Source organism: Hevea brasiliensis, chromosome 2 (assembly GCF_030052815.1).
Source record: "Hevea brasiliensis isolate MT/VB/25A 57/8 chromosome 2, ASM3005281v1, whole genome shotgun sequence".
NCBI classification, from domain to species: domain Eukaryota; kingdom Viridiplantae; phylum Streptophyta; class Magnoliopsida; order Malpighiales; family Euphorbiaceae; genus Hevea; species Hevea brasiliensis.
The window spans coordinates 111718094-111790182 of NC_079494.1; the positions used below are offsets into that span (position 1 = coordinate 111718094).

At 33.2% G+C, this 72089-nt stretch overlaps 7 protein-coding genes and 1 long non-coding RNA gene across 8 annotated transcripts in view; 5 read left to right on the forward strand and 3 right to left on the reverse strand.

The window, feature by feature from the left end:
* Positions 1–11531: 11531 nt before the first annotated feature.
* On the forward strand, positions 11532–14873 carry LOC110660931 (bifunctional protein FolD 2). Its single transcript, XM_021819396.2, has 5 exons — positions 11532–11860; positions 12464–12647; positions 13066–13223; positions 13431–13643; positions 14453–14873. Exons 1-5 carry the CDS (start codon positions 11747–11749, stop codon positions 14681–14683), a joined length of 900 nt encoding a protein of 299 aa, XP_021675088.2. The 5' UTR covers positions 11532–11746; the 3' UTR covers positions 14684–14873.
* A 2466-nt stretch (positions 14874–17339) lies between these two features.
* On the forward strand, positions 17340–18782 carry LOC110660932 (uncharacterized). The gene is made up of 2 exons (XR_002496028.2): positions 17340–17959; positions 18065–18782. It is a non-coding gene; the product is annotated as an uncharacterized LOC110660932 (long non-coding RNA).
* A 1399-nt stretch (positions 18783–20181) lies between these two features.
* On the forward strand, positions 20182–21539 carry LOC110660887 (ferritin-like catalase Nec2). The gene is made up of 3 exons (XM_021819328.2): positions 20182–20645; positions 20733–20958; positions 21072–21539. Exons 1-3 carry the CDS (start codon positions 20338–20340, stop codon positions 21447–21449), a joined length of 912 nt encoding a protein of 303 aa, XP_021675020.2. The 5' UTR covers positions 20182–20337; the 3' UTR covers positions 21450–21539.
* A 13220-nt stretch (positions 21540–34759) lies between these two features.
* On the forward strand, positions 34760–35888 carry LOC110660888 (ferritin-like catalase Nec2). The gene is made up of 3 exons (XM_021819329.2): positions 34760–35067; positions 35182–35407; positions 35511–35888. Exons 1-3 carry the CDS (start codon positions 34760–34762, stop codon positions 35886–35888), a joined length of 912 nt encoding a protein of 303 aa, XP_021675021.2.
* A 7412-nt stretch (positions 35889–43300) lies between these two features.
* LOC110660874 (putative indole-3-acetic acid-amido synthetase GH3.9) lies at positions 43301–46459 on the reverse strand. Its single transcript, XM_021819320.2, has 4 exons — positions 46028–46459; positions 45801–45902; positions 44355–45175; positions 43301–44186 (listed from the first exon to the last, which is right to left on the reverse strand). The coding sequence occupies exons 1-4, from the start codon at positions 46315–46317 to the stop codon at positions 43609–43611; spliced, it is 1791 nt and encodes a 596-aa protein (XP_021675012.2). The 5' UTR covers positions 46318–46459; the 3' UTR covers positions 43301–43608.
* Positions 46460–66529: 20070 nt separating this feature from the next.
* LOC110660875 (protein RALF-like 33) lies at positions 66530–67050 on the forward strand. The gene has a single exon (XM_021819322.2). It carries the CDS (start codon positions 66552–66554, stop codon positions 66915–66917), a length of 366 nt encoding a protein of 121 aa, XP_021675014.1. The 5' UTR covers positions 66530–66551; the 3' UTR covers positions 66918–67050.
* A 1163-nt stretch (positions 67051–68213) lies between these two features.
* On the reverse strand, positions 68214–70121 carry LOC110660933 (heat shock factor-binding protein). The gene is made up of 5 exons (XM_021819397.2): positions 69946–70121; positions 69510–69563; positions 69168–69191; positions 69055–69097; positions 68214–68583 (listed from the first exon to the last, which is right to left on the reverse strand). Exons 1-5 carry the CDS (start codon positions 69946–69948, stop codon positions 68438–68440), a joined length of 270 nt encoding a protein of 89 aa, XP_021675089.2. The 5' UTR covers positions 69949–70121; the 3' UTR covers positions 68214–68437.
* An 859-nt stretch (positions 70122–70980) lies between these two features.
* LOC110660934 (dol-P-Man:Man(5)GlcNAc(2)-PP-Dol alpha-1,3-mannosyltransferase) overlaps positions 70981–72089 on the reverse strand; it is a 5317-nt gene continuing 4208 nt past the window's right edge. The window contains exons 11-13 of the mRNA XM_021819398.2: positions 71965–72043; positions 71406–71462; positions 70981–71308 (exon numbers count right to left, since the gene is read on the reverse strand). Of these exons, the coding sequence (XP_021675090.1) occupies positions 71137–71308; positions 71406–71462; positions 71965–72043 (308 nt within the window). The 3' untranslated portion in view covers positions 70981–71136. The remainder of the gene's footprint in view (positions 71309–71405; positions 71463–71964; positions 72044–72089) is intronic.

The following is a 72089-nucleotide window of genomic DNA, read 5'->3' on the forward strand; positions in this document are numbered from 1 at the left end:
ATTTTGGAAAATTATTTGAAATTGTTCAGATTTTAGAAATCAGGTTCGATTTTTCAAAAATATAAAATTTTGATGATTTTTAAAAATTAATTTAAAGACCACGTGGCAAAACTAAAAATATATTTAGATTCTACGAATTTTTCTGAGTTTTCTAGAATTTTTTCAAAATTTTTGGACCTCGTTTTCGGTCCCAAGGCAGAGTAAAAATTTAAATTTTTATATCCTAAATCGGACCGTTCGAATCGAAACAGACCGGATCGGATCGATCGAATCGGACCTGCCCTCTTCCTCTTTTTCTTTCCTTTTCGCGTGTCCCCGACATCTTCTCTCTCTCTCTCTCTCTCTCTCTCTCTCTCTCTCTCTTGTTTTCTCTCTCCTCCCTTTCCCCCTCGCCAGCCAGTCGCCACCCAACCCTCTCCCACACTCCGGTGCACCTCCCCCGCCCCTCCCCTGCCGCCGGCAAGCCTCTAGGCAGCCATAAATGTCGCTCGAAACCCACCCAGCGCGCGCGCGCCGTTTCGGCTTCCCAGCCAAAATCCCGGTCCAGCCTCTGTCCAATCGGTGGGTAGTTCTTTTCATGTGGCCTTAGCTGTCTAGAAGCATAGGCAACTACTTTTCCTTCTTGCATCAGAACACACCCAAGCCCATTGTGAGAGGCATCACTGTAGATCACATAGTCTTTTTCTGACTCTAGCTGTATCAACACTGGAGCTTCTGTAAGCATAGCCTTCAGCTTCTCAAAGCTGGTTTGACATTTATCATTCCCGTCAAACTTTGCATTCTTATGCAGTAACTTAGTCAATGGGGCTGCTATAAGGGAAAATTCCTTCACAAATCTCCTGTAGTATCCAGCTAACTCCAAAAAGCTTTTGACTTCTGTTACATTTCTGGGAGGCTTCCATTCAACTATTGCTTCAATCTTCTTTGGATCTACCTTGATTCCATCTGTTGACACAATATGTCCAAGAAAGGATATCTCATCCAACCAGAAGTCACACTTAAATAACTTGGCATACAACTACTTTTCCCGCAGTGTCTGTAGTGCTACTCTCAGGTGTTCATCATGCTTTTCCCGGTTCTTAGAATACACCAAGATATCATCTATAAAGACCACAACAAATCGATCCAAGTAGGGTTGAAAGATGCGGTTCATTTGGTCCATAAAAGCTGCTGGTGCATTTGTTAGCCCAAATGGCATCACTAGAAACTCATAGTGTCCATACTGGGTCCTGAAAGCAGTCTTAGGAACATCTGTCTCCTTCACTCTCAATCGATGATAGTCGGATCTGAGATCTATCTTGGAGAATACTCCAGCTCCCCTCAACTGATCAAACAGGTCATTTACCCTAGGTAAAGGGTATTTGTTTTTCACAGTCACCTTATTCAGCTGCCGATAGTCTATACATAGCCGAAGAGTACCGTCCTTCTTCTTTACAAATAGCACTGGTGCTCCCCAGGGTGACACACTAGGGCATATGAAACCCTTGTCTAATAGCTCCTATAACTGAACTTTCAACTCTTTCAATTCAGTAAGTGCCATCTTATATGGAGCAATGGAGACTGGTGTAGTACCCGGCATAACCTCTATAGCAAACTCCACCTCTCGATCAGGTGGCAAACTCGGTAACTCTTTCGGAAACACATTTGGGAATTCACATACTGTGGGGATCTCCTGTATGCTTGGGTTAGGCTTCTTGTTGTCAACCACATGTGCTAAGAAAGCCTCACAGCCCTTTCTTATCAATCTCCTGGCTGCTGTGGCTGATATGATGGTAGAAAGATAACCCATTCCTTCACCCACAACTATAATCTCATCCCCATTAGCTGTCTGTAGTGACATCCTCTTTAGTCGATAATCTACCATTGCCTGATTTCATGATAACCAGTCCATACCCAATATCACATCGAACTCATGGAATGGTAGCTCAATCAAGTCAGCTTGGAACTCATAACCCTGTACCCTCAGAGGACAACCCTTGTAGACCTTTTTCACCATGACACTATGACCTAAAGGGTTTATGACTTGTATGTCCTCCTCTAGCTCCTCTATCTATACCCCTCTATCAACTGGCGATGTAATACACACATACGAATGTGTGGAACCCGAATCAATCAATGTACATACTAGCAGGTCATAAAAAGAAAATGTATCTCTAACAACATTAGATGGCTCTGGCTCATCCCGAGCTCTCATAGCATAAGCACATGGTGCTACCTTAGTCTCCTGCCTCTGCACTGTCTTTGTAGTAGGCCTCTGTGATGTACTAGCTGTATCAGGCCTCGCAGGTCTCCTACCCCTCGATGCTGCTGGGGCAGACCTCTCATCTGAGGTGGAGTAGTGGGAGCACTAGTGTTCCTCTGTGGATAATCCTTTAGGAAGTGATCCGTAGACCCACATCTGAAACATTCACCCATCAACAATCTGCACTCTTCTCTATGGGGTCTACCATAATGTACACAAGCAGGTGGTGGGGCTGATCCCCGTGAAGCTGCACCGGGTGAACTACCCACTGATGCATCAGATTGTCCTCCTCCTCTCCTTGGAGCAAATAGAGACTTCTATTTCTTACCCCGACTCTAAGTTTGACCCTGAGACTCCTTGGGCCTCTTACTACCTGTGTCTACTGAACTGGACTGACCAGATCTAGAACCCCTCTTACTCTACCTGTCCCTCTTGGTCTGCTCCTCAGCTCTAACTTTCTCCACATCTAGGGTTGACGCTATCAACTGGGAGAAGTCGATGAAGTGGTGAGAAGTGACTATCACTCTGATGTTGTCATTCAATCCCTCCTCAAATCTTCTGCATTTATCAACCTCTGTCGGAATCAACTCCAATGCATATCCGCTAAGTCTCATGAATTCTCGCTCATATTCGGAGACTGTAAGCTGCCTCTGTCTCAGTGCCAGGAATTCTCTCCTTCTGGCCTCAAGTACAGATGACTGATATATTTCTTCCTAAACTCGGCCAAAAAGAAATCCCAAGTAATCTGCGCAGGCTGTACCACTTTTGATACTGTCACCCAACATCTATAAGCATCCTCCTGTAGCAGTGATAGAGCACACTCCAATTGCTGCTCTGAGGTGCAGTGCAACTGCTGCAATACTCTCTCTGTCCTCTCCAGCCAATACTCTGCTGTGGCTGGATCATCATCCCTCTTACCCCTGAAGTTAACTGCCCCATACTTTCACAATCTCTCTAGTGGGGATCTGTACACAGGTTGCGGCTGTGGAGGTGGAGGTGGCTATACAGGTGGTGGCGGTGGTGGTGGCTGTGGTTGTGGAGGTGGAGGTGGCTATGGCTGAGGAATGGCTCCGGTGACCTGACGAAGTAGCTGTGTCATCTGTTCATAGAAGGCCTGCTGTGCCCTGCTCACAGTACCTCAAGATGACTCCGCTCTACTACCACTTCGCCCCCGACTAGGAGCAGGTGCGGGTGCGTGACTCTCTACTTCCTCCTCTATCGATCCTGGAGGTCCGTGCTCTGAAGGATCAGATGCCATCGATCCTATAAAACAGACAAAGAACATTCTGCATTAGTGCCACCTCGACTCTATTTAAAGGCCCATACATGTGATGCACTCTATTTATTTCTAACTATCTAGGTCTAGGACCACCTAAACCTCTGCTCTGATACCACTAAATGTGACGTCCCTTACCCGTCTACTGTATAACCGAGCAAGGAGTGTCACATTCGGTGCCGGAGCACCCTATTTTGTATTATCGTGTCCATTGTAAACTTTTAATATCATTTAAAAGTTGTATTCTAAAAGTGGAATTTTTTTTTTAAATTTTTTATAACTTGTTTCTGTGGAGACCCGGGCAGAGCCTCTTTTGTTTTGTTAGTATCTGGCAGGGTCTACTAATTACCTGTTTACATGTTCATATCCATTTTACACATTTTCATATCGTATTCTATTGTATCATTACCTTCACAATTATTTATGAGATCTCAAAAAATATCATCTATTGCATTCATATAGAAATTCATAGATAATAAATTACAAGTTTACATTTCAATCTCAAAGTTTAATTACAAGTCCAAAATGAAATACATCATGACTAGATATAATAAACCAAAATACTAGTCTATACATAGGCCCTACCAAAATACAAAAGACTGGTGAGGTGACTCTGGTCGGTGGCAGATCTGGTAAAGCTCTGTTAGTGCACTACTGGTGCTGCTGCTGCGGCTGCTAGGACTGATCTCTACTACTTACGCGATGGAAAACTAACGCGCTAAGCATAACACTTAGTGGTGCATAATTTATAATAACAATAATTTAACAATTGAAATAATAATTGCAATTCATAATTTCTGGGTCTTTTACATTTTTATTACACTTTAGAAATAATTAAAATTATTAGGATCTTTTCTGTTTACTTATTATATATTCAGTATTAATTAATCATTATCAATGCCCAAGAAATCTATAACAAATTATAAAAGCTGGATGCATAGGTGTATACTGGTTAGACATTCATATGTCTATCCAGTATACGTCTGTCAGGCACGAGGCCAGCTGTAAGGCATGAGACCCACTATCAGGCTTGTAAAGCTAAAAATAAAGTAGGTACAATGGCCAGTAAGTAGGCATATAGCCTGTAGAATAATCATACTAGACATATATTGTCTGTTCATAATTTTCTTGGTAGGCAGTACTGCTAACTTTAGTCCCTAATTGTCTACTAATTTATCCAAACTAAATAAATAAGCCTAGGCATACTATAGGCAATTAAACATTTTTAATTATTTTAGTACTATTCACTGTTACTATTTTCTGGTACTGTTCAGTGGTACCATAAATTTTATATTAATAGGACATTAGTCTCAATTTACATATTCATATCATTTTTAATATTTAATTAGCCTTATGAGTACTTTAATTATCATGTATAGCATTTTTCCCATGAACCTTTCTTTAGGTTCATTTTGATATATTATCTTTATCTAGGAATTTGGCTAGGTTAGGATGTCTATTTGGTCACACTTCCTTCATAAAAATTTCTCCTCTATGTTTAAACTTGAATTTCAGTTTTTGAATTACTCAATTTGGGGTTATAGAACTCAAGTTATGGTCAAAATACCATAACTGGTCCCTTTGCCTCTAAGCTGTCCAGAATTGACAATTCCTAGTCAATAAATTTTGACTAGTCATTTGATTATTTTATGGTCATTTTTAGACTTAGGTTCCTTCACAAGATATGTTCCTCTATGTCTTAGGGACTCCCAGGTATAATTTCATAATTTTTCAAGCTTGGTATAGTAAGTTATGGTCAATGTATTGACCTGGACTCTTAATCCTATAAAAGCAATAGTCAAATTTCAGGGCAGTATGTTTGACCCTCTTTTTAGGGTCTGTACACTTAAAATTTGGTAAAGGTGTCTAAATTAATGTTGTAGCCCTAAGTATATTGTTTCCAGATCATATTGGCACATCTCAAATGGAATTTCCTAGTGGGAGTTATGGCCAAATGAACACATGAGTATCAAATGACATTCTGGGTTCAACTTAACATTTTCCAGATTTCAATTTCTAAATTTGGCTAATATTTTCCCTAGGATGCAATGGGTTTTGAAGCTTGGTCAAAACATAAAAATTATTGAGCTATGTCTTGTAAAACTTTTGGCACTAGTTTCACTCAATTTGCAACTTTGGAGACCAAGTTATGGCATTTTTGCCAAAATTGGTCAAGCATACCAAAGGAACAGTATTTTAGACAATTTTTGGGTTGGCAGTTTTAGTGACCCAACTTGTGCTAATAATTTGACTTAGTTAAAGGCAAAACTGGGTCAAGTGGTCTTCATGAAAAGTGTAGCCCTATGTCTAAGCTTTCCATTAATGTAAATTTTAGGTCATTTGGACCATTATAGAGAGAGTTATAACCAAATGAATATATACTGTTCATTTGTTCATTTTCTGGGTTTTTGTGTTTGGTCATCCGGGTTTAGGCAGAGAATTGGTCATGATTTTGACAAAATTTGGGCAGGGTTACTTCTTGAAAAATGAAGTTTTGGATGTCCCAAAATACCTCCAATTAGCCTCATACCAATTGGGGCAACCCAAAGGGAGATATGGCAATAAAAAGCTACTGGATTCAACAACAATACAACTTCCAGAAAATTCACACTCCCAATTTCAATCTCCTCCTTCTTCCAAACTCCAAATAAGCATGTATGGTACTTCTATAAGTATCAATCTCAACACAATTAGGTCAAATTTCAAAAATATCACAAAATCCCCAATTTCAAGTGCATAACCCTAATTTCAAACACCAAATTCACATATATATAACCATGAAATCAATTCCCACATATAATACCTTGTTAATTAACTTCCCTAACTAAATTAAAACCAACAAAGTCCATCAATTTCATGATTCCTCTAGGGCTGCCGAATTCAAGGGTTTCTTTCCCAATTTTTTTTTTTTTAATTTCATGTAAATCTTCACTTGGTTATCATGATTTTCATGCTTAAAGAAGAGATTAAGAGTTTTGTGCACTAACCTTTTTTTGTAACTTGTTAAACTTCATTTTCCTTGCTTCTTTTTGGTATCTATAGCTTCCTTAGGGTGTTGGTAGTATTTTTAATGAAGAGTATTATGGGTTTTGGTGAGGAAATGAGGGAGAAATCAAGCTTGGAGCTTGAATGACAAAGGTGGAAATGAGGGACAAGGGTGGGCGGCACAATGGAGAAAAAGAAGAAGATGGAGAGAAAAGGTTAGTGGGTTTTTGTCATATTGTGGTATATATATATATATATATATATATATATATATATATATATATATATATATATATATATATATATATATTCTATTTATGTACTTTAAATTTTTAAATTTTTAAATTTTTCATAAGCCCTTTTTCTTTTCTTTTTCTTTTCTTCTTCTTTCTCTCCTCATTTCCCTAATTTAAATTCATAAAAATATTTTATGTTAATTATTTTATTCGTCAAATTTTTAATTTGACATTTAGGTCAAAATTCACCTCTACGGTGAAATAACCAAAATGCCCTTCATGGTGTATATCGGTTTATTTTTATTATTTTATACTAATTAATAAATTCTCTAAATTTTTTCTATTTTTTCTTTATATTTATTTCTTCAATTTATGCCTCCTCACTATAGTTTAAGTGTAGTTCTAAATATTCTGACTGTCCGAATAGACATTAGTCGTTAGAAACAGTAAAATGTATTGATTATCTATGGTGAGGGCGTTACAGGTACCTTCAATTAGCGAAAATTCAACGATTGCTCGGATCTGTAAATTTCGGGCCGGACAGATAGGCTACTAAAAAAGTCTCAGAATTGGGTCAAAATTTTGGCTACCCCATTGTTGTTAGATGTCCCGAATGCGTTCCCGAGGTCGAAATTGGCATAGGTAAACCTGAACTTTACTTTTTCTTAATTATCTAGTGCTTAAATTCGATTAAAAATCTATAAAATATTCGTGGTAGCTTAGAAAATTATAATTCCTTTTGCATTAGCTTAGTAATATTGCTAAGGGCTGCGGAATAAAGTTTTAGAATATTTAGAGCTCATATGGGTAGTTTTTGCAAAAAAGGTTAATTATAAAGACTAAACTGTAATTTTTTACATTGTGATTGTTGATTGTTTGGATGGGCCCGGGAGGAGCCATGTGATGTGTGGCTTATGAATATAGAAGTGCATTTTGAACCCTTTTGCATGTTGGGTAGGTCCTAGGTATAGGGGAGACTCTGTCGGATTTTCGGTACGACCTAGGGTGTCTTCGGTCTTTTTCAAGCTTGTATCGAGTCAATATATTAAATAATTACAATGAAATTTGTTAGGTGAGCCGGGATAGCCTTTCTCCTCCGCCCAGCCGCCACAGTGACCTCAATTTAAGTCTGTGAGTAAAATATTAATTTTAATTGTAATTTTGATATTATTATATGTTCAAGCATGCCCATGCATCACTTATAAATATGTATCTATGTAGTTAAACACTAGGCAGATTTTATATTGCATTCATAATTATTGAAGTGCCATGGATATTGTTTGTGGTGATTTAGAGCAGAGTGTGTGCGTAGCATGCGTGTGGTATAGTATTGGATATGGACAGGACGGGCAGACACGGCTTGAGAGACACTCGCTGGGATCCCGCATTTGGTTTATTAAGTGAAAGTCCAGCTTGAGAGACACTCGCTGGCAGAGGTTGGATTAAGAGGGCTATATAGGGAATCAACTCCCATATATGTATTGCTTGACAGTGTTGGGTGTGTGAGTGCTCCAAATTGCCTTTTTGCTGTTATGATATGAAAATTATGACGATGTTGCATTTCACTCCACATTGTGCATTAGCTTTAGATAGTTATAGAGATTATTATTTAAATTGATATTTTACTCTCTGAGTTGAATTCTCACTCCTGTTCATTTATTTTTCCAGGCTACAGAGGGAGTATTTATTGTGCCTAACCTGTTATTCTTCTTCGCATGTCCATTGATAGTATATAATGTATTTTATACAATTGAGTTAAATTTTAGACTCCGCATGTGTTAGAAGCACTTATTTTAATTTTGGGCTTGTATTATAAAAGTTATATTGGACCTGTATTATAAAAGTTATGTTAGACCTATAAAATTATTAACTGTATACATGATGGGATTGGATGAGGGAGTTGAGCTCCCAATTGAGTTATGACGTTTTGATTATGTGGAGGGTGATCTGAGCTCCCTAATTTATTATATATTGTGTTTACAAGTCGGACGCGTCAAAAACTCCCCGTTAAATGGTTCATTTTATGGTCGGACTCTGTCCGGTTGAATTCTTGAAATTGGGCCCAAATGGGCCTTAGAGTTGGATTAAATAATAGTTAGGCTTACTACGAGTCTTGGGGGCTTTAGGCTGGCCCATGTCTTAGTGCTGGTTCGGTCCATAGGTTCAATCGTGACAATATATACATATATTAAAAACTGATAATTCTTTTGATTTTTTTTCCTTTTATTAAAAATGTCTATTTATTCTGTTTTGTTGTCTAAATGAATTTTAATTAAGTGTTATTGAAATTAATTTAAATTTTAATTAAGATCAATTATATTAAAAATATAAAATCAAGAATGCATAGCTAGTGAGAGAAACAAACAAAAGGCAATTAAAAGCATGATAAAAGAGAAAAAAAAGAAAGAAAAATGCAAGAATAGTTGGGTAACATCATCAATCAACATTAAACGATCAACTATTAAGCTGATCTGTCCTCCACAAGAAGAGAGGAATCTTAGGCCTAATGGAAACATAACATGATAAGGCACCATGTATTTGCTTAAAAAAAAATCATTATTTAACTCAAAAAATTATTGCTTGGACCTAAGCAAAAGAAAGATATTTTAGTGAGTATTATAATAGAATGAATTTAAATAATATATAATTAAGTTTAAATTTAAATTTAAATTTTATATGTTAATTATTTATTACCTGATTTTATTTATATAAATATTTAATTAAATATATATTTTATAATAATATTTATAAATTTTATATTTTTATTTTTAATTAGAATATAATTTAAATATCTTATGAAATTATTAAAATTTTAAAATTTAAATTATTAATTAAAAATAAATTTTTATGTAAATTATTAATTAAAAAATATAAAATTAAACGAATTCGAATATTTTTAGGTAATAATAATTAGATTTGTATCGGATTCAAATAGTTGATGATAAATTTGAATTGGCTTTGGGACAGATTTTAGTTTTGAAAATATAAATCGAGTTCGTGTATGATAATTTTTATGGATACCTTATTTATTGCTTAAGATACAAATATATATTGTGAGACTCGCATATTTAATAAGTATATTTTATTATATATTTTATATTTTAAAATTGGTATTAGATCGAGTCCAAAAAAAAAAATCTTATTTAACCCTTTGGATGCCTTCTTTCTTGTATATAAATATACCCTCCATGCACAGCCCTTTCTTCATCTAAACATTATCCAGTTTTTGTTTTCCCCTAAAAAAGATGAAGCCTCACAGCATCTCCAGCGACCATGCTTCTCTAATCCATGAGTCCAAGAGAACCTTTGGAGTTGGAGAGAAGCTGAAGCTTCAGGCTTGTGATGCTGCAAGAAATGGAATAGTCTCCAAGGCAAATACTGCTATAACAAGTAGCGGCAGTCGTCGGTTTTCCAAGGAAAACGAAAGACGAAAATGGAGCTATTTCGCAGAAGACCCCATTAGAACTATGATGTTCTTGGCCTCTTGGGGCCATACTTGAGTTCTAACTTTTAAACCAAATTCTTGAACATATTTGTCTGCTGATGCTTTGTGTTCCAAGTAAATCTTTAATTATATTGTTGCTATAAATTAATATAACTAGAAAGTGTAAACAAAAAAATTGATAATATCTGCTGTTGTATAATAAGAAAATAATTTATAACTAATGAATATAATATGTAATTTTAGCTTAATTGCTCTTTTATATTCTCCTTTTAATGAAGGATATATGATGTGCTATTTGCCTGGACTATTGGTTCTGTTTTTGAGAAGAAATTAGTTGTTGGACTGTTGTTGAAATAATTATATAATATATTGTTATACTATATGATTATATTATTATATTAAAGTCCATATAATTTCAACTATATATGTTTAAAGTAAAAAATTTTAAATAATATTAAAAAAATTTAAGAAATAAAGGAATGTTTATTAATTAGTTTAATGAAAAAATAATGTATTTTTTTAAGAAAATAATATATATTTTTTTAAAATATATATTATTTTATAAATTTAGATTTTTTTTTGAAAGAAGGCCCTTCCAATTTTATTTTATTTTATAAAATATAAATAAAAAATATAGAAAGGTTATCCATCTGGTGGGCGCGGGTGATGCACAGCCACCTACCACAAGACCCACGTGTCCAACTGGATTGAAACTCAATAGAAGATTTTTTTTTTCTTTACATAAACATAGGAAGTGTTTGGCTTGTAATCTAAATTGAGCATATAAAATTTAAAGTTTCAAGTTTTTTTTTATTTAATTAAAGTATTTTATAAATAATTAATATATATATATTTATAAATATATTTATAATTAAAATATTTAAAAAATATTAAATAAAATATATGATAAAATTTTAAAAATTAAATAATAATAATATAATAAAATATTTAATTAAATTAAATATAAAATTTATAAATATTAAAATAAAAAATTAATCGCTTAACTTTTTTTATCTTATAAATTTAATTTATAAATTATAAAATTTATATAAATAAATAAATAAATTTATTTTTAAAATTTATAAAGCAATTTGATCCATTTACAAACATCCTCTTAATACAACAAACAGTATTTAGTTTTTACAAAAATTTAGATTTTATAAATATAATTTAAAAGGAAAAAAAAAACTTCAAAAAGGGTAGAGGAAAGGAAATTTTCGTTTTAAATGATTTGATAAAATAATTTGTTATATTATTTTTATTTAATTTTAAAATTTCATTATATGTTTTTAATATTCTTTTTAACCGAGAGTACATCAAGTCAATTGTTAAATAAACTCAATTAGATTTGCACAAGTTAGGCCAAATTGCCTATTAGTCACCGATTGTATCCCTGTAAGCCTGTTGGTTTTGTTGAGAAAAGTGATTTTTTTTGTTTTTTTAAATTACGAGAGAGGAACGGTGACTTCGATTTGTGTGCGAATTTCGCGACTGTACTGTAGTTGCTACTTGCTAAGCTCCTACCGTACCTCAAGCGACGCCATCCCCACCCATATCTACAAATGGCGTCACCATCAGATCACAAGGCCACCATAATCGACGGCAAGGCCATCGCTCAGACCATTCGATCCGAAATCGCCGAGGAAGTTCGTCAACTCTCTGAGAAATACGGCAAGGTCTGTACAATCTGGCAATCTATGTTTCCTTCATCCTATTCTAGTCACTTGAATTTCTGCTAATCCATAGACATATCTATTAGTATGGGAACTCCTAGTAGCTTCCTTCAGTTCGCTGGTGAGTTCATGTGTATACAAGTGTTTCTTTTCCTGGTTTTTTCCTCATCCAATTCTTTTTTCTTTTTCCAATGAATCGAGACGGTGCTGTTTAGATATCGAGAGGTAGAAATGTTGCTTCCGTATTCAATGCTGGGATAGAAGTGCTAATTTTCAATTATGGAGAATTTGTTCATTTGTTCCTTGGATATTTATATATTTTTTGCTATCTAATTAGATTCCTGGCTATCCTGTGCTTAGATTTATCAATTGCATTATCCCTCCATTAGATACTGTGGAATGATTTAAATATAGATAAAATACATGTTCTTGATCCTGTGCTGTTGCTTTATATCTGCTTAATACAATTACCGAGCTTAGTGTTCTTGCTTCTGAAATATGATGCTAAATTGATTAAACTAGTTGAACCAACTGGTAGTGTGTAATTTTCCATATCATTTCCTAGGTAACGCGGATTTTAAAGCTTTTCGTCTTCAATCTGCTTAGGTTCCAGGATTGGCTGTTGTCATTGTAGGCAACCGAAAGGATTCTCAAAGCTATGTAAGTATGAAAAGAAAGGCTTGTGCTGAAGTTGGGATAAAGTCATTTGATATAGACCTCCCAGAACAAATATCTGAAGCTGAGCTGATCAGCAAGGTCCACGAGTTAAATGCAAATTCTGATATACATGGTTGGTCAGCTGTTAACTGTATTGATATTTTGGCAACGGATAGCTTTTGTCTCCCTTACTTCTAAATTCTATTTTGATGTTTTGATGATAACATGAAGCCACATGCATGTGCATAAACTGTAGGAAAGGCCATCCACTTCAACATTGTTGTATCTAGCTTCATACATGTGAGAAACAAAGTTTGAAACTTTAAGTGGTGTACATTGTTAAGTTTCTCTGCAACCCATGAAGAACCACGGAATTAATTTCATATCTATGTTTTGATATCTGATGAAACTTAGCTATTTGTTTGTTTCAACAATAAGTTTAAAAACAATCACTGATAGGCCAGTTGCAAGCAAACTGGCTTTGGTTTTGTCTATCAAAATGCTCGTTGTTTTTAAATTTTTAATTCTTAATTGTTTGGTTATATTAACAGGAATATTGGTTCAGCTGCCTTTGCCAAAGCATATTAATGAAGAGAAAGTCTTGAGTGAAATCCATCTCGAAAAGGATGTGGATGGCTTTCATCCTCTTAACATTGGCAAACTTGCAATGAAAGGCAGAGAACCTCTTTTTGTTCCCTGTACCCCCAAGGTAATGTATTTGTTCCTAGAATGCTTTCAATTTAATTTATTTGGAAGTTTATTTTATCTGTGTGTGTGTGTGTGTGTGTGTGTGTGAGAGAGAGAGAGAGAGAGAGAGAGAGAGAGATCAATCCTTTCTTTCTTGCATAAACATGTTTTCTAATGATATCAAGTTAGAAATTCATATATTTTCTAATAGGCTTCTTTTTGTCTACAGGGTTGTTTGGAACTTCTATCACGAAGTGGTATAAGCATAAAGGGAAAAAATGCTGTTGTTGTTGGCCGTAGCAACATAGTTGGATTACCAGTGTCACTGCTGCTTCTGAAAGCAGATGCCACTGTTACCATTGTTCATTCCCGTTCCGATGATCAAGAAAGGATCATTCGTGGAGCTGACATCATTATTGCAGCAGCTGGGCAAGCAATGATGGTAAGCACAAACTATTCATTCTTGCTTAGTTATGGTGACATTATTGAGTCAACTTCTCTTCTTGATGCATTCCTTTCCATGTATGTTTCAGATTGTCGTTACTTGTTCCAAATAATGGATTGATATCACTGTTACAGGAGAACATTGAAGTAGGGCTGAGTACATTTTGATTTTAATCAAACCAAACCGATTTAATTTGGTTTTTGGGTTCGGTTATTCTGTAAATCAGTTCAGTTCCTGGAGTATTTTAAGAAATTTTTTAGCTTTGATTATGAAGCTCAAAAAACCAAACTGAACTGAAATGCATGCTTAGTCATTTTGGTCCTTTTGATTGGTAGCTATATGTTGAACAAGCCTTAGCTAGTAGCTACCCCAGTCCCACTGCCTCAGTCCTCACCTCTATCCCCTCTCACTTTGTCTTTCATTTCATGCCTGCCTCAACTCTATGATCCTACTGTCCCAGATGCATAGATGTTTGTTTTTCCATTTTTTTGGGTTTTGTTGTAAGTAATGAAATTGATTGCTATTTGAGGTTTGAGTTTGCAATTTGGGTGCTTGAGAGGAAAGCTTGCATTCTGTGATTTAGGGATAATGGCCTTGGAACCATCGCACCGAATTGAACTTTTTGGCTCAATTCGGTTTTCTAATTACTTTGATTTGTTTTGTAAAATATTCTTTTGCGGTTATTTGATTATTGGGGTTCCGTTCAGAACCGAATCAATCATTTTCTGCTAGTTTACAGCTCCTTATATGTTGCAATTAATTTGTTGGCTTTGATGTTATATGTAGTTCATTTTCTTTATTTTCAGATCAAAGGCAGCTGGATTAAACCTGGAGCTGCAGTTGTTGATGTTGGGACAAATGCTATTGATGACCCAAGCAGGAAATCAGGTTATAGGTTAGTGGGAGATGTGGATTACGAGGAAGCATGTAATGTAGCTGGATGGATTACCCCTGTTCCAGGTGGTGTGGGTCCAATGACTGTTGCAATGCTACTCAAGAACACCTTGGATGGTGCAAAGCGCGTATTCATGCAGTAATTGTCCATGTTTATTCTCTTTCAAATACATTTTTGCCAATTTTGTTAATAAGGAAGCTCTATCCGCTGTTTTCAATTCATAATTAAGCTCTTGATTTTACAGGAAACGCTTCATATACAAGCATGTTAAAAATCCTTGCTCTTAGTGTTTTCGCTTTTATTTTTATTTTAATAATTTCGCATTTTGCTTAGATTTTTTTTACACATACTGTTCAAATTTGCATACTGGCAGTACTTGAAAGCATTCAACAAAAATAAGTTGAAAACTATCAATCTAATTTTTGTGCCATTATAGAAGGACATGTGAACCTAGGCTGATACATAAACGATACTACTTTGATTATAAACTTGATTTCGTCATGTTACTAAATATTTATTCACATGTCAATGGAAAAGGCTATTATGTTGAAAATTAAGAAAGATATGAGTTAATTTGAGCATGAACTTTATAGCATTAACCTTCAACCTTTTCGGGGGATGGTATTCTGAAGTTAATTGAACTTTCAAATACTGTTTGTTGATTTTAAGTTGGAACTGTTTAAATTAGCCGAACATAAATACTATTTCTTATGTGTAGATAGTATATTATTTTCGTTTATTTTTATCTGTTGTATTTAGTTTTTTTTTTTATTTAAAATTATTTATCATATTAACTTTTTTTTTATTTTATCTTTTATATATATAATATTTAGTAAAGATAAAATATAATTTAATCAATTATTAATATATTTTTATAAAAATAAAATTATTTAATTATTTTTTTAATCATCATAAAATTCAAATGCAACAAATAAGATTGGCGAAGGGAGTATACCAGAGGATTCCAATCTGGACAAAACGTAATTAAGGGCAAGATTGGACGAAGGGAGTATATGAGAGGATTCCAATCTGGACAAAACATTATCGGTTGGTTTTTTGTGGCATTACTAGCTCCAACAAACTTAACCGAGGGTCAAATAAACTAGTGAAGCCTATTTTTTAGCTTGGCCTTTCTGGCGGTGAATGGTTACAAATCTTTAATCATGTTTCAATGCACATTTGCAGAAAATTGTTATTTAAACCTGATTTATAGATGAATCACATAAAGCACTCCAAATTATGAAATCCATCAATCCCTCTTAGTCTTAGACAATGCCATTCTATTCCAAGCAATCTAGCAAAGCTTTGGCTCTCTATTTTGTTGCCTACCCTAAAAATCGAGCTATCTTAAACTTTAACTATAAGAAAAAGGAAATATTATCAATAAATTTTAGTTATGGTTAGTGACATTAAAATATTTTCAGAAATGTGAAATTTCTAATTCAAATCACAATTAAAGTTAAATAAAAGTTACAAAAAGTGGAGTCAGCTATTGAATTCAGTTTGCTTTCAACCTGGACCGTTTGAGATTAACGACAAGGATTGAATTCAGTTTGCTTTCAACCTGGAATTCTTTGAAGCAGAATTCTTCTTGTTTGATGCACTTGGTAAAGGGATTTATGCTATTGAACTAGATTTCGCCAGTGGTGGTCCTCCTCCAACTGGAGTCTAAAAAGCCAAACTTGATTCTGTTTCTCGTCAAATCATCGAGCAATTTGGTTATCAAGAACTCGGTCACCTTAGGTTATGAAGGATAAAAGAGAGCACTCGATTTTTTTAATTAATTTTTGTACTATCAATATTTTTAGTTAACCTTTATTTTTCTTTTCAGGGCTAATATAAATGCGGTTGGTGGAGTTCCAAGGCAATCGGCTATGATCTCAGTCCTAAAAATTTTGCAAGAGTTTTTGACGAAGCAATCGGCTACAAATTGGACTCTTCATTTAACCCTTACCTTAGCTAAGGGGTGTGTAAATGGTCGGTTCAGTTTCGAATCGAACCGAACTGATCCGATAAAATTAAAAATTAAAAATAAAAGATTTTAAAAACCGAATAAAATCGATTAATAAGAGATAATCGAACTGAATCAAACTGATAAATATCGGTTCGATTTGGTTTTAAACTGATTAAACCAAAATTTATAAATTAAGCAATTGATTTCCAATTGGGTTCGGTTTGATTTTAAACTGATCAAACTTAAATCTTATGCTTTGGTTCGGTTTGATTTTCTTTGATTTCCTTGATATATATATTAATAATTTCGGTTCGGTTCGATTTTTTTATTTTTTATAAAAATAACTGAACCGAATCGATTAATCGAAATTATCAAATTATAAATTAAATCGAACCAATTAAATTTTAAAATCAAACTGATTGAACCGAATTGATTTGATTCAATTCGATTTTTCCGTTAAAACTGAAAACTGCTCTCCCCTAACCTTAGCACAGTCAATTATCTCCTAGCATTATGTGGGACTGGTTGGATACGTTGGGACCATTCTAAATTTAGCCAATTTCACTAGAAAAAACGCAAGATAACATTTAACAAACCCACAAAATTGAAGTTATCGTTACTTATACATGTTAATATGACTTCACCTATTTTTACATTGTTTTATTATTTTTATTTCTATATAGCTTATTGCGTCACTGTTGGGCATAGAAAGCTTACGATAAAGTGCGGCCTTATAATATTACAGCGGCAAAGTTCACAGCCGGGATATCATTTCTAAGGTACAAGCTTGCTTGCTTCATTTGGCTTCCCTACAAGTTTAGAGACCCATAATAATAATAATAAATATGCCCATTACGCCTCTATTGATTATGTGAATTTACTTCAATTTTTTGATTGGGTAGGCATTGTTTAAATTAGTGGTGTGCATTCAATTGATTTAATTTCAAAACAAACTACAAAAATTGAATTATTGAAATTTTTAAAAATATAAATGAAATCGAACTAAAATAATAAAGGAATTGAATCCATTCAATTTGGTTCTATCAGTTCACAAAGTCGAAGACTGTGTTTTAACAGAAACATTGTTGTTTCTCATTTCTCCTACCTAAAATTTCCAACACAACCACAATGAACAAACGAGCAAAATAGAGGAGGAGGGCGATAGGTGAGGCTCATGAGGGGCATCATAGCGAGGGGCAAGATATAGTTGATGAAAAATCATAAATGAATCAAACGGATCAATGTTCCCTTTTCTTTTTTCTCAAAGTCATTCTTCGTCTCTGAGTTATCAGCCTTCGTCTGTTGCCGGCCTAGCGGCTCCCTCTGCCCCTCGGGGCTGGGGGAGTCTTCGTCCTCCTTGTCCCAAATTTGGGTCGCCTTCCTTACCTTCGGGGCGGGATGGTTGTGAATAAATAACTAAGTTTTTGAGTAATTTTGAAGCAGATTTGTGGGTATTTGACGAAGGTTTTCTTGATCTGCATCTGAAACTTTGTATCTGGTAGTTCTGTTTAGATTCTTGCATATGTTTGGTTATTGAAGTTGCCTTTTCGTCTGGACGGCTGCATGCAGGGAAGGCTTCTTGAAGATGGCTTACCTTTCTGCTGTTTGAAGCTTTCGTTCAGATGGGTCCTCTTTTAGCTGCGTGTGCATCTCTTGGGGATGCTCCCGGTACGATCCTCTTGATACCCAGTCTCTCAATGACTACTAGAGCTAAAGAGCTCTGCCTCGCGCCTGTCTGCTTCCTCTCTCCTGTTCATTCCAAGGTGCTGTATGTTTAGTCTCCTTATCGTGATCTAAGTGTGCTGGTAGGTTGGCTTGTTCTAGGGCTGCTTTCTTTGGGGTTTCGTGTGTAGGCTTTTCGCCGTTTGGTAAACAACCATATCTGCTTCATCAGGTTCATCTGCTTCCCAGAAAACGCGGTCAGGCTTGTTTGTTAGGGATGGCAGCAATACCTTCTCTTGCAACCGGGTTCTTGATTTCTTCGGGTTAAGTCCAGATGCTTTGCTAGTATTTATGTATGGGCCTCTGGCTTTGGATAGATTATGACTTGGGCCAGCCTGTTAATGCCCTGTTTTATCTCCAGTCCTTGGTTAAGCTAAGCTTGAGCTTTGAGTGTGTTTATGGGTTGGGCTTAGCTAGTTTAGTTTGGGTAAGGGCTCTTAAATGTGTCTCTTATATCCTTACTGGATCCTATTATTTGAATTGGCTCAAACTTGTTATGATAATGACTTTTTACCTTCGAAAAAAAAAAACCAAAAAACCGAAATAATGTCTTATTTTTTACTTATTGATTTTTTCGATCTTATACTCAGATACCCTTATGCCAGCTTTTGATGCATCTTCTTATATTTGGATGGCAAGTGAAGAGAAAAGCCTCGGCTCTTATTTTTATTCTTATTTCAATTTTTCTTTTTTAAATTTCAATGTTTAGAAAATAAAAATTCGATAGTTTCATCTGATGGAGAACATGCTGGATGGTTTTTCAAGAAGAAGGATTAGGTCCATAATCTGTTACACAACGTAAAGAGCGTTTTGTGTTCAACAACCATGTTCAACTACAAGTTAGAAATATTTTATTAGTAAGTTCAAAATAAAAAATATTATTAATAAACTAAGGTTATGTTTGTTAATCAATTATATAATACAATAAAAAATATAATATAATCATAATTGTTATTATATTTCTCTATTTAATTATAAAATAAAATATAAGTAGTGAAATGTAATAATTATTTTTATTTTAATATTAATTTATTTATTTATAATATTAATAATAAGTAATAATGGTTGCAGTGATTAGTAGTTGAGTGGCGGTGGTAGTTAAGTGGTGGCGGTGGTAGCGACAATATTAGTTGGATGGTGATAGTGGTGATGGTGGTTATGGCGAAGTGAGATAGTGATGGTGATAGTAGAAGTGACAATAGTTAAATGGTGATAATACTAGTCCAGTGATGGCGATAGTTATGGTAGTAATAAGCTGATAACGATGATGGTTGTGTTGCTGATACTATTGACAATAAATAAAAAAATCAAAATAAATAATTATGATTATATCCATTTTTGTATGTAACGACCATTACATTATTTTAGGTATAATTAATTATGTTACGTAATTATAATGTGATTATGTTAAATTTTATGTTATCAAACAATATAATAAAATATGTAATATAATTACGATTATATTTCAATTTTAATTACGTTATATTAAATATGGCCTAAAAGTAAAATAGTCAAATGACAAAAAAATTTTGAACCCTTATAAGATTTATCAGTTTTACTCAAATTTTTTAATTTTATCAATTTAATCATTAAATTTTTATACTAACTTCAATTTTAGTAATTTAGATGATTTAATTAATAAAAATAATTCAAAATTTTTCTTACACGCCTTTTATTCATCATTATTATCATCATCATGGATTACAGTGACAACTTTTGAATTTATCTCTAATTCATGTAAGTTCTGATAACCATGTAGTAATTTGAGAGCTAAATATGGCAAATGCTCTCCAAATTTTGATATGATTCATGTTGGCACAAATTAATTAAAAAGGATTTACTATATATAATTACAAATCAAACAAAAATTTATATTTTTTTCCTAATATATTTTCTTCCAAAGCAGCAATATTCAGAATCGGGATAATGATCCTGGACTAGATTCATTTGCATGCATAATTATTCTATCCCATTAGATGTATTAGAATATTCACGTCCGATATTTTTCCATCTCTGTCTCATCTCCCTCATAATTTCCAGCTTTCCATAAGTTGATATGCTGTGTCTATAAAATAACCAGCTAACTCTACGTCTCCTCCAGGCACCACCCAGCTAGCGAAATGGCTAATTTCTTCTACGCACTCGCTTGTCTTGTTGTTTTGTCTCCTACCCTTCTTTCAATGCCTTCAGCTACTTCCTATGCACCGTTTGAGCCCAACGACAAGGATCGAATTCAGTTTGCTTTCAATTTGGAATTCTTTGAAGCAGAATTCTTCTTGTTTGGTGCACTTGGTAAAGGGATTGATGCTATTGACCCAGATTTCGCAAATGGTGGTCCTCCTCCGATTGGAGCCCAAAAGGCCGAACTTGATCCTGTTTCTCGTCAAATTATCGAGGAATTTGGTTATCAAGAACTCGGTCACCTCAGGTGATAATAGATGAAAGAAAATACACTGAATGTTGTAATTAATTTTTGCACTATCAATATTCTTAGTTAACGGTGATTTTTTGTCAGGGCAATAATACAATCGGTTGGTGGAATTCCAAGGCCTCTATATGATCTCAGAGCTCAAAATTTTGCCGGAGTTTTTGACGAAGCAATCGGCTACAAATTGGATCCTCCATTTAATCCTTATCTCAATACTGTCAACTATCTCCTAGCAAGTTATGTTATCCCTTATGTTGGATTGGTTGGATACGTTGGGACCATTCCAAATCTAGCCAATTTCACTAGTAGAAGCGTAAGATAACATCTACCAGTCTCATAAAATCGAAATTTATCGTCACGTACATATACATATTAATATGACTTAACATATTTTCTCATTGTTTTATTGTTATTATTTATATATAGCTTGTTGCGTCACTATTGGGAGTAGAGGCAGGACAAGATGCAGTGATACGAACGCTGCTGTATGAGAGAGCTCATGAGAAAGTGCAGCCTTATAATATTACTGTGGCAGAGTTCACTACTGGAATATCAAATCTAAGGAACAAGCTTGGCAATACTGGGATTAAAGATGAAGGTCTAATTGTACCTTTGAAGTTGGGAGCAGAGCAGAAGACTAGCAGCAACATTTTATCAGCAGATGCAGATTCCCGTTCTTATGCCCGCACACCACCGGAGCTTTTAAGGATAATTTATGGAACTGGCAGCGAATATAAACCTGGTGGTTTTCTGCCTAACGGTGGAAATGGTAATATTGCTAGGAGTTTTCTGCACAAAGTTTAGGGAGCTAGATGAATTGCAAGAATTTCCATTAAGTAATCCTGATGTCCGAAATATTTTGTATCAAATAAGAGAATCAACTTGCTTTCTTCATTTGGTTTCCCTACCAAGTTTAAAGACCCAAGATAGATAAAAATAATTAAAACTAATAGCAAATCTTAAAAATGCCCATTAGTCCTTTACTGATACTGTGAATTCATTTATATTTTTGGAGTGGGTAAGTATTGTTTGAATAGAAATGAATAGAGTTATCAAATTAAAAAAATAAATAAATAATGAATCAAAAAATATAAAAAAAAATAATTTGATTTACTACTCATTCATATATATATATATATATATATATATATATATATATATATATATATATATATATATATATATATATATATATATATATATATATATATATAGATGTATATCCATTATACAATCATCCACCAATTTATTTAATTATTAATAATTTAATTGGGCAGCAAATGGAATTATGATTTTAATATATATATATATATATACTTAGAAGTTGCAAAAATTAATTTTAAATTAAATTTGATAAGTTTTAATCATAGAACTTCAAAATATATATTTTTTTAAATATAACTTTTTAAAAAATTTTAATAAAATTTAAAATAATACTTTTTTTTTCAAAAATAATTAGAATCATAATATCAAATTAACAATATATCTCTATAGGTATTCTAATTAAATTAAGAGATGCGTGCGCCTATCACTAAATCAAGTGATGTATACTCATAAATGCATAAGTTGTCATTATATTCGATTAACTACGATGGTTAAACTGCGCATATTTCTTCAATGTCAATAAATATGTATACAAGAGATCGAGAATTTTTTTTTAAAGTAAGATATTTATTAATAAAAAGTGAGAAAAAAATTAATATAAATACATTTAATTAAAAATTTAAAATAGGTCAATTTCATTATTTTTATTAAGTAAAATCCTTTTTATTAAATAAAAAAATAAAAAGAGAGGAAAAATCAACTGCAGGGATCTCGGACCGGTAGGTCGACCCAATTATGTTTATACCCACCTAACGCTTACACTTCCATTCGAGTCTCTTGCTATGACAGTTTCATGTTAGAGTTGAATTCCCTTAATGCTATATTCTTGGGTTACATCTACAAATCATGGTAGGCCTTGGAGGTTGCAAAATGTGTTCAATGATATTAACAATCTAAAAGGTACCATTTCTTAATGTTTCTTTCCAGCATGTTTGAAGAGAAGGTAATTCGGTCGCTGACTCCCTTGCTAAAATGGGAGTTTTAAGAAATGAGGAGTTTGTTGTGTGGTTTTAAAGTTGCATTCAAATTTGTGTTGGTATGAGTTGATTCTTGTTGCCTTCTGCTTTCTCGACTACCTATTTGGTGTTGTCAGTTTATTCCCTGTCATGATCCTATCGCTTTGCTTTGCTTTTGTTTTCACTGGTTTTGGGCTGTCTTACTTTGCTATGTACTCATTTGTTTGTAATAGCTATGGTTGGTTCTATTTTGTATGCTTGTGTGCTCCTTAGGTTTTTTCACTTAGCATCATAAGGTTGTTTGGGTTGGTTTACTAACCATGGTGTTAGGTTGGCTTATTTTATTAAGTTTTTGCTGAATTTAATTAATAATAAAATTTTGAATTTATTAAAAAAAAAAAAAACTGACGCCTAAAACTAATGAAAAAAACCTCCAAAAGAAGAAAGCAACAAGAATAATAGCAACATTAAATTAATTCAAACATTACATGATAGCAACAAACATTTCATGTCTCAAGAACTTGTTTTTACTAGATAATTATAGCAATGTGATTAACCTCACGCCTAGTGTGGATAAAAGAGACATTTGGTATAGCCACCAAATTTAGAACTTCCTTGATACTTTCACAAAAACTTCAAGGCTCCTCTGAGTTGCCATTTAGCCATGATATCGCATTATGGGAATTAGACTCAACAACCAATGCCCGAATGTTACTCGAAAATGGCTGCATTTACTTAGTAATAAGAAATGCTTTGAGAATGGCCTGAACTTCAATCTCATTAGCATCTCTAATATTAGAAGGACAAGAAAAAGCAAACCTGAAGCAGCCGATTATAATCCCTCAGTATTCCCCCACGGCTCTGATGTTGTTAAAAAGAGCCAAAGCCATAATTTTAATACATTCAATCTAAGATGTGTACACTACGTGAAAAACTACCTCATATAAATCAAGAAATTGAAATCACAATAGGAAAACACGTCTCAAAGACTACATGGAACATTCCGGAACCCGCAGATGGCAGCTAGAGAGCACTCAGTTCAGAAGACAAAGAAAGACAACAAAAAGTGCCAAGCACAAAAATCCAAATAAGTTCAAAATAAAAGCAAGATGAAGCAGAAGCACAAGGGGAGATAAAAGCTATACTGCTGAGATCAGCCACTTGATTAATTGCATATATAGAGCTAGGAGGCAGCTGCCACTCTATTGACTTTAAACCTCTTTAAAACTCGGCAGCTCTATATATATATATATATATATATATATATATATATATATAACTTATTACATGTAACGTCATCGGTTCATTAGTACTAACAGTTTGGCAGTAAATGTATTTGTAGAGATACAAGAGATGGAAGTGTAGTGGGAGTCTATTTACTCGGTACATGATCAACAGTAAGATAAATGTGCTTATCAATTACCGAGCTTTTTACTACCCTAACAGAAAAAATAATATATTAAAAAATAACGAGTTTGAATTTAATTATTAAATGGGCTGAAATTTTATTGAGATAAAAAGTTCTAAGGGTATAATGCTAATTATAACAGCGTTCAAAAGGCCAAACACTACATGCAACTGCTTTTACTAAAAATTATTAAATAAAGCAATAAAGGAAAGCTTAGCGTCCGGTTTTATTTTTTTTACTAATTGTTTTATTTTGTATTTTTTAAATAAAAGTAAATATTATTTTAATAAATACTTTTATAATAATTAATATTTTAGACAATAATATTTTATTATAAAAAATTATTTTTAAATTTAAATTAAATTAAATTTTAAATTAAAATATAAAATGTTATTAATTTTGTTTTAATAATTACTTTCAAAAAATAATAAATTACTAAATATTAAATTAAATTTTAAATTAAATAAAAAGTTACAATATAAAATATTTTTAATTTTATTTTAATAATTATGTCAAAAAATAATTAGTTATTAAATTTAAATGTTACTAATTTTATTTTTATAATTATTTAAAAAATAATAAATTACTAATTGTAATTATGCATTATTATTAATTTTTCCTTAATTATTAATTTTATAAAGTAATTAATCCTTATTTCATAATAGATTGGTTAAATCAAGATTTGACTCGAGTTAAATCTTAACTCTTAAATCCTCTAGCTTCATCGGTTCAATAACTGAATCAATTTTAAAAGCTTTGTTTGTCTTAATTAATATGTGTATTTGGTCAATATTAATATTATTTACTATATGTTTAATTACTTTTAAGCTAAATGACAAAAAAAAAAAATCTTTATGTCAATTATCAAGTTTAATTAGAAGGCAATAAATCAGGTATTTGTAGGTACTCGATTTGACTGAATCCTAAGGGGGCAAGTTTGGGTAATATATAATTAGATTTGGAATGTGTTTGGATTTGAAAAATAATATTGTGATGGATTCGAGTTTGGGTTGTGCAATTTTCACGAGTATCTTTGTCACGACCCAACCTATGGGCCGGACCGGCACTAGGACCTAGGCCAGCCTAAAGCCCCCGAGGCCCGTAGTAAGCCTAACTATTCCTCAACCCAACTCTAAGGCCCAATTTTAAGAATTCAACCGGACAGAGTCCGGCCATAAAATAGATCATTTAACGGAGAGTTTTTGATTCGCTCGACCTGTAAACACAATATATAATAAATTGGGGAGCTCAACTCACCCTCCACATAATCAAAAGGTCATAACTCAAATGGAAGCTCAGTTCCCTCATCCAATCCCATCATGCATACAGTTAATAATTTTACAGGTCCAATATAACTTTTATAATACAGGCCAAAAATAAAATAAGTGCTTCTAATACAATTTTAATTCAATTATACAAAATACATTAAATACTATCAATGGACCTGTGAAGAAGAAGAGCAGGTTAGCCACAATAAATAATCCTCCTGTAGCCTGGAAAAATAGATGAACAGGAGTGAGCGTTCGACTCAGAGAGTAAAATATCAATTTTAACCATAATCTCTATACTATCTAAAGCTAATGCACCCTTTGGAGTGAAATGCAACATCGTCAAAATTTTCATATCATAACAGCAAAAGGGCAATTTAGAGCACTCACACACCCAACGCTGTCAAACAATACATATATGGGAGCTGATCCTCTACACAACCCTCTTAATCCAACATCTGCCAGCGAGTATCTCTTAAGCCGGACTTTCACTTAATAAACCAAATGCGGGGTCTCAGCGAGTGTCTCTCAAGCCGTGTCTACCCATCCTGTCTATATCTAATACCATACCACAAGCACGCTACGCACACACACTACTCCAAATTACCACAAACAACATCCATGGCACTTTAATAATTATGAATGCAATATAAAACGTGCCTAGTATTTAACTACATAGATACATATTTATAAGTGATGCATGGGCATGCTTGAACATATAATAATATCGAAATTACAATTAAAATTAATATTTTACTCACAGACTTAACCGAAGTCACTGTGACAGCTGGGTGGAGGAGGAAGGCTGTCCCAACTCACTTGACAATTTTATTACAATTATTTAATACATTTGACTCAATACAAACTAAGAAAAGACCAAAGATGTCCTAAGTCGTGCCGAAAATTCGGCAGAGTCTCCCTTATACCTAGGACTTACCCAACCTATAAAACGGTTTAAATAACACTTCTAAACTCAACCTATATCTCATCATCTTATATGACCCCTCTTGGGCCCTCCAAACCAGGCAATAATTACAACATCAGACAACTCAATTATAAGACTTCAAAACTAATATTTTTCAAAAACTATCCAAACTAACTTTAAAAATTATATAAACCTGCCCCACGATCTTTAACAATATTATAAGACTATTGCAATAGGAATTGTAATTTTCTTATCATCCACGAATATTTTATAAATTTTATTTTAACCCAGTACAAGGCAAAAATTGAGTAATGTAGAGTTCGAGTTTACCTATGCCAAATCTGACAACTGAAACGCGTCCAGAATGTCTGAAAATGGTGGGGTAGCCTATAATCTTGACCCGATTCTGAAATGGTTCCAGCAGCTTATCTGCTCGGCCCGAAATTGCAGATCCGGGCGATGATCGAATTTCTACAAAATGAAAGTACATACACGAAGTCCACAATACCAGGGTTAGAATAAATATATATATGTATATGTGAAAATAATTATTTGAAAATTAGAGATGTTACATTCTTCCCCCCTTATAGAAAATTCGTCCTCGAATTTTACACAAGGCAGAACAATGACACATAGTTGCATATCAAACTTATGAGTACTTGCTGCGCATATCCTACTCTAACTTCCAAGTGCATTCCTCCATAGATTAACTCCTCCATAGGACTAACTATAGGGATTTTCCTTGACCAAAGTTGTCTCATCTGATAGTCTACTATGGCTACTAGTTGCTCCTCAAAGATCAAATTCTCATTTAACTTCACTGTGTCTGGTCGCAACACATGAGAAGGATCGGGAACATACTTTCTAAGCATGAAAATGTGAAATACTGGGTGGACATGAGAAAGGTTTGGTGGCAACTCTAACTGATAAACAACTGCTCCGACTCTATCCATGATCTTAAAAGGTCCTATATAACGGAGTGCCAATTTGCCTTTTCTTTCCAAATCTCATAACCCTTTTCATAGGAAAAACCTTCAAGAACACGGTCACCCATTGCAAATTTTACATCTTTCCACCTTGGATCTGCATGGATGGTTAAAAATTTTTATGTCTATCTGCCCCTGTCATAGTATGCCAGTTACCATTCTCCTTCTGAGTCTAAACCATCACATCTGACTACTCGTTTACTGCTCTTTTTTTTTTGTCATCTCTAGTACTCATTATAACTCCACTACTCTCAACTTGATATCTGATAACTTTAATCAACTTTGGCGCTTACCTCACTTTTATTATGCCCTAATGTGTCTCTTGGTGACTTCAGTCCTCATTCCTTTGTTTCAATAATCTCTGTTTCCCAAAAACATGACTCATGTTCCTTACCCTATAGTATCCTATGAAATGCTTTCCTGTAGCACCTATCATATACATCTCGTTCGAAACCTTTACTTGTCCTATGACCTCAATGGTCAATACCTATAAATCTTCTCACTCCCATGATACTTCAAATTTTCAATATCTTTTGTGTCATTACTAAGGTCCTTAGGCTAGCTCCTGTCCATCTTATGTAACTAGTTATGTAGAGCTCCATCCAAGTGTCAAGCTTACCCTACACCACTTATCAATATTGGAAAGTGAATTGGGTCTCTTCTTTTATAGCACAAATGTATTTGTATTCCCTGACAACCCAGTTAATGCAACTTTATTGTTTCCAACTCCTTCTCTAGAATGAAAATATCTAGACTTCTTCCTAAAGCTTCTTAGTATGTGGCCTACTTCTGACACATTGGCACTTAGATCGAGGCTCTACTCTCCTTTAATCTATCATCTCATAATAACTTATTTCAAACATCTCTTAGTGTGTTCCTAGCATACCTGTTCCTTCTTATCCTCATCATTATAACTAGCTCTATCGAGCTTTCTTCCTGTCCTTTGGATCTTATCCACTTTCTTTTCCTATTTCTGCTATCGTTGATATCTTTTCAACATGTTGTACTTATTTCTTAATCTTAGTCCTATCTCACCCTTACACCTTTTCCTTCAAGGATGTCCATCCCATCATCAACTTTAACATTCTTTTTTTATTTTTTTTATTTTTATTTCTTAGTCTTATCTTGATTACTAGTTCCATCACTTTGAGAATTCTAACTTTATGATTGACTCCTACCAGCACATTCTTCATATTACGTAACACTTGTAATTAACCATAGAAAATTCTTTTTGTATCCCCTTTCCCAACTTACCTATCAGAACATTATCATTCCCTACCAGCCTTAGTAGGAAATTGCTCATCCTGGATGGATAGGAGCCCCGAAAATTATAAGTTCTATCTAAACTAACACGGCTGTGGGAAATATGTGTCATGCCTTAATTCTGAATAAGATACTTCACGTGTTCATTCTCCTTAATATAATCATATATACTACCCATAGCTTTCCAAACTTCAGCCTCAACTTTTCCCATTAGCAACAATTTCATTCGCCGTTACTCATTAGCAAATAGCACTTACTCCAGCTTATAGTTCAAAAGGGTTATAAGCCCTAGTAACTAGCTCGATTTAACTCCTGTTACCTCTCTGATCATTCTTTCATACTTAACATTAGGTACACCATTATCGTCATTTTCACCTCAAAAGATTGGATATGTACTAACGCCTATCAAATTTTCAATTAATTGGGTCACTTTGATGCGGCCTCTCTTCTTAACATAATCTCCTAGAATCGAAACACGAGCCAATTTAAAAAAAGGAGAAATGTTCTCCCACCATTTATGGCATACCATTGTTTGATAAACAAGATTTAGCTGATACCTCTTAGTCTCCCTTTTTAGTTTCATTATTTCTTTACAATTATTGTGTGTTATTACAAGATATCAGTTGTATCTATCATTTGTTATACTGTTGTCCTGCCTGACATATCATCTTAGAATTTACTATTTCCTTTTTTCCTCTCCATTTATCTTCCATACTTATAATTATTTGTCTAATGCTCCTTATACTTAGTTATATTCTAGAAGATAAAAGAACTCACAGATTCTTTCAGATTTACTCCAATCTTACCAACAATCACTCCTCTAATCCATGTACTTCTCAATATCTTATAATTACACCTATACCTATCTTGTCCTATTCTGACTGTTATTAGCGTTCTGCTACATATTATCATACTATTATTTATTTATTTATTTATTATTACTTTTTTTTATATAATTATTCTATCGATCACACTGAAAATATATGTCTAACTCCAATTTTTGACTCTAGGTCTCATCACTCTAAATTTTAATTTCAAGCCTTTGTGACATTATCCCTCATCTTGCATATTTATATCCCTTATGTTGACTTTTATCCAACTTACTCCTACTGATCTTGCTTCTTTATCTAACAATACAATTCAAGTTACCACAGCACGCTCAATAGTTACTACCTACTTTGGTCGCACACCTCACCTAATTTCCATTATACTGTCAACAACCAAAAGGGTTCGTATGTCATTACCCCATTATCCTACCTTGGGGGTAGAAAACATATAAGGTCTAATCGAGATCCTGTAACTCTAAGCTCTAGGCTCAGGCTCCTAACACTAAATCAATTATGACTTGCTCTAAGTCCTATACTTCTGGGTTCCATAACTTAACAATGTTCTTCCTAATGCAATCCTTTTCTGCGCTCTCTATCCTTTTTTTTTTTGTTTATTTCGTTTACCCTTCCTAGAACCACATTCACCTCCTCGGTATTTTGGCTCTATTCTTCCTAATCTTATCATAATTTGTTTTTTCAGTTTATTCTTTAGCCAACTCTTTTTATCTTACCCAAATCCGAAGTTTCACTCTTCCATCCTTTAGCTCTATTTTCTTTTTGAACCTGATTGTCATATCAAAAACTTATACCTTTCCACTATCCTTACCACGTTATCTATACCTCAATGTTACTCAGAATTGATCCTCTAACTACCCTAGAATTGAACCGCACTCTATATATATATATATATATATATATATATATATATATATATATATATATATATATATATATATATTATATGATTTATCGATGCTAACTTTTGTCCTTTTTCTTTTACTTTATTTAGAGTATACTTTAGTCTTAAGCATTAAGAAGCTAAGGATGAACTTAGGGAATAGTAGTCATACTTCTCCTGTGTGATCTCTAATCTTACCCTTTTGGACTATATACTACCCCTACTACCTTAGGGAGGGGATCTGTAACAACTCTAATTTTTCATATCCATTTAATTAGCAGAAACTTAAAATACTAGGTATCCAAACCCGTCATTCAATTTAAAGGCTTACATACATCTTGATCTTACATCTTATAATTTCTACATGGAACTTGTACCCTCTCCAGAACACTTGAGCTAACAACTCTCTATCTCACACTACAATCCCATCTGGGACACTACTCCATAAGTCATCATTATCAGTAACAACCTTTGATCCCTTCTGAAAAGATAGGACTATACCTTAACTTACTGCAACAAAGGTCTTACATTTACCACCTTGCCAAAATCATGTCAAATTAATGACTCTCTTATCATATCATAGCTCTGTAAATCATCAATTCATAGTTCTGACCTTCCCTAGGTAGTAGGGTTGTACTTTACACCTTGATGATACACACAAGGCATACTACTCTCACTAAACTCTAAGCAAAATGTCTATCGTACTGCAAAAACCATCCAAAATTCCATACCGAAGACCAGATTGTCTCACTCTATAGATGTCACCTTTACTTTGTAACTAATCCGCAACCTCTGGTCTGATGGAAACTCTTGATGTAACTCAAGCTCATGCTAGGGTAACCGAGTTACTGACTCTCGTTACCACCCAACTGTAACCTTTCGATATTCTAGCTCTAAATCCCTAACCAGGGGTTCCCAACTCCTCTACAGATATAGAACTCTGTTTTGGCATAATTGTACCAAAACAGAGGCCATCCGCAAACACCCTCATTATGGAGCACCACGGGGATGCACGCAGCTCTACACAATAATTTCATGTCAGTACCGTAATCTGCAGCTTATAGAGCAGACATCGAGAACATTGTATAGTTACTACGGTACGTCCCACATACTAGATTTCCCAAATATCTTATCTCTCTTGAACTCACTAATACTATACGCTTACTTTGATAAGGTTATCCACTAATGACTACTAGCCGTGGTATCCTCCCTCCCATCTGAAGCAACTATATTGCCAAAAATCACCTTTATGTGCTCGTGTCTTACACCATATAGGCACGGCACTTAAACCCATACTGACAGAAACATAGCATTTCTTAGAGTACGTATCCTCATGACAAGCCTCAACATGTCTGCTAACTCTATTTCACATTTTTATATACTCCACGAAAATCAAGACACAAACTGAGGCACTTTTATATTTTCCGAGGTATAACGCACAATCTAGAAACAAAGAATTACAGAAAAAGACAAAACAGAATCCTATACTCCGCATGTAACATCCTAACAAGACTCCTTTTACACTCTCAGGTATATTCTTTCCCATGAATCTGGAGCCTAAGCTCTGATACAACATTTGTCATGACCCAACCTATGGGCCAGACCAGCATTAGGACTTAGGCCAGCCTAAAGCCCCCGAGGCCCGTAGTAAGTCTAACTATTCCTCAACTCAACTCTAAGGCCCATTTGGGCCCAATTTCAAGAATTCAATTAGACAGAGTCCGACCATAAAATGGATCATTTAATGGGGAGTTTTTGACTTGCCCGACCTGTAAACATAATATATAATAAATTAGGGAGCTCAGCTCACCCTTCACATAATTAAAAGGTCATAACTCAAATGGGAGCTCAGCTCCCTCATCCAATCCCATCATGCATACAATTAGTAATTTTACAGGTCCAACATAACTTTTATAATACAGGCCCAAAATAAAATAAGTGCTTTTAACACATGCGGAGTCTAAAATTTAACTCAATTGTACAAAATATATTAAATACTATCAATGGACCTGCGAAGAAGAATAGCAGGTTAGCCACAACAAATAATCCTCCTGTAGCCTGGAAAAATAGATGAACAGTAGTTAGCATTCGACTCAGAGAGTAAAATATCAATTTTAACCATAATCTCTATAGCTATCTAAAGCTAATGCACCCTGTGGAGTGAAATGCAACATCGTCAAAATTTTTATATCATAACAGCAAAAAGGCAATTTGGAGCACTCACACACCCAACGCTGTCAAACAATACATATATGGGAGCTGATCCCCTATACAGCCCTCTTAATCCAACCTCTGCCAGTGAGTGTTTCTCAAGCCGGACTTTTGCTTAATAAACCAAATACGGGGTCCCAGCGAGTGTCTCTCAAGCCGTGTCTACCCGTCCTGTCCATATCCAATACTATACCACACGCACGCCACGCACACACATTGCTCTAAATTACCACAAACAACATCCATGGCACTTCAACAATTATGAATGCAATATAAAACGTGCTTAGTGTTTAACTACATAGATACATATTTATAAGTAATGCATGGGCATGCTTGAACATATAATAATATCGAAATTACAATTAAAATTAATATTTTACTCACAGACTTAATCGAAGTCACTGTGGTGGCTGGGCGGAGGAGGAAGGCTATCCCGGCTCACCTGACAATTTTATTATAATTTTTTAATATATTTGACTCAATACAAACTAAGAAAAGACCAAAGATATCCTAAGTCGTGCCGAAAATCCGGCAGAATCTCCCCTATACCTAGGACTTACCCAACCTGTAAAACGGTTCAAATAACATTTCTAAACTCAACCTATATCTCATCATCATTATATGGCCCCTCTTGGGCCCTCCAAACCAGGCAATAATCACAACATTAGACAACTCAATTTTAAGACTTCAAAATTAATATTTTTCAAAAACTATCCAAACTAACTTTAAAAATTCTATAAACCTGCCCCGCGATCCTTAACAATATTATAAGGCTATTGCAATAGGAATCGTAATTTTCTTATAATCTACGAGTATTTTATAAATTTTATTCTAACCCAGTACAAGATAAAAATTGAGTAATGTAGAGTTCGAGTTTACCTATACCAAATCTGACAACTGGAATGCGTCTAGAACGTCTGAAAATGGTGGGGTAGCCGATAATCTTGACCCGGTTCTGAAATGGTTCCAACAGTTTATCTGTTCGGACCGAAATTGCAAATCGGGGCGACGATCGAATTTCCATGAAATGAAAATACATACGCAAAATCCACAATACCAGGGTTAGAATAAAAAAAAAATATATAAAATAATTATTTGAAAATTAGGGATATTACAATCTTACCTGTTGTCATCCCTAATTTTAACCAAACCTTTCATTTTTATCAATTTAATCATAAACTTTTTATATTATTTTCAATTTTAGCAATTATATATAATTAAAAACAATTAAACTCATCAATTTACAAATTATTCAAATTTTTTTTGCATTTATATGTTAGTTTTAGCTCATCTATTTAATTTTATTAATTTATTGAAAAAAATTAACATTTTTATTAATTTTAACAAACTTTTTATTCATAAAAATATAATAATTGAATAACATATTTAATATTGTAATGTTAATTTAGCCTAAAATTAATTAAACATATAATAAATAAAAGTAATATTGACAAATAAACATATTAATTGAGACAAACAAAGTTTTTAAAATTGATTTAGTCATAAATCGAATATTGATTTAATCAGTATATTATGAAATAAATATTAATTATTTTATAAAATTAATAATGGACGAAAATTAATAATAATGCTTAATTATAATTAGTAATTTATTATTTTTTTGAAATAATTATTAAAATAAAATTAATAATATTTAAATTTAATAATTAATTATTTTTTCAAAACAATTATTAAAATAAAATTAACAATATTTTATATTGTAATTTTTATTTAATTTAACATTTAGTAATTTATTATTTTTGAAAGTAATTATGAAAACAAAATTAATAGCATTTTATATTTCAGTTTTTTATATAATTTAAAATTTAATTTAATTTTAAATTAGAAAATAATTTTTTATAATAAAAATATAATAATCATAAATATTAATTATGAATATTATCTAACCCGCTATTATAATTAGTATCCCATTCTCAAAACTTTCCAACTCAGCATAATTTTATTCCATTGATAATTAAGTTTAAATTCATCCTTTTTTAATTTATTAATTTTTCTGTTATACTCTCCGATAAAAAGCTCTCTATTACCATGGTAAGTTACCCTAAAGGCTAGAACTGTATTAGAGTCTTATACGTAGATGCATGTAATTAATTAGCATCTATAGGATGGCCTAATTTCACTGTTCTCATATTAATTTTAGCTATTTCAAGTTTCAAGTTTCAACCAAAATAATAACCATAAAAAGCATTCTAAGCTTGCATGCAAACGCATCATGAATTATCTCTCTTGATTTAGAGTCCTAGCTAGATGGATAAAAGTTGCTATTTCTTCTTCGCACTCATTTGTCTTGTTGTTTTGGCTCCTGCCTTTGTACTGGCTTCTTATTGTGGACCGATCATCGCCGATGACAACGATCGGCTTCGGTTCGCTTTGAACTTGGAATTCTTAGAAGCAGAATTCTTCTTGTTTGGTGCACATGGTGAAGGGATTGATTCTATGGAACCAACTTTCGCCGGTGGTGGTCCTCCTCCAATTGGAGCCCAAAAGGCTAACCTTGATCCTGTTTCTCACCAAATCATCGAGGAATTTGGTTATCAAGAAATTGGTCACCTCAGGTTGTGAGAGATAAAAGAAAATACAAGTCTTATTTAATTTTTTATTTCAGCAAGAAAGGAAAGTAGGTACGATATTTTTTGTTCATCTAACAGTTATTTAAATTTTTTTTCCAGGGCTATTATAAAAACGGTTGGTGAATTTCCAAGGCCTCTATATGATCTGAGTCCTCAAAATTTTGCAAGAGTTATTGACAAAGCATTCGGCTATAAATTGGTACCTCCATTTAACCCTTACCAGAACACAATCAACTATATCTTAGCATCCTACATTATCCCTTATATGGGACTGGTAGGATATGTTGGGACCATTCAAGAACTAGTTAGCCCCACAACGAAAGAAGTAAGACACCATCTACCAAAAAGTCCCAAAAATTTTTGAAGTTATAGCATCATATATACAATAAAATAGCTTATACTTATTTCCCTTGTTTTTAATCTTTTAGCTTGCTGCGTCACTTTTGGGCGTGGAGGCAGGACAAGATGCAGTGATTCGAGCACTACTCTATAAGAGAGCTTCCGAGCAAGTGCGGCCTTATAATATTACTGTGGCCGAGTTCACTAACAAGATATCATATCTAAGAAATGAACTTGCCATGTGTGGGATTAAAGATGAAGGTATAATTGTACCTTCGCAGCTTGGAGCTGAGCAGAGGACTAAAAGTAACGTCTTATCAGCAGATGCTAATTCACTGTCCTATGCCCGCACGCCACCTGAGATTTTACGGATACTCTATGGAACTGGCAGCGAATATAAGCCAGGCGGTTTTCTGCCCAATGGTGGAAATGGCAATGTTGCACAAAGTTTTCTACCCAGAGTTTAGGGACCCCAGTGAATGCAGGGAACCAGCTTGCTTGGTCCATTTGGTTCCCTACCAAGTTTAGAGACCTAAGATAAATAAGCATAAGTAGTCATATAATTAATAATGATATCAAATATTAATTATGCCCACCAGGCCTCTATTGATAAATGTGAGTTCATTTAAATTTTTTAATAGATTAGCATTGTTTAAATTAGGAGTGTTGCATTCGGTTAGTTTAATTTCAAATTAAATCACAAAAATCGAATTATTAAAATTTTTAAAAATATAAATTAAATCAAATCGAAATGATAAAGGAATCTAATTGATTCAATTCATCGATTCATGTATAATAGGTTAAAGACTGTGTTTTAATAAAAACAATGTAGTTTCTCACTTCCCCTACCCAGTTCTCACTGCCTCATCCCCAATCTCAGACCCAGCCACCAATCATCAAAATAATTCCAACAACACAATAAACAATCAAGTAGAAGAGAAGAAAAGGGCGACTAGCGAGGGTGAAGAGCATTGTAGCGAGAGGCGAGATAGAGTTGGTGAAAATAATCGAACCAAATAAAAAAATTAAAGATTTCAAAAATAATAACCAAATCATATAAAAAAATCCAAATAAAATAAATTGGTTCGATTTTTCAATTAAAACCAATGTATGCTTAACTAAGTTCGAATAAAAATAAATAGCAATCAATATAAAAAAAATAGATTTATTTAAAGGCAGATGAACTAAAATTAGGCATCAAGTGGGATTATGAGTTTTAATTTTTGACTTGGGTCACATGAGTTGCAATTACCTATTTAAGACTCAGCAATTTGGCATAAATTATATTTGCCAAAAAAAAAATTCTGTATAACTGATTACTATAATAAGTTACCTTGAGGGCTGGAACTTTATTAGAGTTTTGCACGTAGATGCATGAAATTAATTTGAAATAGTATGGCTTAATTTCACTGTTCTCAATTTTTTTTTTATAATTAAATAATTTTATTAAGATATAAAATCAGGAAAGTTTAGCATGTGAACATTCAACTAGAATTAGGTCATCCCAAATAAGAGAAATTTTAGAATACAAAGACAAATCCAAAACTCGATCCAAGAGAGAACAGTCTTTGAATCCGTTTCCATAATTAACTCAGAATTCTGTAAGAATGGAAGATGCTGTACTGAAATGAGTAAAGCTCGGCTAATTATTAGGTACATCAGGAGCATTAAAAAATAGTGCTCCCTCTCTCACAGAAAGTGAGTCCTTCCTATTATATAGGAAATGAGTCTCACATGATTGTGAGAGAAGGTGTATATGCAACAGATGCACCTAATAATTTCTCGTAAAGCTCTATGAATTGCTAGTAATTTTGCCTTAGCTGATTAGTTTTAGCTAATCAAGTTTCAACCGACAAAGTAACTATAAAAAGCATTCTAAGCATACGTGCAGACACGTCAACTTTGGTTAGTTCATTACATGTACTAATGGCTAATCCATCTTTGCTCATGACCATCGCTTTTATTCTTATGGTGAAGGCGAGCTTGGTGATCGCAACGGATCAGTACTTTCAGACACTTAACCTGATCGAATTTTATTGGGATGAATTTGGGTAGCATATAGATATAGGTTTGACACAGGTTTAGGTTTAGAAAATAATATCCATATTGGGGTAAGGTTTTATTTGCCACGGCTCCCTACTGCGGACTAATCACAACCAACAATACGAATGGACACCGTTTCTGTCTCTTGGGCACGAATTGAAATTTAAGACCATAACTTTATAAGTCTTATTTTAGGACGTTCCTATGTATACAACTCAATATACTTGCTAGCTAGGGCCACAATCAAAATAGAGAAGGGATTAAAACACATTAAATATAAGTCATGTATAAACGGAGTAAAAAAAATATTTAAACCTCATTTAAATTTTTTGCTATATTTATATCATGTTTTTTCTTCCATATTTATAAATCTTTAAAAAAAATTAAAATTTTAAAGTGATTTTAATTAATTAAATAAAAAACTTTATATTCCATAAAAAAAGAATTTTACGTCTTTATTTTTGATAAATTAATAATTTTTAAATAAATTATATTTGTTTTATTTAAATTATCACAATCAATTATTGTTAAATAACTTACTAAAATACAAAATGATTATTCTCATTAAAAAAAAGTGTTAGTAATACACTTTTATGGAGGTATTATTCGCTTATTATTTTATACATAATTGTATTTTAATATTAATAAATATCTAATTATTCGTGTGTAATATAGGCTACTAATATGGAGTTATTTTAAATTAGATTTAAATAATTTTTATTTATAAAAAATTTACTTAAAAATGTTTTAACGTTTTTACAAATTATTTATTAAATTTATTGCGGTCCTAATAAATCGTGGAAATAGTTAGCGATAATTTTGCTGGTATATTGTTTACGCGGTTGACAATTAGCCGGTGGCTTCCCTTTGGGATGGAGGTGGCAAGGCAAGATGCAGTCATAACTCATAAGATCATTATTGTACCAGAGAAAATATGAGAAATGTTGTCATATAGCTTGACGGTGGCAGAGTTCACAGAGCGGCTCTCAAATTTCAGGAACAGGCTTGCGAAGTGTGGAAACGAAGACGAAGGCTTGGTTGTACCTCTGCCGCTAGCTGTGTGCTCTGAGAATTTAACAAGCGGTAAAATAAATACGAATGGACACTGTTTCTGTCTCTTGGGCCCGAATTGAAATTTAAGACCATAACTTTATTAGTCTTATCTTAGGATGTTACTATGTATACAACTCAATATACTTGCTAGCCAGGGCCACAATCAAAATAAAGAAGGGGTTAAAACACATTAAATATAAGTCATGTATAAACGGAGTAAAAAAAAATATTAAACCTCATTTAAATTTTTTGCTATATTTATATCATGTTTTTTCTTCCATATTTATAAATCTTTAAAAAAAATTAAAATTTTAAAGTGATTTTAATTAATTAAATAAAAAACTTTATATTCCATAAAAAAAGAATTTTACGTCTTTATTTTTGATAAATTAATAATTTTTAAATAAATTATATTTGTTTTATTTAAATTATCACAATCAATTATTGTTAAATAACTTACTAAAATACAAAATGATTATTCTCATTAAAAAAAAGTGTTAGTAATACACTTTTATGGAGGTATTATTCGCTTATTATTTTATACATAATTGTATTTTAATATTAATAAATATCTAATTATTCGTGTGTAATATAGGCTACTAATATGGAGTTATTTTAAATTAGATTTAAATAATTTTTATTTATAAAAAATTTACTTAAAAATGTTTTAACGTTTTTACAAATTATTTATTAAATTTATTGCGGTCCTAATAAATCGTGGAAATAGTTAGCGATAATTTTTGCTGGTATATTGTTTACGCGGTTGACAATTAGCCGGTGGCTTCCCTTTGGGATGGAGGTGGCAAGGCAAGATGCAGTCATAACTCATAAGATCATTATTGTACCAGAGAAAATATGAGAAATGTTGTCATATAGCTTGACGGTGGCAGAGTTCACAGAGCGGCTCTCAAATTTCAGGAACAGGCTTGCGAAGTGTGGAAACGAAGACGAAGGCTTGGTTGTACCTCTGCCGCTAGCTGTGTGCTCTGAGAATTTAACAAGCGGTAAAATACTTTCAGCAGATGCTAATAACCCCACCGGAGATTTTAAGGACATTATATGGGACTGGTAATGAGTGCAGACCTGGTGGATTTCTGCCCCTGGGCGGATATGCAAATATTGCAAGATCCTTTCTTGCCCTATAATCAATAAAACAACAAGGCATAAAGATCAAAAGAAAAGAATAAATACGTAAACGTTACGTACTAAATTGCCACAATGATAATAATAATAATAATAATAATAATAATAATAATAATAATAATAATAATAATAATAATAATATCATCAGAAAATTAGATCAAATCCTTTCAAAAAGCCTGATGAAACCTTATCTATCCTTAATGTATTTTGTATGTGTAGTGGAGAACGAGTGAAAAGAAACAGGCACTTCACATCCCTTCCTGCTCTCTACATTGTCTTGTGTTATCTCCCATTTTTTTTCACTTTCACTTTCACTTTTATGATGCGCAGGAGGACTTTAATTAATTTGTAAGCTTTTCTGCTCGACAATCTAGCTTCCAGCCTCGACAAAGTGAATCCATGGGGCCTAGCAAACATCCTGTCAGCTTGTCATGGATGTTAGTAGTATGTCCTAGAGCATATCATTTAGTATGTATTTTATACATATTTTATTAATAAAAAGACAATTTCACTTTTCCGTTTATATAATATATTTATGTGTAATAGAAAATATTCATTGATATTTTGTTAGAAATTCTATTCTTATGTTGTTAAGAATATGAGTGACAGTATTTCTAGCACAAAGTATCATAAATTGGTTTACAATTGAAGATACTTCACAATAAGGACATGACTTATCCAAAAAGATTGTAATCATATTTGTTCTCAAGTTATTTATATGAGATATAAATAAGATGGAATGGTGAGTCTCATGCCATATAACAAATATGATAGACACTTATGTATAATAAGTAGGCCGAACCAGTGACACTTATGATAAGCACGTGGAGTTTACTCTTGTCAATATATTTTCATAAATCATATCAGTGTATATAATCTTTAGACCTGAGATAGTACAATTATATTGTATATAGGTGCTTTGAGTTTGATACTGCTTTCATACTTATATTGTATATGGGTATATGGGCATATGTTGGCTCCTACCAGTTATATATAGAGATAGGTGTTGATCAAAATAAAATATGTTACCCTAAGTAAATAGGGATAAAATCCTATGTTCATTTAATTGTTCTTGATATTTCAAGTTCCTGGTAAGGATAGACAAATTTAATCAGAAAAGAGTTTCTGATGAGAAAATCTTTTTAATCAAGAACTGAAATTAAAAGAGAACATAATATTCATGGCAAATGGGGTTTAACATAAACCATGACTCCAGCTCGAATTGGGATTTTATAAGAGAGAGATTCTAGTGCATGGTAACATATGATTATAGGTTCATTTAAAGGTATTCCTTATTACTGATTGGGTGGCCATGACATGCTATACTAGGTATTAACCATGATCTATGAGGTGCCTAAAATAATTTAGAGAAATCATTTATGGTAAGAAAAAGTTCTGATGATATTAAGAGTTAATATCATATCTCATTGCCAATTAGTGATGAGCCTAGTGAGTCACACACATCACAAGTAATCACCAAGTTAAATGTGATTTAATTGATTAATTAAAGAGTTTAATTGATTAATGAAATAGATTTGGTTTGCAATTAGATTGCAAAGTCCCTAGCATGACTTGAAACCAAATCTAGGTTATTGGATGTATAATATAAGTTAAATTTATATTTAAAGTGTTTAAATATGAATTTAATTATGAGAAATTAATTAATAGAGATTAATTAATTAATTTATATTTGATATAAATTGATTAGAAGAGGAGAAATAATAATTTTGGGTTGAAAACTCAAAATTAAAACACAAGAGTAATTTGATCATTTTACAGGAAGACATGTGGCACCATGAGGTGGTAACACATGGCACCACATAAGTTTGCCATTTGTCTTTCAATCATGCAAGGTTATCAAAGTCAAGATTAAATATAGCTTTGACACTTGGCTTAATGTTATTAGGTCAATTAAAAATTAATATGCAATCAGGAGATGATATATGGCAAGAGTTTTAAGTAGTGACCTAATTATAAAAGGGAAAAGAAAGAAAAATTCAATCACTCTTCTTATTCCCTTAAGTGTGCCGCCACCTCTATGCTCTTCTCCTCTCTTCATTTTCTCTCATCAATTCAAAGAGAATTGCTCATATTTTTTTGAATTAAAATTGCTAGAAATTATTTCTAGTGTCCTATATATATCTACAACCTCTCTAAAGGCAAATCCCTAATTTCTAATTTGTTGGCAAGGCTTGAGAAGCTAGTTTAGGGGCTGCCATTAGTGATCTTGGTGTGGACAAGCTAGAGGGATAACACTTGGGGTCTTATGTGCTTCACAAAGGTACCAATTACATCTACAGTGCATCAAAATATTAGTGCACATATTATTCTTTTAATCTAGGGTTCTAATAAATTAATTTGTTAATTCAAAAATCTTAAATGGTAAATATAGATCCTAATACATATTAAAAGTGTTTTAATATGCAATTGAACATTGAAATCAATTAGGCATATAATGGATGTGGCATGATGCATGAAACCCTAGAAGAAAATTTTTGAATTCAATGTTCTAATCTAACAATTTTCATGTTTCCGCTCCTTCAATGGATTCATTAGTCATTCCTCCAGTTTCATTCCCACAATCATTTTTTTAAATTAAGATTATAATATGGTCCATCATCGATCAACATCATAGCAGACATGTAAATTTAAATTATATATACAGTATCAAAAAGAAAAGAAAAATATTATAAGATTTACTGATTCGATTATAAGGTTTACGTCCCCAGATAAAAAACAAGATATAATTATTTATAATTCTCAAAAATATTAATTTCAGTGTATTTTCTAAATATCTCACAAATCTATTACAAATGGTAAAAAATATAATATCATACTCATATGTGCCCTTAACTATCACTACAAATTTTACTTTTTATTTCAATCTAGTTATAATAAAAAAATTTTCAATTCAGGTCACAAATTAAATCTATAAAAACATAAAATATCATCAAAGAGGGTGAAGAGACATTATTAAAAGAGTCACTAGCTTCTTTTATGTATATATCTAAATAATATCCGGGATTGATTTCATTTTGTCCAGTCGTTTTTCTCTAACATAAATTAATTTTTATTTGAGTTCTTATTTTATAATATAAAAGAATTAAGATTTAAAATTTTGTAAGTCTCTTTTTTTATTATTATTTATTAGAATTCATAATAAATCAAAAAATATCATCTAATGGAGAATTTAAATTGATGAAGACAAATGCAAGTATATGTTGGCATTAAAATTTAAATTAAGGTAATTAACTAAAAACAAGTAAATTTAAATTAAGGTAATTAACTAAAAACAACTAAAAACAAGCATGAGTGAGTGATAAATTAATGATGATAAAAATGGAATCATAATATTAGTTAGTAGTGGTTTGAAGCCGTAGCAGTTAATTAGAAATTAATTGTCGCTTTCCCTTTTTTATTATTATTATTTTTTTCCCATGATATGATAATGTTTAGATGATTGGTAGTTTGATATTATGGTAACCCCACTCTATGTGGTTGGGAGCAAAGAAAGGAAGGAAATTCAGGACATATGACCTATTAAGATCGTTTATCATATATTAGGCCCCGTATTCATGAATAAAATTGTGTAAAGAAGTAAAAAATAACAATAAAAAAAAATTTTGAAAAACCTTGTGGATATTGAGGAAATTATCTGTCCAGACAACATTCCATTTCTTAATTTCTTGATTGGATTGTCCCATACAAAATTGCCGCTTATCTCCACAAATATCGTCAAAAGCAAATCATATCCACTCATACAATACAACTTAGTTCATTTCTTTTAATATCCAATTACCATTAATTAAGCTCCACTTTAGTAGTCCTAGTTTTTCTGCTAAGGTTACGCCACAAAAAACAAATTAACAAGTGGCCCTACATCATGATCAGGAACCAGGTCACCCCATAACCCATGGATGTCATGTAACCACTAGCACTAGCAGAATTTTAAGGGATCCAACTAGGATCTCTAGGACTAAAGAATGATGCCTTTACACGAGAATTAAGCAACACAAGTGCAGGATTAGACTTAATGCACCTTGGCGTTTTATACTGATTGATTGATCCCCCTTGGCCAATGAACATATCCATCAGTGCTTCGAATGTACCAGGCTCTACTACGCGTATCTCCAGTGGTCCGATAGACTTGTCGTAGGAACGACATCGCCTATACACATAATCAAGTTCTTCTTCCACAGCAATGCAACATTCTTGGTGCACCTTGGCATCAAGTGGGATTGGAGTGTCCTTGGTGGCAGATGCGTGATGTAGGATTTCCCAATACAATACGTAGTGCCCTGGTACAGAAGACGTGTCTGCATAGCTAGTGTATTCCACAAGTAGCGCATTGTAGGGTTCAAGTAATTTCTTTGCTTTTGTGATGCTGTTGTGAAGATCTTCCTCATTGGTTTTGTCATTGTCAATGCTGAGAACCACATTTCTCCTGCAAATGAATCGAAATTGTGGAGCTCGATTGTGGAATCCAGTCACTTGAAGCACATCACCAATACGATAACGATATAGCCCTGAATTATTTATTGAAAGAATCAACATTCAGGAAGAGTATCCGCGTCAATATTAAAATTATCCAAGAAAAGGGCAAAAAAAAAAAAGTCGAGTTTCTCTCTATTGGAATATAAAACCTCAAACTTAAAAGAATAAAAATTAAAGACAATTCAAGGATACTTCCTTGCCTGCAAAGGTGGTGATCACCAACTCATAATAACAGCCAAGTCCAACATGCACCAAATCAACTAGCTTGTCATTAGGCACCTCTTCCTCAGCGACATCCATTAACCATTTTCCATTCTCTCCCAGAGGTATAAACTCATAGTAACACATATTAGGCATGAGGGTAAATACCACATCTGCAGGATCACACAAGGGTTTCAAGTTAACACCAAAGTAACACTCAGAAGAAGCATACATGGTACACACCAATGGCAACTTCCCCTCACTATAGTACTCAAGGGCTGGTATATATTGTGCCATAGACCCTGTCACCACTGCTTCAATATACTTTGTCCGGGGCCAAAGGTGACATAAAATACCCTTCCATGATGGATGGCTGCAAATTTCCGCAATTTCATCCGCAAGACAAGGATTAGGTGATGATAGTATGAATGACATACATGAACGGCATTCATGATCAGTTATCATAGGATCCACTTGGCCGCTGCGTATATCATTGCATAGGTGAGCCCAATTGCGCTCCAGGAATGAAATGGCTCGGAGCAAGGCTGATGCAAATACGGCTCCTATCCTTAGGACTTGGTGACGGTGAATTAGACCAGATAGCAACTGGCAGTACATGCTCTGGTTGCTATCTTTGCATAATATGGCTTGGTCTGGGCTAGTGAAATCATTGAACAAATCATGTGTTCGGCACTTGAAGTGCTTACTTTTGTAGTAACTTGTTAGCACAGTTCGAGCTGGTAAGCCACAAGGAGTTGACTTTTCTGCCTTGACAAAATACAGAAGCATAGCCTTGCCTTCATCCAAACCAGAGACGTGCCTGAAATTATAATTTTAAGTTCTTCAACAGAGATGAATCTTAGACGTCTATACCAAATTGTTGCTTACAAGGAGAATAAAATGATGAGGGCGCCTAGCCAAGTGAAATCTATAATCCATTTAATTCCAGCCAGCTATCAACTTTCTATACTAGACAAAAGTGAAAGTGATGTGAATCATCAGCATATCACCTGCTCGTGCACCAAAAATGTCAAGGCTATTTACTTTGTTCAACTTATCATGAGAGGTCTGGTGGCTTCCCAATTAAAATGTCCAAGCTCAGGTGAGGAGCATTCACTTTTGACTTTTGAAAGCAAGAAAGGGAATGATTCTAGCAAGTTCTACCCACTAATGCATGGCATTAGATCCTTTCCAATCCAGATTAATATGCCCTTAAGCAAATCATGCCATATCCATAGGCCATACTGATAGAAGGAAATTGATTTTCTAACTAATAAGTGTAAAAGGACTGGGAGGTTCTTATAAATAGTATAAAGTTTGCCCTGAAGACAAATAGACCTGTTAGTGCAATGATCATAATTGTTGAGAAAAAAGATTTAAATTATAATCCAACAATATAAATGCATGCATATGTGATTATAGAATATAAACGAGAGGTAACTAACTGGTTCATGATTGGCATGACGAGGTTATATATAAAAGTGCGGCGGTCTAGATCTCCTGCGATTGATGGCATTAATTTAGGTTCTCCTGCAGAAGTCCCTGAACTGCAAATGCATAAAGGCCAGTCAATGTAAAATGTGAAAAAAAAAAACCCCTAAAAAATCCATATTCAAAGAATAGGAAAAAAGCACAAGTGGTAACACTTGCATAAGAGGAGAGGGAGAGGGACCTGCATAACATCTCAGTTATATAATGACCAGTAATAAGAGAGGAGTCTTCTCCATTAGCAATTCTTTGGATATACGGACAGATATCCTTGTAAGTAGTGACAGGAACACAACACTTAAATTCTTTCACATCTTTGGATCCCTTAATATACTTGCTCAAATACTCAGTTTGCCCATTCTGCACTAAAATTTCTTTCAATATGCTTTCCTGAAATTCACCGGCCTTCTCTGTAAGCTTCTCAATTTCCTTCAATGCATCATCACCTTTGTATTCCAACTTCTTTCCATCCATGTTATCAACCAGTGCAGGAGGAAGAACAAGGTACTGGTGCAATCAAAGCGTCATTCCAAGGGGTTTATATATAATAAGGCAGGTGATGTGGATGCCTCTTTTTACATGTTCTTTTCTTTTTCAACGTCATTTCAAGCTGATTACGGAAAATAAAACGGTACAGATCCATCAATAATGTGGTCCTCACTAGCTTTACACGAACTAAGAACCAGATTTAAACATAAGAAGTATCATGATACTGATCTTCTGTATCAGAATATTGCAGATATACTTCTTAACATTTGATCATGTCACTTGAAAATTTCGAGCACCAAATTCTAATAAAGTCCTGTACAATTCGTCATGCAGCATCAAGTACCATTAATTTCCACTCCTTCCATCGTTATCTTGAGGAAAATCTTAAGCCATAATTCAAAATCCTAAATTCTAATATGGCACCAGGAAGATTAAATTTTAAAATGTTAAGCCATAATTAACAAGAGTCTTTATTACAACTGAATCACAATAGTCTTTATCTTGGGGTGGCCTGTCAGAAGTTGGACTCCACTTTCTACCATTTAATTGTGATTCAGTTGGTGTGTATGCATGTTAAATCATGATTCTAAGACTAATGCAAACTATTTTTAACTTTTCATATTTTAAATTCTAGATAAGATAAAGATTTCAGTATCCATTTCTATACAATCTCCACACAGCAATCCTTTGCTTGTATATTATCTCACAAAAAGCATGAGAAAGCTAAACAAATCAAATCTTTCTTTCCCTCACACGATCAGAATATGATGATTAAAACACTTAAAAAAAATAACTTCAGTTGTAATATCCCACATCAGTGGGATAGAGGAAAGCTAGTGGGCTTATATAACCCTAATTCAACTGCTAAAAATAATATAGATTAATTATTTTGGACCAGTGGTTTAGAGGCTGAAGTTATTTGGGTGAATTGGACCTGGATGTTACAATTGATATCAATCACTTTGGGCAAAGTTCTAAAAGTTATTTGGATCAATATAAGTTGCAGTATCTAGGTCATTCAACAGACTCCATTAATGCAAAGTTATTTCAAAGCACCATATTAATGAAAATATATTGGATTAGGAAAATTGTTTTCTCCTCCATTTAGAGGACAGAATTTTATCCAAAATCTTGTGTGAAAAAGGAAGAACAATCTCAGCCTTTCGATAAGTTTAAGATGCCTGATCAAGGAGACAGCACGCCAGCAAATATCTTCAGCCAAATGGTGATGATGCTGCAGTGTCATGTTCAACATCTTTAGCACATATACAATTAAACAAGGTTGATGCTCACTGCATCTGTTGATGATCATTCTTTTTATTTTTTGCTCTAAAGTGTGAAAAACACAGTGGACCTCTGCTAACACTTTTTCTTCTCCACCACAAAATTTTATCAAGATAATACTGCAATGCAAAAGAAATCTGTTTCCATACCTGGGAAACTCGTGATAATGCAGGAGAAAGTTAACTTTACTGAGCCTTGTTTTTCCATAACTATAGGGAGCACATCGCTTGCTATCACTCAAATCATAATGTCCTCCAATACCTGTTGGAAGTATTCTCCGTATCAATAATGTTGCGGCAGTCATCAACCGTCTCACTGTATCAAGATCATTTCCGTATGTACCGCTAAGACATTTATTCATATCAATAGTTACGATATCCCCCTCGAATTTGATCACCTACTAATATTAGTCCATAGACATTTCATTAAAAAAAGAAAGTAGAAAAATGCAATGCAAGCTTGAAAAGAAACGGTAAGTAACAAGATAAGGGAAGCCTCCATGACCAACCTTTTCCTTTCCTCTGGCATGAGTACTCATGAACAATCAATTGAATCTCCTGGGGCAGTTTGGAAGACGGTTCCTGAACCGCCGGTTTCGGTTTGAGTTTCGGTTCAAAACGGTTTGAAGGGCGGTTCGAAAAAAAATGATTCAAGACAATTTGGAGGACGGTTTGATAGCGGTTTAGGGATAGTTTAAGAGTAGTTTAGACAAAAAAAATTAGAGAAAAATTTTATTAATTCAAAATTTAAGTTATATTTGTAAAAATATTTTAATTTTTCTTGGAAATCTTTCAATCAAAATAAAATAAGAAAAAAAAGAAAGAAAATAATTTATCTTTAAGAAAAATTTAATAAATAAAGACTTGAACCTGATTAAAAAATTAGAGATGAAATTAATTTTTTTTAAAGAAATTAACAAAAAGTGTATGAACTTAATTTTACCTAAATATCCCTTTAGGATTTAGAGGAATAAAAATTTTTAGCTTTATTACTTACCTTTTTTAAAAAATTATATAATAATTGATAATTAAAAGGTATAAAAGAGGAAAAAAATTAAAATAGAGGGTATTGGAAATCTTATCGAGGATTTAAAGTAATAACAAAGTAATTGAGATAGTATTGAAAATTTCAGTAAGTATATAAAATAATAAAGTAGAAAAATTGAGAGAGTATTGGAAATTAAAATGAGTGTAGAAAATAATTATTTAGAGAATTTGAGAAAAATTGAAAAAATATTAAGAATTGAAGAAAATGCAGAGAATAATTGTGTAGATAATTAATGATATATATAAATGAATTAGGAGTGAGATAACATATTTATTGAATTTTTTTATATTTAAATCGCCGGTTTAATTCTGTTCGAAATCGTCGGTTCAATCCGGTTCGGAACCACCGGTTCACGGTTCTTAAAAAATATGAACCTGAACCAAACCGCAGAAGGACGGTTTCAGTCCGGTTCGAAGCCGGTTCCAATTTTAATCGGTTTTGATTCGATTTTGACCGAACCGATTTTGGTTTGATTCCGGTTCAAAACCGGACCGTGACCGCCCCTACTCCTAACAAGTAAGAACAGAGAAAGGCAATGGAAATTGTAACTATATTTATTAGCCTCTATAATTTTCTAGTAATTGAATCACAGCCAGTAAGGCATGGGATTACATGTAAAACTTAATTGAATCACAACCAATAGAGCAGGGGGTCACATGTAAAACTTAATCATAGACACTGAAAATTTTCACAAAGTACTGTGGTCCGGCATCCAATAGCTCCCATAAAGCTTCTAGGAAGATATGGATTTACATGGGTCCATCAGGTTAAATGGACCTTAATTTTATATGATGTAAGCCATGTAAAAAAATTTCGTTGGAGCCCACATAAAACATAAAAGAGCGAAGACAAATGCTACCTATACAGGATGTCTGGTTGAGCATTTTTCTAGCAACCAGCATAATGGAGGCAACTTTTTGGACGCCGCAAGGTGGCAAAAATGTGCCAAATAAGATTTACAACCAACTTTCACAAAAAAAGTAGCTTGCTTTTCTTTTGCAAGTGTGATGTGATGACATATACTGTCCTTCAATTAGCATCGTTCTATGAACACGATTTGGCCATGTATGTGATCACTCTTTGGCAGTCACCATCCTCAGTCAGGCGAGTTGTAACTCACTGACTTGAGAAATGCATTTTCTCTCTGCAAATTCAGTGGCTTTAACTTCACTTTCCTGGCACTTATGGTTTTTATTGGAATTCATGATTTATGCGTCTTCTTACATTATCCACCTTTGGAATTGAATGATGCCAATAATTCTAGTACAGAGTTAACCTTTCGACTGAATCATAAGGAAACAGTAATAACATAGGCTTGATTGATTAACTTGCTAAGGTTGCTTTCGTTGCTTTTTGCTATTATGAACTACAATAACAAAAAGTGTAAAAAGCAACTTCATCAAGCTAACTAGACACAGCCTAAATTCTTGTTGTTTAATTAACATTTGGATAATAACCCTACACTTTAGGTTTTGAAGGATACCCAGAGCATGTGCACAATGTTGAAAAATATAATTTCTTGAAGGCAACTAGAAATGATTATTTGCCATGCGACTGACTGTAAAGGCTCACATCAATAATTAATTCACGGTTCACAATTTAAAAGGCAGAACATTTTAAACGAAATAGTAGATAATACTTACAGTTGAAAACATCTGCCACAGAACTTCGAATTTTTCTTCTTCCATTGATAATTAAGGACATGATCAGCATCCGCCAACAATATAAGCATCCAAAATATTGTTTTGATCAGAATTATTAGATTTTTCATGTGAAGTTTTGTCATTTGCACTGATTTGCAAATCGATGATTAAAGCCAGCATTGCAAAAATTCCAGCTAATATTCATGTCCCATGGTGTTGCATCTAATTGATAAAGCCATAATTGAAGTTCACTCCTCATACGGTAATGATCCTTTTTATTCTATAATCAGATAATTTGCGAGGCTGGGAGAGGGTCACTAAAGTTGCTTTCTTTACTTCTTGCTATTTTGAACTGCTATAACAAAAAGCCAAAAAAGCAAATTCAGCAAGCTAAGCAAACAGAGTCTTAATTATTGTTTGTTGAAAAATTGCATTTTAATTAACATGTGGATCTAACCCTCCACTTCAGGTTTTAAAGAATCCCCAGAGCATGTGTACATTGTTGAAAAATAGAATTTCTTGAAGGCAACTAGACATGATAATTTGCCATGCGACTGACTGCAAGGGCTCACATCAATAATTAACACATGGTTCACAATTCAAAGAACAGAATATTTTGAATGAAATAGTAGATAATGCTTACAATTGAAATCATATTTCTACTGCTACAGGACTTCGAAATTTTTTCTTCCATTGACAATTAAGGAAATGATTAGCTTCCGCCTGCAATATAAGCAACCAAAATTTTGTTTTAATCATCATTAATAGATTTTTCATGTTAAGTTTAGTCATTTGTATTGAATTGCAAATCACTGATTGAAGGCATTGCAAAAATTACAGCTAATGCTCATGTCGCATGGTGTTGCATCCAATTGATAGAGTAATAATTGAAGTTCAATTCTCATATGGTAATGATCCTTTTTTATTCTATAATCAACTAATTTGCAAGGCCGTGACAGAGTCACTAATTTTACTATTCCAGTTTAGAACCATATCAAATTGGCCAATCCGCATGAGAGGATGAAGAATAAGAAACATCTACTAAACATTATATAACTGTAAGAATAGATCTAAATAATAAAAATATCGACATGGACTAAGAAAAGAATAAACATCACAGCACAGACACATACACCTACACCTGCATACCGAAATGAAGAGAAAGAAAGTGCAGTGTCAAGAATCAACTATATGCACAACATCCTTTATTCCAAATGCCTAATGTGATAACTATGGACCCTTGGTCCTTCCAAATAATTTGAAAATTTGTGTTTGCGAGTTGATGAGCTGCAGTTCATTGTTTTATAAACTGTTAGGATATGACTCAATTTCTGGTGTGATTTCGAGAATACTTTGTTCTAGTTTGAGTAGGAGAAATATTTTTTAATGGGATGGAAGATTATTTCTCATGTACAATTCCTAATAGGGTGGGATTCTTATTAGAAATATAATTGAGGGAACTAACATTATAAACAAGAGCATTACAGGTATGTTATTTTACTTTTGCCCATGTTTGGAGAAAGGACACAAAGTCTAAGAGAAAAGGATTCTTATTCATTGTCGAGGGACCATTCTCCATGTATTGTAGACACTTTCATGGTGTATTGAGAAATTAAAGTAGTAAATATATTAATTATATCTAGAGGAGAAAAAGAGTGACAAAACTAATATATTTGACTGAGAGGGATCTTTTGAGTATTAGGTTGATGAGTTTGAGAGATATCTTTGAGTTTAATGATGCAATTTGTATGATTATTAATAATATAAAACCACATTTCCGCATACTTAACTCTATGATAAGAAGGTGAACTATGTAAAATATTATTATTATATTGTGTTTGCTTTATTTCTTTGTGGGTTTAGCACTCCTCCAATCATGACAAGATAGATTTGGTCATTACAAGTAGTATCAAAACATAATCCTGGCGAGTTTTAGCTAAAGATGTAGCTGTCACAACATGTAAAAATGCGTGAATGTAACAATGGTGATATAAGCTTAGGGTTTGTGGAGAACTGAACTTAAGGTAGAGTTCTTAATGCAAAATCAAGTGAGTTAACAATGCAAAAATTTTGAAGAAAAAAACAAGTTAAACCCAAAATAAGTTTGAAGATTAGGGATTTAAAGAGTTTAAACTCAAGCATAAAGATTTGATTGTTAAATACACTTAAGAATGTTAAGGTATGCATGGTTGATAGATTTGAGTTAATGTGGTGATTTTTAAAAATAGGACTCAAAATCCTAGTGTGATTTGAGAATATTTTTTTCTTAATTTGAGCGAAAAAAAAAAAATTCAATTAGAGTGTAACACCCCTATTTGCATAGCCTGTTATATTATACTGTTTCAGTGACTGGTGTCGGTCCGGATAATTAAGAATATTAGAACTATGTTTAAGACATTTAGAAAAGCCCTGAATGGAAATAAATAGTGAGTACCAGATAGTAAAGTATAAACAAGAAAAAACAAAGCATAAAAAGTTAAATGAGCCGATGGTCACAGCGATGGGTGACCTTCCCGGGAAGTGACTGCGAGGTCAGTCCTAACTCAAAGTTTGAATGGAAAATTGTGACACCGCGGTCCTAAGTACTATTGCGAAGGTAGTGGAAAAGAGAAAATCACAGAAAATGGTTGATAAGTAGGTCAAATGATTAGGTCAGGACTCTGGAAGAAATATCGGATTATTTGCAAACTAGATCAATTCGGCGAGAGGTAATTTGGTCATTTCACCCCTAGAGGTGACTCCTGACCTAACTGTCCACTAAAATTGGAGAAATGAAAATTTCGGAATGTAGAATTAAATTAAAGAACTAGGGAAAAATAAAGAAAAAGAAAAAAGAAAAGAAAATGAATTTTTACATCACCCTTGTGACATCACCCATGATGTCAAAAATAAAATTTAATTATTCTAATTTTTTACTAAGTCAAAAAATAAGATAAATACATAAAATTAAAAGAAAAAAAAATGGTCATCTTCATTTCTCCCAAGCTAGCCGTCCCTCATCCCTCTCTCATCTCTCTCATGTTTCCTCCATTGAAGCTTGATTTAAAGCTTCATAAACCCTAGAATTTCCCACAAATTCCCCACTAAATTGTGATTAAACTTGTTATTTCAACTTGAGAAAGAGATTGAAGGAGATAGAAGAGGAAGAAATTGAAGAAGTTGGTGAATTGGAAATCCAAAGAAAGTTTAGTAACTTGAACTTGAAACCTTTAGTTAAATTCATGTGTTTCTAGCTAAAGTAACTTAGAATTAAAGTGAAAATGAAACAAATCAAGTGTGTGGGAATTCTTATGAATTTTGGCCAGCCTTTAGGAGAGTTGAAATTGGTTGAGTTTGATGAAATTAAAGGGTTAATGAAGTTGAATTAAGTGTGTAGATGTTGATTTTACACTTTAATCTCATTAGTTGCATGAATTACATAATTAGGGTTCTTGGCACTTAGAGTTTGAAGAAAAATTTAGAGAAAATTGGTAATTGATGTATTAGAACCTAATTGAGGTTTGAAATGGTCATTTGGAGTCATTTGGGATGTGTTTGAATGAGTGAAACTGAAGTGAAATTTGGATTAGTGAAGGGTCCCAATCTGGCAGTTTGACCTAGGTCCCTTTGAGGGATTAAAACTGAAATTATGCTAACCCAATTGGTATGAGGCCAATTAGGAATAAAATTAGACACATAAAGACATAATTTTCATTTGGAAACCATGCCTAGAAAGTGACTCTAAGTTAGTGAACAATTAGGTCAAATCCGGAATTGACACACTACCACTTCACAAAAATGATCAAATGAATAGTATTTGTTCATTTGGCCATAAATTGGGCTAGACACTTCCAAATGACCTGATTTTTGTGGCATTGGAAAGGTATGACATAACACTACAACTTCCATGAAGAACACCAACTCAAATTCTGCCTATAACCAAGTGAAATTGTCACCCAAATTTAGTTATCCAAAACTGTCAAAACCAATAAAATGCCCAGAAATTCTGGGTAACACCAATTCGGCCAGCACTATTCAAATGGTCATATATTGGGCTACAAAACTCCAAATGAAGTGATTCAAAAAGGAAATTAAAGATAAGACAATAAAAAACAACTTTGATGAAGGACACTTAGTCAAATTTCCATAGAAACTAGACTAATGGAACAGTGCAAAATAGGACACTAAAACTGAAAAATTAAATTTTCTCTTAAGAGACTTAGAAATTGAAATGGCAACCAAGGTCAACAAATTAGGTACTCAAAATGTGGTATGTGGGTGTAATTGGAATTCACATACCTATTAAGCATAAGAGAGTCAACAATTTAACCGGAATAGTACCATAAATAGTAATCCCGAAATGCAAAGTTTAGAAAATGCCAATTTAGCCCTATGTAGAGATACAATTAAATAAGTATGAAATAAATTATTGGATTTGTTATGAGATAAGATACTGAAACACTATAAATTGCGTATTTAAGCTGAAAAAGACCTGAAAAAGGATAGGGCAAACTGAGTCAAGGCCTAGAGGCGACTCACATCAGGTTTGTATACAAAAAAATTTAAATTATAGTTTTCACAATGAAAATTGATTTGTTATATATTGTGAATGTGTTTTGTTCATTATGAATTTCGAGAATGTTGTGTTGCCTATTTTACAATGGAAATTTAGAATGAAAATTATTTATTGATTTGTATGAAATATTTGAATAATATGGTTTTGAATTTGGTTTTGGCCTTGGAATTTTATTTGAGAATTTGTGTGTTGCCTACTTTAGAAATGGAGATTTGAAATGAAGTTTGTTTGATTGTTGTATCAATTATAATTGAACATTATAGTTTTAAATTGTTTTTGATTCACATTTGGCATGGCAGTCCCTTAATATGTTCCTCCTCCACTTGTGGGGTTGAGTTTGATATTTGATCATTTTTCTCCCTCTCTGGCTTGCCAGTCTGAGGTGAGTTTGGATGAGTACTCATTAGCTAGCTAGCCACCTCCCTCATTGATTTCGATTAGTGGGGTGAGTTTGCCTTATCGTGCTGTATAACACGGCATGTTTGGAAATTTTGTGTCATGGCCTAAGTTGTGTTATTGATTGGCAACACTGTGCTTATTAAATTGTTTGATCAAATTTGTGTTATATTGAGCTTTAAAAATTGTGAAATGTAATTATGTAATGTTTAAATTATGATTTGGCAATGAATGGTTTATGTCCAGCTTTTTTAAATTTTATTGTGCACTACTGAGTAAAATTTACTCAGTGATAACTTTATTTTACTGTCGCAGATATGGAAAAGGACACAGCAGTAGAGTGAGCTGCTACAGAAATAGGGGAGCACAGTTTGGAGATTTTTGTACGGATATTTGTTGATATCCTTGTAGTTTATTTTGATGTAAATAGTTTAGTATTATATGTATTAATGTAAAATTGAGCAGTTGTACAGTAAATTGTAATAATATTATCTTTTGGATTTTTATGTCTGTAAATTAAATTGTGAATGTAAATTATTTATTTTGAATGCAATGTGCATGAATTTATGCAATGTTTTGAGATGACAATTTTTTATTTAAAATTGTGGATTTTGAATTGAATTGTTGCTATTGATGTTGGTTTGAGATATTTGGAGGTTGGGATGTGATTGAAAAACCTTTGGAAGTGCTTTTCTACAGGTCTAAATTTTTTTGGTTTTTTTCTTTACAGCAGGCACTCTGCCAAAATTTTTACAAAATTTATAGGTAAATTTAATTTAATGCAATGTTTATGAATTTATCGAATTATTTTGAAAAAAATTTTGAGTTATAAATTTTAAATTGAAATTTGATTGAATTGTATTGATTTGAGAATATATTGATGGTTGGGGTTGAGAAATAGAATTATTGGGAGTGTTTTCACAGGTTTTGAAGAACTGATTTTCCTCAATTATAGACTGCACTCTGCTAAAATTTTTACAAAATTTGCAAAAACTTTAAGTTGATTGAAAGTTTGATATGTGGTTTAACTTCAAATAAAAATTTTTAATTCCTACCAAAAGTGCTCGCCACCTTCAAAAGAATTAAAATTATTTTAAAATCCCTTGTAGTGTATTTAATGGGTTATCAGTAGGCGAAGTTCGGTAATTCATTAAGTATACTATGGGATCATGTTATGCCTTACAGAGGGATAATGTGTGACATGTTTTAATGGTATCAGAGCATAGTTTTTAAATGAAATTTGACTATGCATGTGAATATTTCCTTTGATAAGTACAACTACTCAAGTGTCCTTAATTGATACATATGACATATTTACATCATGAATATGAACTAACGAAAGTCAACCTCCTTGTGTTTGTTATCAAGGAGTAGAAAATTTCTGAAAATGGAATGGAAGAAGGAGATCATTCCGTAGAACAGTCTATTGAGGTTGAGGTACAAGGTGAAGCCCCAATGCTCCAGAATGTGAGTGGGTCAGCCACTCCAGCTCCTCCTCAAGCACCGTAGTTTTCTGCTCAGTTTGCACAGCAGATGGTTGCGTTATTTCAACAAATGTTGGGAAACTTGCCAACATAAGCTCAGATGCAAGCCCCAGCAGCACAACCACAACCCCCAACTTGGCAATATGAAAAATTAATGAAATTTGGGGCTACCGAGTTCAAGGGCATAATAGATCCACTAGAAGCAGAGCAATGGTTAGAGAGAATGGAATGGGTTTTTAGAAAATTGCAATGTGCTGAAGAGTTAAAATTTGAATACTCTGTATCACTTTTACAAGGGGATGCTTATGAATGGTGGAAAACCATCCCCCACAGCTTGGTTGAGCCACCAGTCCTCACTTGGGTAGACTTTCTCAGAGAATTCAGACAGAAATGGGCCATCGACACTTATGTAGACATGAAGCTGCAAGAATTCCTAAATTTAAAGTAAGGGGACAGGACCATAGCAGAGTATGAGCGAGATTTTTCTCGACTAAGTCATTATGCTGGAAGCTTATTTACCACCCCAGAGACCGGTGCAAGAGATTTGAGGCCGGTTTGAAGCCTACTTTGAGAATGCAAGTGGTGGGGTTCCGACACTAGAATTTTTCTGAATTGATTTCATAAGCTTTAGAACTTGAAAGGATTGAGTTGGAAGGGTCAGTTAAAAAGAGCATAGAAGAGAAAGAGAAGACTGGAAAGACTACTGATCAAGTTCCTGATAGTGGGTCAGGAAAGAGAAAACATTTTGGAGGATCTAAATCACGCAAATCGGGTAGAGGTAGATCTTCTAGACAGAAACCACCCCGATCCGATCAACAAACTCAGCAGACACCCAGAAATACGCTGTCAGATCAACTTTGTGAGACTTGTGGTAAACCACATAGTGGGGTATGTTATAGAGCCATATGAGCATGTTTTAATTATGGAGGGACTAGTCATTTTGCTAAGGATTGTATAAGTCTACGCCGTTATGGATCATTTACAATGTTAGAAGGATCAGCCCAAGTTTCTAACCCGAAGAGTTCACCATCAGTTAGTAGAGGCAGAGGCAGAGGCAGAGGTAGGGGTAGTACACCTAGAAGTCAGAGTACTGTGAATCAGTTAGAACAAGGTAATGCTCTAGCTAGAGTATACACTATGCGGCAGAAGGAAGAGGATGAGACTTACTAATATATATATATATATATATATATATATATATATATATATATATATGTATTGTTTGACCCGGGTATGTTAATGCTAGCACTGTTTGCTTTTCTGCTGTCCCTTGTATAAAAATCAATTTTTATATGTTAGTGACTAGTCCTTTTAGAATTAGTTTTGGAAGAGTTTGTTAGCGAAAGATATCTCCTAGAATATGATAAATTATTGCATATTGATAAATAGAAGAGTTGTGGAAGTAAAGATTTGAACAGCTGGTTCAGATATAACAAAGAAATGTTACGAATATTAGTAAGATTGTAGACTAGAATGGTCAGAGGACGAATGATTAGATAAATAATTCTAATATGACCACAATGGTCATTCAATAAGGAAACATGAATTGAAATATTAGACAGAATGATAGTAAGAGAAGATTAGTATTATATAAACAAATTAAATATTGTATTAGATTGTTAAAAGTCTTACATAAACTTAAAGGAAAGAAGATTATACGATTATATAGAAAGGAGAAAAACTAAGTTCTCACTCCGTAGGACCACGCAAAGTCCTAGAAAGAGTGGATTCGTTAGCACACAGAATTGCTAACCTCTAAAAAGTGAAATGAATTTAAATTCAACGTATGATGGGGAAACTCATAAAGATCTTAGTACATGAGGTGAAGCAGCTGAGAAATAAATGTATATATTTGGTTAAGGTGTTATGGATCATTATTTAGATTATGAAGCTATGGGAAAATATATGAAAAACATGAGAAAACAAACGTGTGACTCTTTTAGAATAGATATTGGGTAAAATTTCGTGGACGAAATTTCTTTTAAGGAGGGGAGAATTGTAACACCCCTATTTGCATAGCCTGGTATATTGCACTGTTCCAATGACCGGTGTCAGTCCGGATAATTAAGAATATTAGAACATGTTTAAGAAATCTAGAAAAGCCCTGAATGAAAATAAATAGTAAGTACCAGATAGTAAAGTATAAATAAGAAAAAACAAAGCATAAAAAGTTAAATGAGCCGATGGTCACAGCGATGGGTGACCTTCTCGAGAAGTGACTGCGAGGTCAGTTCTAACTCAAATTTTGAATGGGAAATTGTGACACTGCGGTCCTAAGGACTATTGCGAAGGTAGTGGAAAAGAGAAAATCACAGAAAAGAGTTGATAAGTAGGTCAAATAATTAGGTTAGGACTCCGGAAGAAATACCAGATTATTTGCAAATCAGATCCATCTGGCAAGGGGTAATTTGGTCAATTCACCCCTAGGGGTGACTCCTGACCTAACTGTTCAATAAAATTAAAGAATTGAAAATTTCAGAATGTAGAATTAAATTAAAGAACTAGAGAAAAATAAAGAAAAAGAAAAAAGAAATGAAAATGAATTTTTACATCACTCTTGTGACATCACCCATGATGTCAAAAATAAAATTTAATTATTCTAATCTTTTACTAAGTCAAAAAGCAAGATAAATACATAAAATTAAAAGAAAAAAAAATGGTCATCTTCATTTCTCCCAAGCTAGCTGTCTCTCATCTCTCTCATGTTTCCTCCATTGAAGCTTGATTTAAAGCTTCATAAACCCTAGAATTTACCACAATTCCCCACTAAATTGTGCTTAAACTTGTTATTTCAACTTGAGAAAGAGATTGAAAGAGATAGAAAAGGAAGAAATTGAACAAGTTGGTGAATTAGAAATCCAAAGAAAGGTTAGTAACTTGAACTTGAAATCTTTAGTTAAATTCGTGTGTTTCTAGCTAAAGTAACTTAGAATTAAAGTGAAAATGAAACAAATCAAGTGTGTGGGAATTCTTATGAATTTCGGCCAGCCTTTGGGGGAGTTGAAATTGGTTGAGTTTGATGAAATTAAAGGGTTAATGAAGTTGAATTAAGTGTGTAGATGTTGATTTTACACTTTAATCTCATTAGTTGCATGAATTACATAATTAGGGTTCTTGGCACTTAGAGTTTCAAGAAAAATTTTAAGAAAATTGGTAATTGATGTATTGGAACCTAATTGAGGTTTGAAATGGTCATTTGGAGTCATTTGGGATGTGTTTGAATGCGTGAAATTGAAGTGCAATTCGGATTAGTGAAGGGTCCCAATATGGCAGTTTGACCTAGGTCACTTTGAGGGATCAAAACTAAAATTCTGCTAACCCAATTGGTATGAGGCTAATTGGAAATAAAATTAGACACATAAAGACACAATTTTCTTTCAGAAACCATGCCCAGAAAGTGACTCTAAGTTAGTGAACAATTAGGTCAAATCCAGAATTGGCACACTGCCACTGTACAAAAATTACCAATTGTTCATTTGGCCATAAATTGGGCTAGATAGGTCTAAATGACCTGATTTTTGTGGCATTGGAAAGGTGTGACATAGCACTACAACTTTCATGAAGAGCACATCCAAATTCTGCCCATAACCAAGTGAAATTGCCACACAAAGTTAATTGTCCAAAATTGCCAGATCCAATAAAGTGCGCAGAAATTCTGGGTAACACCAATCCGACCAGCCCTATTCAAAAGGCCATATCTTGGGCTACAAAACTCCAAATGGAGTGATTCAAAAAGGGAATTAAAGATAAGATAATAAGAAACAACTTTGATGAAGGATACTTAGTTAAATTTCTATAAAAACTAGACCAATGGAACAGTACAAAACAGGGCACCAAAACTGAAAAATTAAATTCTCTTAGGAGACTTAGAAATTGAAATGGCAACCAAGGTCAACAAATTAGGTACTCAAAATGTGGTATGTGGGTGTAATTGGAATTCACATACCTATTAAGCATAAGAAAGTCAATAATTTGACCAGAATAGTATCATGAATAGTAATCTCGAAATGCAAAGTTTAGAAAATGCCAATTTAGACCTATGTAGAGATACAATTAAATAAGTATGAAATAAATTATTGGATTTGTTATGAGATAAGATACTGAAACACTATAAATTACGTGTTTCAGCTGAAAAAGACCTGAAAAAGGATAGGGCAAACTGAGTCAAGGCCTAGAGGCGACTCACATCAGGTTTGTGCACAAAAATTTTTAAATTACAGTTTTCAAAATGAAAATTGATTTGTTACACATTGTGAATGTGTTTTGTTTATTATGAATTTCAAGAATGTTGTGTTGCCTATTTTACAATAGAAATTTGGAATAAAAATTATTTATTGATTTATATGAAATATTTGAATAATATGGTTTTGAATTTGGTTTTGGCCTTGAGAATTTTATTTGAGAATTTGTGTGTTGCTTATTTTAGAAATGGAGATTTGAAATGAAGTTTGTTTGTTGTATCAATTATAATTGAACATTATAGTTTTAAATTATTTTTTATTCACACTTGGCATGACAGTCCCTTAATATGTTCCTCCTCCACTTGTGGGGTTGAGTTTGATAGTTGATCATTTTCCTTCCTCTTTGGCTTGCCAGTCTGAGGTGAGTTTGAAAGAGTACTCATTAGCTAGCTAGCCACCTCCCTCATTGATTTCGATTAGTGGGATGAGTTTGCCTTGTCGTGCTGTACAACACGGCATGTTTGAAAATTTTGTGTCATAGTCTAAGTTGTGTTATTGATTGATAACACTATGTTTATTAACTTGTTTGACCAAATTGGCGTTATATTGAGCTTTGAAAATTGTGAAATGTAATTATGTAATGTTTAATTATGATTTGGCAATGAATGATTTATGTTCAGCTTTTTTAAATTTTATTGTGTACCACTGAGTAAAATTTACTCAGTGATAGCTTTATTTTGCTGTCGCAGATAGGGAAAATGACATAGCAGCAGAGTGAGCTACTACAGAAATAGGGAAGCACAGTTTGGAGATTTTTGTATGGGTATTTGTTGATACCCTTGTAGTTTATTTTGATATAAATAGTTTAGTATCATATGTATTAATGTAAAATTGAGCAATTGTCAAGTAAATTGTAATAATATTATCTTTTGGATTTTTATGTCTGTAAATTAAATTGTGAATGCAAATTATTTATTTTGAATGCAATGTGCATGAATTTATTAAATGTTTTGAGATGACAATCTTTTATTTGAAATTGTGGATTTTGAATTGAATTGTTGCAATTGATGTTGGTTTGAGATATTTGGAGGTTGGGGTATGATTGAAAAACCTTTGGAAGTGTTTTTCTACAAGTCTAAATTTTTTTTTGTTTTTCTCAAATACAGCCAACACTTTGCTGAAATTTTTACAAAATTTGTAGGTAAATTTAATTTAATACAATGTTTATGAATTTATTGAATTATTTTGAAAAAAAATTTGAGTTATAAATTTTGAATTAAAATTTGGTTGAATTGTATTGATTTGAGAATATATTGGTAGTTGGGGTTGAGAAATGAAATTATTGGGAGTGTTTTCACAGGTTTTGAAGAACTGATTTTTCCTAATTATAGACGGCACTCAGCCGAAATTTTTACAAAATTTGGTGAAACTTTAAGTTGATTAAAAATTTGATATGTGATTTAACTTTAAATAAAAGTTTTTAATTCCTACCAAAAGTGCTCGCCACCTTAAAAAAAAGTAAAATTGTTTTAAAATCCCTTGTAGTGTATTTAATAGGTTATCGGTAGGCGAAGTTCGATAATTCATTAAGTATACTACGGGATCATGTTATGCCTTACAGAGGGGTAAAGTGTGACATAGAGTGAGATTTCTATTAGAATTAGGATTGAAATAACTAACATTATAAATAAAAATATTGCAGGAGATATCGTTTAGCTTTAACTTATAGATGGGAAAGCTATAAAGTTCGATAGGAAGGGACTAGTATCCATTATTGAAAGGGCTATCACTCATATAGTCATTATAAAGTTTAAGCAGTAAATATATTAATTATATTTAAAAGAAAATGAAAAGAACAAACTCATATATTTATTATGAATAGCTATTTAGTAGTGTAATATCTATTTAAAAAAAATAGTTTAATATCTCTTGGTTGTAATTTGATTGATAGATAGAGTGAATTTAAATTTATTATTGTAATTATTATTTGATGATATGGAAGATAGAATGTACATAATTATAATTATTATTTATTTTTCTATAATATATAATTATTATTTATATTGAAAGGATAATCATGCAAATATTATTATTTTATTGTTCGTTTCATTTTTTATTGGATATAGCATTTTTGTGGAAAAAACAGTTTTGGCTTTAATATAAACTTCCTGAAAATAGAAAAACCATCACCTTTGCATGCCAATTCACGCAAGAAAACAGTCTAAATAAGCCCTAATAAAAACCTAATTGCTCAAATTCAAAGTGAAATTGGAAGACTATAGACAAATCAAACCAATATCATCAACAGTCTTAGCGCTCCTTTCCTAATGTGTATATACATACTACATACGCTTAGCTATACGTAACAAATACAAATGAGAGAGAGAGAGAGAGAGAGAGAGAGAGAGAGAGAGAGAGAGGGGCACCTGAAAAAGAAAGGAAGCCTAGAATTGAAGATTTTTTAAGACTGCCGAAAGTTGCATGAGGAGCTGCATAGCCTATGCAGTTTGTGTCCCGAAAATCAAAGAAATTCTTAAGTTACCGAAAGTTGCATAGCCTAGTGCATAGACTATACACCATCTTATACAAGAGACCGGAGAGGTATTGCAAGTCTACTGAAATGTGCATAGCTTCCTGCATAGCTTATGCACCTTCACGGATGATGAATTCAAGCTTGCCGAAACCTGCATAGCCTCATGCATAGGTTATGCAATAGCGTACGCAACTGACCGGAAAATCTCCTAACCTTGCCGAAATATGCATGACTTTCCGCGTAGCTTATGCAAATGCCAATGCACCTTCACGGAAACTCTTTGAAGGTTACTAAAACATGCATAGGGACATGCATGGCCATGCAAACCTGTCTTTACTCATTCTTTTCCAGTTCTGACTCTGCATAAGATGCTGCATAGGCACAGTTCCAGCTATGCAATTCCTCATTAATTGGCTAAAGAGGCAAGATTTTGTCACACGTGTATGACCTCACCACACACCATTTTTAGTCCATTTTAGGGTTTATTTCAGAGGATATAAAAGCATTTTTACCTCATTTTTGCTGTAAGAAGAAAGATTAGGGAGAGAGAGGAGCAAGAGGAGCTGCCAATCTTGTTATTTTCCATCTGAAGCTCTAATTATTCTTCATATTTGCCATTTTCTACACTTCTTTCATCGGGTTTCTTCAATTCTAATTTTCTTTTCATCTTTTATTTCTTCTTTTGCTAGAATTTTTTGTATTAAACATGAGCAGTGAGTAGTTCTTTCAAGATTCTGGAGTGAGGCATGTAATATTTAAGATATTTTGTGAATTTGAGTTGGTTAATCCAGATTTTATGCTTAATATGAGATTTTATCCATTTCTTGTGTGCCTAATGACACGCTTAGCGTAGGATCTCATTTAGTATTGTTCATAATTCTTGGTTGAAGTATCGAGAGGAGAAAACCCAGTAACAGATAATCAAGAAATTTGACTTAATTAACTTAAATCTAAAAATAGATTAAGGATTAAGAGGATTAATAGATTGATTAAGGAACCTAATGGGCCTTGGTTAATTTTAATTCCACGAAAGTAGGATTAAGTTAATTAAGGCACTCTTTATCTCACTTGAAAGAGAATTCAAAGGATTTAAGAATTAATCTCCTTGAAACCCATAATTTCCATATGTTTAGATAACCAATTTAAAATCCTAAAATAACTTAAATATGAACCCCTAAACTCCGGAATTATACTTTTATTATTATTGATTATTAATTGATTTTAATTGCCTGATATCTTTAATTCTTGCTATATTGCATTTGGCTCAATTTATTCCTTATAATTATAGTGAAATTTTCTATTCAAAGCATTTTTCTTATTGAATTTGCAATTATGCCCTTCAATTACCTATCTCTTCATTTAATTAATTTTTAGTCTAAATTTAGTTTAGATTAGTATACTTTTATATTGAAAATTTAATTTTTAACACAACTCTTTGAGGGAATGATTTATTTATCTTTACTACTTGAATGACCCATACACTTGTAATTGAGCCACATCAATCTTCATATAGTAGCTAGCAAAAGCTAGCAACTGAATCTATATATATGTACCCTTATATAGCCATGTTGCTAGAATGTTCTGGTCAATTCGTGATTTATTACAATACAAACCTTTGATATTCTCATAAAAGACTTAAAAGACCAGGGTTTTAACCGGACTAGGCATTTCTCATATACCATCATTTTTAGTAACTGATACATTATTGCCGGGCATGCCTGACCGGCAACAAATTGTGAAGGAGCTGCCACAAATGGAAGCTTTGTTAAGTAAGCTAGAAAGATAGTAGTCCCTGGCTCTGCAAACTCTTCTTGAAAGATTATTTTTTTTAATTGTTTTCCCTTTGTAATTGTTATTATATGATTTTTAAAACAAGTGGTTTTATTAGGAAGCTTGTTCTCTTGTGTCATTGGAGCTGCTGAGCTCATCTTCTTCTCTCTGAGAGAAGGAAATGAAAATTTGGCAACTGGAAATTATAGTATTCAGCTCTAGTTAGAGCTGGGAGTTATATTAATTCATTTTCAGTTCAGATCATGATGTCCTTAAACGTCACGCCATTTCCTTTTTCAAGTATATCAAATCCCAAAAATCTGAAACGGAGACTCTCGAGGACCGCCATGTGCCTGTGGAGCATAGGATGGCAAAAGAGAGAGGATTAAGCCATATTTCTGTCTTCGGGGCCTTTATCCGATCAAAATATTTGATGAAGAATTGTAACTAATATAAAAACAGGATTCCAAGCTGGAGGTGCAAGTGCCTTTCAGGATTCAGGAACAGGAACTGCACTTGGAAGAATCCCATTTTCCAAAGCATACATAGTTAACCATTTTCCCATTTTTGTCCTATTAAAGTTAAAAGGACACCTTGTGGAAAGTCCTGACTCCTCTTGATCCAAAAAGGGTGGAGGATAGATTTTGCATTTGCTATGCGTTATCACATGCTTTGAACTAGGCCAATCAAACCATTTTTCTTGTCAATTGTATCGCTAGGTAAACTTGATTAAAATAAAGATTTTGGTGAATGGTTGCCCATGCTATTAAAAAAATCAATTTTCTTCCATTCCCATGCAGGTTGCACTTTACTAATATTAATCTGATCTACCATTATTATTATATTCCTTAGAAAAGGACAGCCAAACTGTTGACGGTTGTTGGACGAACCCTCTCATTTGTTAGTCAATTGAACCAGACTTAGCTAGGTCTGCTGAGGAATTAAGACTTCATTAGCCATCTAATTACACAACTGCCATTGGATCATCTATTCAACCCAATAACCTCAGAATTTTAAGATAATTTTACAGATTATTATGTATCCTTCATAATTCAAGATTAATGACATATCTACATTTTTTACTCTATTCATGTAACTAAGCCTAAACGACCACTTGGGCTAGTATATGAGCTTGTCTAGAACTTCCTTGTAAAAATGTGTATTTCAATTTGAAGATGTCTACTGCAGAGTGTCACTTCTGTAAATAGCAACAAGATGGGTGTCATTTTCATTTCCCATGAACCACTACACTTAAACAAGTTTCCCACCAGCACCTGCTCTCGCACAAGTTCTGTATAGACACGTAAAGAAAGAAAGCAAGCAAGCATGCAAGCAACAACAATGGCCAATTCCTCCATCTTTCTCTTGACCTTCTTATTTCTCTCAGCTCTGATCATCTCCTCACCCACCATTGAAGCAAGCGGAGACCACAAACTGAGCTGGATCCCCACGAAAGTCCCATGCCAAGGCTCTGTAGCAGAGTGCATTGGAGAAGATGAATTCCACATGGGCTCTGAGATAAGCCGGCGGATACTGCAGACAGCGTCCACACAGTACCTAAGCTACGGAGCGCTGCAGAGGGACACCGTGCCATGTTCCCAGAGAGGTGCATCCTACTACAACTGCCAGCCAGGTGCAGAGGCCAACCCTTATTCCCGTGGTTGCAGTGCCATTACTCGCTGCCGTAATTAAGGTTATCAAAACCTGCTGTTTGTGTGGTCTTATTTATTTGTATTTGATTTCTTTTATAAGATGTGACATTGCAACAAAACGATGTTATGTGTTTTAATAAACTGTTAATGGCCCATGCTAATATTACTTTCTATATGATTTTCTTCTTTGATACGTCCTTCTATCTTTCCCCAACTTTTTCACCTTCATTCTTCTGAGCCATATGAGGAATCTATGGCAGGACTTAAGGATGCGAGACGCCATAAAATTCAAAATATCTAAATTCGATTAATATTTTGAACTCGTGATTAAAATTTACATTTTTGTTATTTATATTCATTTTAAATTTGATTACTACTACTTGAAACTAGTTTGATTTTATATATTTTTAATTAATAATTTATATGAAAATATATTTGAATTAATAATTTATATTTTAAAATTTAATAATTTTATAAAATATTTAAATTTTAATTTTAAAATATAATATTTTAAATTTATAGATAAAATAATAAAAAATATATTTTTATAATTAATTAATAACTTTTATAAATGGACCGATTATTTATAATTGTTAGCAACTTTTATCTTGGTATGAGGCACAGGGTTCTTTATGCAATTTTTCTTTCTGATGTTATTTTAAATTTCTTCACTTTGATATGTTGAGTTTTAGGTCAAGCATATTGAACAGGCTTACTCGTCTAGTTTGAACCTAATATTTTAAAATTTTCCTAATTTATTAATAAAATTATAATCTAAAAAAAATAACTTTTATAAATGAAGTTTATATTGAACAATCAATATATAAAATTTGAATTTATTATAAATTCTAATCATCCAGATTAAACTTGTTTCAAATTCGATAATACTAAGTATGCAAAGATACTCAACCCGATACCAATTCTCTAGGACCATGTGGAGGACTCTGGATGCCACAAAATTACTCCCATCCTTTATTTCTAATAGAACCGGTGAATTGTTATTTCTCCAAACGAGGGAACTCTTCGTCGTCAACGACAAAGGAAAAGTTTATGTTTCCTCACTTCATTTGCTATAACAGAGGATGAAAACTGAAGCTTTCATTGGGTTTCAGTAACAACAATGGATACTCCAGAATGAGATGCCAGACCTTCGGACATCAAAGTAGTATTAATACATTGAACAAAAATAAAGGAACTGCTCAGGTAGTATCAGATTGTGGGTCATGCTCATGAGGCATCTTTTCTGTTGGCAAGTTACAAAAGATTTATTATAAAACTATGTGAATTCAGCAAACATCCTGATAAAAAAATCCCAATAACTTTGTTGAGCACCGAATCCATGAAAGTGTGATCATGATCATAAATCATCTCAGATTTGTAAGTTTCCTCTCCAACAACAAAGAAGTTACTCACCAAACAGATTCTCAGAGACAAACTGCATATTTCTCAAACCATAATTCACAAAAAGAGAGAGAGAGAGAGAGAGAGAGAGAGAGAGAGAGAGAGGGTTCCCATGAAATTGAACTAGTCCGCTACAGAACAAATCTTCTTTGACCAACTCTAAGCTGAATCTTCCTCCTGCTTGTCTTCGCCTGGCTTTTGCTTGGATGGAGCCAAAGGAGATGGTGAGCCCTCCACTCCCATCTCTGCTCTCAAGTCATTTATGCTCTGCTCCAAGTCATTTATGCGAGTTCCCATCTCATCAAGTGCATTGAAGTTAAGAAAACAAGGAATCCCACAAATTTTGAATCAGCTATACAGCTAAATAAACATTGGAGGGGAGAAAAAGCAAATATATTTCTTTAAATATTTACATGGTAGCCAAAAGACAGGTATCTAACCTGTTTATAGGCCTAAAAAACCCTTAAAACCCAGCGTCCAAAGCTCAGATCTAATAATTTCCCATCAAGATAATCTAAACTCATTTCATCTAAGAATGGTAACTGAACACCATAATATATCCAAGACGTAGGATGATATCGATTAATCCCATGACAATATTCTCAACTAGGTTTCATGTTAAACAATTTCCATGAAGGTATGCAACCAGCAAGCTCACAACAGGACACCATACAAAATATTTCCTTTTTCATGTACTGACACGTCCATCAATTTCAATCACAAAGAAATTTAAAATAAATTTATCATAGACAACTCAAAACAAATGGGAAGGATATTCTTTGTAATAATTGAGTCGGACATTGTTTGGAACCTGGATTGCTGCAAATAAAATTTTAGTCAGCAACAGTAGCATAAAAACAACAAACAAGAGGTCTAAGTAGTAACTCACCATCTGCTGAAGAAGATTTTGCACCTGAAACATTAATGCAAATAAGTCATCGTTACAGATCTTATAAGAAAAGCACAAACATACTGAAGCCGGAATATCACATAGGTATGACATGAAATAAGAAGGATTCAAACATATTTAAGGTATCAAGGGCTAAAAATCTTAAATATTACAAAACCATGTGAGCCAAACATGTTCTGAGTTTGCACTACAATCTCAATTCAGAATTGATTACACTTAAAGCCAGCAAGGCATCAAAAGGCTGACAGAATCTCATAGTTTGACAGGAGAATTAAGTAGTAATAGGAATCACTCAGGTATTGAAAATGTCAAGAAACTCACAAAAGCAGTCATATCAGCAGTGCTTTTCTTCGGATCTTCTGATTCATGGGCATCCTACAAAAGAAAAAATAAATAAATAGAAAAATAATACTAAAACCAGTTACACCACTTAGCAAAAGAAGATGCTATAATGCAGTGCACACTGATTTTGTATTGTAAAATATTTGGTAGAATTTCACATGATAGACTGCAAAATTCTCTATTCCCAACAAAATCAATAAAACTTCCAATTGTTAATTGAATGATTCCATTAAGGCAGAAATGATCTAAACAAGACATTCTGAATCAAACTACTAGTCAAAAGCTCAGAGAGTTGAAACCCTAGCGGTTTAAAATACGCAAAATCAAACAATTTACTGAAAACAAAACACAAATATAGGATTACAACAGAGCTTAACGATTAATTTTTATGTGGATTTAGCAGAAAAGAGCCTACCATTTTTTGCTAGATGATCTCGGATTTCCTTTGCTTTGCTCGGCCGTTACCGGGCAGTGCCCACGAAGCGTATTGCGCAGCGTTTGGTGACGGAGGAGTGGGAAATGAATGAATCGCGCAAACAGGGCGAGTGGGCCAAAGTCTTTGTTCCACAATGATATGCATATTTTACTGATATGCCATTGGTCAATTTGAATTTTGAAAATCAAATTGTGTCGTTTCTTTTTATTTTCTGAGTGTAGGGCTGAGCTGAGGAGTTTATTATTTGGGCTTTGATGTAAGAAGCTTAATTTTGGGCCTTTTATTGATATTGTTAATGTTTTTGGCCCATTATGTGTGAGTGTGCCTCATGAGTCTTATGTATGCAAATACATTCGTAATTAAAAAATATACATATTAACTAAAATAGACAACATGTAATTTTTAATAATTACTATTATAATATGGACAATTAATATAACCATAAAAATCTCCTAAAATATATGTGTATATAATCAAGCAACGCACCTTAATTCACAAATAACAAGTGAAATATTATTGAATTATTAAATTAAACCTTTCACCTCCTTTCCTTACTATTTCATTTTCTCTCTTTTCACCTTTCTTATTTTTTTTTTTTCGAGTTTCTCCTTCCTCTTGATTTTTCTTTATATTTTTTTTTAATTTTTTTTTTAAATAACTTTCAAATTTGTGTTTTTTGGACCAAATCTTAAATTTAGTCCCTCTAATTTATTAATGTTGATGAATCTAGAGTGTTTAGTACCTCTTCATGGAATTTTATTGCAAGTTTGACTCCCTTTATGGAGGTACCTTTGCTTGTTGTGGAGTTTATTTTATTGAATCTCTTTAATAACTCATTCGATTGGAACAAATCCTAGATATGATGGTGGTTCTCTTTATTATAAAGCCTATTTGCGTTTGATTGTGTTCTTTTATTGGTAGAAAATTTGAATTTGAAAGTCCTATTGAAAACTTTTAAGCATTGATTGTATCATTATTATTATTATTAATCATTCAAAAACTTTTAAAAATTAATTTAAACCAAAAATAATAAAAATTAAAAATTGTAGGCTAAATATTCAGGTAATCAAACAAGTACAGAAAAGAGGAGAGGTAAATTCTATGAAAAGAGTAATAAATTTTGAAAAAAAAAAAGGAAAATGATGGTGGGCGGGTGGGGTTAAAGACACCTCATCTGTGCTTCTCTTTAGTTGACAGTTGATCATCCTTGTAAGGATACTTAGATGGAGAAGACCATTGACCCCAGAGGATAACTAAATGTAGAAATAGAAGTAGTGCAGATGAAAAGTTGTTGGAAGGATAAACATTCCAGCAAAATTCCACACCTACAAACAGAATCAAACTGCATACAGAGACACCAGAACAGAAAAATCAATAGCTACGCAAGAAAATATTATTCAATGATTTTTACACGGTGTGTAGCAAAGTGGAAAAGCTACCGTAGCAATGTAGGGAAAGGAGTTCTCCACAAAAGATATGGTAAGCTATAGAAGTACCTGCAGTTCCAGATGTACAGTGAGATTAAAAGGAACTTCAAATTGAAAGTTCCAAATTGTTTAACCATAATCCAGAAATCATGATTCTGCATGCACATGCTCACATGCATATGTATGTATCATCTTAACAAGTTGTATACTTTTGCAGATTCAACACGAACAATAATTTGAAGTGGCATACATTCATCAACGTAAAAATGCCTCACAATGCCTTTATTTGACAGCACATGAGGATAGGCAGACAAAGCTGCAGAGAAGAATTTTTATGAGCAATTGTTGAAGTTATAATTAGCCAAAAGATGCACAGATCAATGGAGGGAAGGATGAAATGACATAAATACAGATGGACATGGACAGGTTGAGACACAAAAGATGAAGGCTTTCTCAAAAGCACAAAAAAAAAAAAAAAAAAAAAAAAAAAAAAAAAAAAAATCATACAGAGACAAGCAAGAAGGGAAGAACAGAGCACACAATCAAAAATGAGTTGCGTTAGCAGACCTACCATGAATAGAACTGATAATGTAGTGAGCGGGCACATAAAATGCCAATAAAGTTCCCGGAAAACATCATTGTCATAATATCTGAACCAACCAACCAACCAACCAAGATTCAGTACACAAGCAGATA

What these genes read in the sequence shown, in the direction of transcription:
- LOC110660888 (XM_021819329.2), top strand. Translation starts at nt 34,760, where the DNA reads ATGGATAAAAGTTGCTATTTCTTCTTCGCACTCATTTGTCTTGTTGTT. An exon ending in CAAGAAATTGGTCACCTCAG is followed by an intron (nt 35,068 to 35,181) that starts GTTGTGAGAGAT and finishes TTTTTTTTCCAG; the next exon opens with GGCTATTATAAAAACGGTTG. An exon ending in TTAGCCCCACAACGAAAGAA is followed by an intron (nt 35,408 to 35,510) that starts GTAAGACACCAT and finishes TTAATCTTTTAG; the next exon opens with CTTGCTGCGTCACTTTTGGG.
- LOC110660887 (XM_021819328.2), top strand. Translation starts at nt 20,338, where the DNA reads ATGGCTAATTTCTTCTACGCACTCGCTTGTCTTGTTGTTTTGTCTCCT. An exon ending in CAAGAACTCGGTCACCTCAG is followed by an intron (nt 20,646 to 20,732) that starts GTGATAATAGAT and finishes ATTTTTTGTCAG; the next exon opens with GGCAATAATACAATCGGTTG. An exon ending in CCAATTTCACTAGTAGAAGC is followed by an intron (nt 20,959 to 21,071) that starts GTAAGATAACAT and finishes ATTTATATATAG; the next exon opens with CTTGTTGCGTCACTATTGGG.
- LOC110660933 (XM_021819397.2), bottom strand. An exon ending in AAAATCTTCTTCAGCAGATG is followed by an intron (nt 69,098 to 69,167) that starts GTGAGTTACTAC and finishes TTTTATTTGCAG; the next exon opens with CAATCCAGGTTCCAAACAAT. An exon ending in CGACTCAATTATTACAAAGA is followed by an intron (nt 68,584 to 69,054) that starts ATATCCTTCCCA and finishes ACTTCAATGCAC; the next exon opens with TTGATGAGATGGGAACTCGC.
- LOC110660931 (XM_021819396.2), top strand. Translation starts at nt 11,747, where the DNA reads ATGGCGTCACCATCAGATCACAAGGCCACCATAATCGACGGCAAGGCC. An exon ending in TCTCTGAGAAATACGGCAAG is followed by an intron (nt 11,861 to 12,463) that starts GTCTGTACAATC and finishes CAATCTGCTTAG; the next exon opens with GTTCCAGGATTGGCTGTTGT. An exon ending in CAGCTGGGCAAGCAATGATG is followed by an intron (nt 13,644 to 14,452) that starts GTAAGCACAAAC and finishes CTTTATTTTCAG; the next exon opens with ATCAAAGGCAGCTGGATTAA.
- LOC110660874 (XM_021819320.2), bottom strand. Translation starts at nt 46,317, where the DNA reads ATGGATGGAAAGAAGTTGGAATACAAAGGTGATGATGCATTGAAGGAA. An exon ending in ATAACTGAGATGTTATGCAG is followed by an intron (nt 45,903 to 46,027) that starts GTCCCTCTCCCT and finishes ATGCATTTGCAG; the next exon opens with TTCAGGGACTTCTGCAGGAG. An exon ending in GTCATGCCAATCATGAACCA is followed by an intron (nt 45,176 to 45,800) that starts GTTAGTTACCTC and finishes TTATAATTTCAG; the next exon opens with GCACGTCTCTGGTTTGGATG.
- LOC110660875 (XM_021819322.2), top strand. Translation starts at nt 66,552, where the DNA reads ATGCAAGCAACAACAATGGCCAATTCCTCCATCTTTCTCTTGACCTTC.